Here is a 72,089-nt window from a genome sequence, read left to right on the forward strand (position 1 = left end):
TAAACCCATCCTTGCTCAAATTTTTAAAAATTAAAGTATATCAAGTAGAAGAGAAAATATTTTGAGGAGGAGCCATATTGCCTATAGCCCCCTCCTTTGTTTTTAAATCACATTTAAGTTGTCCAATAGATCTTTCCACTAAAAATCAACTCTGAGTCTTAAATGGAATGTCTGTAATGTTGGCTACAGCTTACTGTTGGCAAAATCTCTGAAAAGGCTTGTCAAGTGTATGCAGGAGCATTGTTAGTTTTAAATATTTTGAAAAGGCCTGAAACAAAAAAGCTCTGTGTAAAAGGGGATGACATCATTAATTGATTCTCATGATAAGGGAACAGCTAAAATAAGCAATGTACAGGTGTATATAATGGCATGCACATATTCTACCTTTGCAAAACTGGAGACATAAGCAACTCCATGTACCAAATGCAATTTGGCAATAATTCCCTGGAAGCTATAACATAAGAGAGAAGAAGTGTGATACTAACTTTTATGTTTGAAGGGCATTCCATAACTATTATGCAAGCCTGTTCTTTAGTTAGTGAAAACCATTATTTTGTTTTTATGACGGTTTTGGTTTTGTTTTTATTTTTTATACTGAAGAGCTTTGGTGAAAGTGTATGTGAGATTTTAGCATTTTTTCTTTAGATTGTTAGTTCCTACTTAATCCTTAAGTAGATAAAGGACCAATATCAGCACAGAAGCAGATGCAATCATTAATATCTCCTTTCTTTCTAAAGGGATGGATGGCAGTCTGACATGCTGTAATAATATTTTATGCCAGTTGCTTGGCAATAATCATTTTTGTGTCTCCATCAACCCTTGTGGTGACTAACCACATGTGAAAGATGAGAAACAGAAGTTTGATATGGTTCATCAGGCCCCTGGCCAATTTTATAAAATTCCTCTGTCGTTTATCCAGAATCTGATAACAGACCATGTTTGCAGTGCCAAAATGTTTATTTGCCTATGAGCCTTGGGGGATATATAATTTGTCATTGAACATCACTACATATGTTTTCAAAGTCATTAGTCAGATTATTTTGTGGGTTTCTTTTTTTAATTAATTAATTTTTAAAAATGATCTTTTTCTCATTTTATATACCTATCCCAGTTCCCACTCCCTCCCCTATTTCAGCTCCTCTCACCTTCCCCCTACTCCACCACCCCACCTTCTCCCTGCTCCACCACCCATCCACTCCTCAGAGGGTAAGGCTTCCATGGGGACTCAACAAAGTCTGACACATCACTTTGAGGCAATACCAATGAATGCGCTCCCCACCCTATATTTAGGCTGAGCAAGGCATCCCTCCAGAAAGAATGGGCTCAAAAAAGCCAGTTAAATCATTAGAGATAAAACCTTCTCTCAATACCAGTGACCCCACAGACTGCCCAAGTCACACAACTGTCAGCCACATTCAGTGGGCCTAGTTTGGTCCTATGCAGGTTCTCCCACTATCAGTCCAGAGTCAGTGAGATCCCACTAGCTCCCACTAGTTTCTGAGGGTGTCCCCTTTGCTCATATTACTGCTCCTCCTTCTCTTTGACTGGTCTCCAAAAGCTCAGCCCAATGCTTAGCTGTGGATCTCTGCATCTGCTCCCATCAGTTGCTGGATAAAGGTTCTATGATGACAATTAAGGTAGTCATCAATCTGATTACAAGGGAAGGCCAGTTGAGGCACCCTCTCCACTATTGCTTAGGCTCTTAGCTGGGGTCATCCTTGTGGATTCCTGGGAATTTCCATAGTGCAAAAGGTTTCACTCTAGCCCCATAATGGCTCCCAAAATCAAGATATCTCTTTCCTTGCTCTCCCTTTCTGTCCTTCCCCATCTCGACCATCCTGTTTCCTCACATTATCCTCCCCCTCCCCTTCTCTCCTCCCTTTCCTCTTCCTCCCTCCCTTCTTCCCATCCCACATTGCAAATTTTCTCAGGAGATCTTTTCGATTTCCCCTTCCCAAGGGATCCATGTATGTCGCTCTTAGGGTTCTCCTTGTTACCTAGCTTCTCTGGGGTCATGAACTACAGGCTGCCTATCCTTTGCTTCAAGTATAATGTCCACTTTTGAGTGAGTGCATATTATGGTTGTCTTTCAGGGTCTGGGTTACTGGTGTAGGAGGTTCTTCTGTTTATGTGTTTCTTTCATTGGTTAATAAATATAGAAAACTGCCTTGGCCTTTTGATAGGGCAGTACCTGGGTAGGCAGAAAAAACAGAACTGAATTTTGGGAGGAAGAAAGCAGAGTCAGGGAGAAGCCATGGATCTTCCTTCTGAGACAGACGCCGGTTAGAATCTCTGGTAAGCTGCTGCCACATGGTGATACTCAGATTAATGGAGATGGATTAAACTAATATGTAAGAGTTAGCCAATAAGAAGCTAGAGCTAATGGGCTAATTAGTGATTTAAATAATGTGGTTTCTGTGTGATTATTTTGGTTCAGGACAGTGGGAACCAAGAAGTGGCTCTCTTCTACTACAAATTCATGAACCAACGTGGTGGACTAAACCCATGTAAAACCTGAAAGAGCTTAAAAACTATGCTCATACTCGTAGATATTGTTTACAAGTGTTTGCTTACATTTAAAGGGATATATGCTATAGAGCTTTGCATTGGTATGGATCTTGGTTTATTGATAAAAATTTAAGGCCAATCTTGTTATATATATATGTGTGTGTGTGTGTGTGTGTGTGTGTGTGTGTGTGTGTGTGTGTGTATGTATATATATATCTGCTCTTGATTAAGGTATTGTGTTTGTGCAGTTCATTTAAAAATGTGATGAACAATTAAGAAATATAGCTTAATAGAGAGTCATCTATAATAATCAAGCTTGTAGCCATGTTAGTTAGATTTTCTAGATGTACAGAAATATATTTCAGATAGATAGATATTTTTCAAACCTTTCAAAGACTACAGAATATGACATTTAAAATGTTTAAAAATTTAGGACTTTTCATGACAATGAGACACATTGAGCTCCTGGCAACACCAATCTACTTCAAGAGGAAGATGGTCATCAAAGAGACTCCTTATGAAGTTTGTTAGCCATTTGGGCAAGAAACTGCTCTTGCCTGGACTGCTTAACTGAGCATGCAGGACCCACATAGAAATGACTGCTGAACTTGCCTAAAGGTAAGACAATCCTTTGGGGTTCCTGATTCATGAAAGTCTGTGAAACATTCTGCAGGACACAGAAGAAAGTGACTGAAATTTCCTTCTTCATTAAAAAGTATGCAGATACTGTGGGCCAGTAGGCTGAAGATGAATGCCCCAACGGTACAGAAGAACTTTGGGTGAGTGTCCAGGCGGTAAGATGTCTCTGTCAATTGTAAAGTTTGGAAGTTGCTTACAATGCATTTCCTGCTTACTTAGGTAATAATATATCCTTCTGGAGTCTTTGATGGAGTTGAAGAGTAGATAATAATAATTATAGTTTTCCTTAGTTATATTAGATGATAAAGTATAGATGTTATGGTTGTAATTCTTGCTCGATACTTGTTTGTTATATGTAATTTTACTATGTTAAAGTTAAAACCTTTCCTTTTATATAAACAGAAAAGGGGATGTGATATGGGATTTCCCTCTGTATGTTGTGATTACCATTAATGAATAAAGAAACTGCTTTGGACCTATAGCAAGGCAAAACTTAGTTAGGCAGGGAAAACTAAAGTAAATGCTGAGAGAAAGAAGGGTAGAGTCAGCCCCTCTGGAGACAATGCCAGGACTTTAGCTGGTAAGCCACAGTCACGTGGTGAAACACAAATTAATAGAAATGGATTATTTTAATACATAAGAGTTAGCCAATAAGAAACTAGAGCTCCATCTTTTTATTGGATTATGTGTTCTTTTGGTGACCAATTTTTTGAGTTCTTTGTATATTTTGGAGATCTGAACTCTATCTGATGTGGAGTTAGTAAAGATCTTTTCCCATTCTGTAGGCTGTCATTTTGTCTTGTTGATCATGTCCTTTGCTTTACAGAAGCTTCTCAGTTTCAGGAAGTCCCATTTATTAATTGTTTCTCTCAGTGTCTGTGCTGCTGGGGTTATATTTAGGAAATAGTCTCCTGTGCCAATTGCATTCAAGTGTACCTTCCACTTTCTCTTCTATGAGGTTCAGTGTGGCTGGCTTTATGTTGAGGTCTTTGACGCATTTGGACTTGAGTTTTGTGCATTGTGATAGATACGGGTCTATTTTTATTCTTCTATATGTTGATATCCAGTTATGCCAGCTCCATTTTTTAAATACACTTCTTTTTTCATTTGATATTTTTTGATTCTTTGTCAAAAATCAGGTGTCTGAAAGTGTGTGGATTAATATCCGGGTCTTCTACCCAGTTCTATTGGTCCTCCTGTCTGTCCTTATGCCAATACCAGACTGTTTTCTGTACTGTAGCTCTGTAGTAGAGTTTGAAGTCAGGGATTGTGGTGCCTCCAGAAGTTCTTTTATTGTACTGGTTTTGGCTATCCTGGATTTTTTTCCTTTTCCATATGAAGTTGAGTCCCATTTTTTTCTAGGTCTGTGAAGTATTTTGCTGGGATTTTGATGGGCATTGCATTGAATCTGTAGATTGCTTTTGGTAAGATTGCCATTTTTACTATGTTAATTCTGCCTACCCAAGGGCATTGGAGATCTTTCTACTTTCTGATGTCTTCTTCAATTTCTTTCTTCAAAAATTTAATGTTCTTGTCATACATGTCTTCCACTTGTTATTTGGTTAGAGTTACTCCAAGATATTTTATGCTATTTGTAGCTACTGTGAAGGGTGATGTTTTTCTGATTTCTTTCCCAGCTCTTTTATCATCTGTGTACAGGAGGGATATTGTTTTTGTTTTTTTGTTTGTTTGTTTGTTTTTTAAGTTAATCTTTTACATTACTGAAAGTGTCTATGAGTTATAGAAGTTCCTTGGGAGAATTTTTGGAATCACTTATGTAAACTGTCATATCATCAGCAAACTGAGAGTTTTACTTCTTTTCTGATTTTCACCCCTTGATTTCCTTTTGGTGTCTTATTTCTATAGCTAGAACCTCAAGAACTATATTGAATAGATATGGAGAGAGTGGTCAACCTTGTCTTGTTCCTGATTTCAGTGGAATCATTGGGAGTTCCTCTCCATTTAGTTTGATGTCGGCTGTATATTGCCTTTATTATGTTTAGGTATGTTTCTTGTATTTCTGTTCTCTCCAAGACCTTTATCATGAAGGGATATTGTATTTTGTCGAAGGCTTTTTTGGCATCTAATGAGATGATCAAGTGGTTTTTATTTTTTAGTTTGTTTATATGGTGGATTATGTTGACAGATTTTCACATGTTGAACCATCCCTGCATCTCTGGGGTGAAGCCAACCTGATCATTGTGGATAATGGTTCTGATGTGTTCTTGGATTCGATTTGCCAGTATTTTATTTAGTATTTTTGCATCAATGTTCATGAGTAAAATTGGTCTGGAATTCTCTTTTTTAGATGAGTCTGTGTGATTTTGTTATTAGGATGACTGTATCCTCTTAAAAAAGAGTTTGGCAATGTTTCTTCTGCTTCTATTGTATGGAACAATTTGAGGAGTATAAATATTAGCTCTTCTTTGAAGTTCTGGTAGAATTCTACACTGAAACCATCTGGCCTTGATCAGTTTTGGTTGGGAGACTTTTGATGACTTCTTCTATTTTCCTAGTGGCTATAGGTCTGTTTAAAAATTTCATCTGGTCTTGATTTAATTTTGGTATGTTGTACCTATCCAGAAAATTATACATTTCTTTTATATTTCCTATTTTTGTGGAGTACAGGTTTTCAAAGTATGACCTACTGAGTCTTTGGATTTCCTCAGTGTCTATTGTTTTGTCCCCCTTTTCATTTTTGATTTTGTTAACTTGGATATTCTCTCTCTGCCTTTGGTTATTTTGGATAAGAGATTGTCTATTTTACTGATTTTCTCAGTGAACCAGCTGTTTGATTGATTATTTGTATTGTTTTCATTGTTTCTATTTTATTGATTTCAGCTCTCAATTTGATAATTTCCTGTCATCTACTCCTCCTGGATGAGTCTGTTTCTTTTTGTTCTAGCGTTTTCAGATGTGCTGTTAAATTACTAGTGTGAGATTTCTCCATTTTCATTATGTAGCCATTTAGTGCTATGAATTTTCCTCTTAGGACTGCTTTTGTAGTGTCCCATAGGTTTGAGTATGGTGTGCAGTTATTTTTTTTTTAATTCTAGGAAGTCTTTAATTTCTTTATTTCTTCCTTGATTCATTGGTGACTCAGATGTGAATTATCAATTTCCATGAGTTTGTAGGCAATTAGTGTTTTTGTTGAAGTCTAACTTTAAACCATAGTGATCTGATAAGATACAGGGGGTTACTCCAATTTTTTTTTTGTATTTGTTGAGGTTAGCTTTGTTTCCGAGTATGTGGTCAATTTCAGAGAAGGTTCATTGAGGCTCTGAGAAGAAAATATATTCCTTTGTGTTAAGATTAAATGTTCTATAGATGTCTGTTAAGTCCATTTGAATCATGACATCTGTTAGCTCTCTTATTTCTCTGTTAAGTTTCTGTGTAGCAGACCTGTCCATTGGTGAGAGTGGGGTATTGAATTCTTCTACTATTAATGAGTGGGTTTGGTGTAAGATTTAAGCTTTAGTAATATTTATTTTATATATGTAGGTGCTCTTGTATTTGGGGCATATATGTTCAGGACTGAGACTTCATCTTGATGGATTTTTCCTATGATGAGTATGAAGTGTCCTTCTCCATCTCTTCTGATTGATTTTAGTTTGAGGTCTACTTTGTTAAATATTAGTATAGCTACTCCCGCTATTTCTAAGGTCCATTTGGTTGAAAAATCTTTTCCCAACTCTTTACTCTGGGGTGATGTCTATCTTTGAGGTTGAGGTGTGTTTCTTGTATGCAGCAGAAGGATGGATCCTGTTTTAGTGGCCATTCTGTTAACCTGTGTCTTTTTATTGGGGAATTGAGTCCATTAATATTGAGAGATATCAATGACCAAGATTGTTAATTCCTGTTATTTTTCGGTGGTAGTGTTTATGTGTTTCCTTTCTCTGGGGTTTGCTGGTGTGAGATGTGAGGTTATCTGTTGCCTGTGTTTTTGTGGGTACAGTCCTGTTGCATCTGAAGCTGCTCCTCTGAGCCCTCTGCTTCCTCATGCAGTTCATAGCTCACTGCATGCGCCGCTCCACTCACTGTGCCCCTGGCCACATCCTGAAAGGATTCTGGTTAGCAGCTATGGGAGGAGGCTCTCTCTCTCTCTCTCTCTCTCTCTCTCTCTCTCTCTCTCTCTCTCCCCCCCCCCCATCTTGCGCCTCTCTTCCTGGATCCCTGCCCTGCTCAGCATGAGTTTTGCAGGTTTACAGCACTGTTGGCAATGGTTGGGAGGATTAATGAATCACAATATAGGAGAGGGGAAATAAACTAGTTACTACACATGGGATCATTTGAATCCCTCCCACAGAAGACTTCCAGCTCATACCCACATGCTCAGCTGTCAGCTCTTCTAAACACTCCCCTTCTTGGAAGCTCCTCTAGCTGTTTCCATGCAAACAGTACATGCATAAACACAAACACACACACACACGCACACACACACACACACACACACACACACACACACACACACACTTTACCCTAGTCTGGTCTACACTATCCAAGGAAACTCCTTTCAACCTCTGTGTCTCTGAATCCCAACCCATGATGGAGCCAACATCAGGCATGGGTGCCCTCCTCACCATGCACAGGTGCCCACCTCACCATGCAAGATGCCCTTCTTCATTCTAGACAGGTGCCATCCTAGCTATGTATGGGTGACTTCCCCACTCTGCACAGTTGACCTCCTTATCCTGCACATGTGACCTCTCTCAAAATGCATGGGTGCCCTCCTCATCTTGCATGGGTGCTCTAATCACTCTGCATGGGTGCCCTCCTCACCTCTCAGGCTCTGACGTCTCACACCAGGCTGCTGCTTATAGACTCACTCCTGAATCCAGACACATTCTCACCAGCATGCTGACACTCCCATCTTGACTTGGGCTCTACTTCTACTGTCAAACCAGCCTTCTGCACGGTCACCCAGCTTAGATTTTCACATTCTCGGCCACACCATTGCTGCTCCACACCTGATCCTTCCACAGACACCTGCCTTGCCCTTCCCACATCATTCTTTATTCAGTAACTTCCTAAGCAACTGAGGTACAGCAAGAAAGGATGTACCTTTCTTGATAGGACAGAGTATATGCAGATAGGACAGAGTATATGCAGTCCTGTGTAATTATTAAACCTCTGGAGTATTTCCATGGTGACAAATATTCCTACACAACACTTCACTCCAGTCACAGGTGCACAGGGGTTTTACCCTCTTGGAAAAAAATATATTTCCATAATTATCATATCTGACATCCCTGAGAATAAGTCATGGACAATTCCAAATTCGGGTTGTGTATTTGAATTTTTCTCATTTGTATATATCCTAAGGGTCTGGCCATGGTCACTGTAATTCTGTTCGACTTCTTTCCACATTTATCATTTTTGAGCTAGATCATAGAGGATCATACCTTGTTGTGAGTTGAATATGTGGTTGCCTCCTGTATTTAGAGAATCAGGTTCATTCTCATCCTATGGGCCAGTGAAAGTCACCTGGACAAACCAGCCACTTGGGGTTGAAAGCATACTGTATATAGAGGGAGGTGGGTCAAAGGCATTGAATGAGCCCATTGTCAGAGGAGTACGTAAGCCCTTGGAGACTGGTATAGCATCCGCACCTAATTTCTTTACTCTTTACTCAGATGTCTTCTTACTGCAAGAAGAGGTATCATTGCAACTCAAGTATAAAATACTAGAACTTGCTGGAGAGATGGCTCAGTGATCCATGGACAGCTCTTCCAAAGGTCCTGAGTTCAATTCATGGCTCACAGTCATCTATAGTGGGATCCGATGCCCAATTCTGGCATAAAGATGTGCATGCAGATACAGCACTCATACACATAATATATTCAAACTTCTGCTTCACTGATCTCTGATATTGAAGTGAACTAGTGTCATGCGGGTTTAGTGTTGGGTGTGTGTCATGCACACCATGGCGTCTGTCGTGAAGCAGTGTGGGGGAGCCTGGGAAGCTGATGGGGCACATTCTCCTGTTCATTTTCATCTGCATTCATATCATTTACACCTGGCGGTAGAAGAAGGACTTTCTCTGGATTTTACCCAGGTCGTGGGAGGTTACTGCTCTAATTCTCGGGAATTTCTGGAGATATTGGGAAGTCTGTTTAATCACGGTAGGCCACAAAGCCCTATGCTGTTCAGTTCTCTCACAGTTCATGGTAACAAGACGATTCATGTTGGGAGCTCACCATTTCAGAAACCCTGATCATGTGATTAAAATGTTGAGCCTTTGAGCCATGAGATGCTCACCCTGGCAGCAAAGTGGTGCTGAAAGCTGAGTTCATTTATTTATCAACCAAACACTCACACCTTATATAAAGAACCCTGATAAATCCCTGAACATCAGAGCTCAGATGAGTGTCCTCTGGTTGACCTGTTCTGTATATTGTCACTAACATTCTGGGAAGGAGATGCACACACAGGGTCAATGGAAGGTCCCTATTTGGGACCCTCCCTGATCTTGCCTTACATGTCCCTCCCATTAGTTCTCCCTCTATCTTTTTATATTAAAAAAACATAATCTTAATAGAGCAGAATCATTAGCTCAGTGAATCATTCTAGCAACTTATAAATCTGCAGGAGTGGCAGGACCCTGGGAGTCTACAGACAGTTGATTATAAGTAATGGCATCCTTGGGAACTCCTGAACCTGAAGCTTGAGTCTGAAATGAGGACAGTCTTGTGGAGGCATTGCCTGAACTTGTAGAATAATTTTTTTAGCAAATGAAATGATTTTGGCTATGGCTTACTAGAACAGCCATAAGAAACATTTTGGGGATGGCTGAGGAAACACAGGAAAGACCACACATCATATGAGAAAAGAGTTGTTAAATTTTCCAAGAGTGATAATGGTATTGTTTTGTTGTACAATGAGAATTTCAAATGATATATACTGAAATATTTTCTAGAGTGTATATATCAAATTAACCCTCAAATATCCTATCAAATAACATGTGCATATATATGCATATATACACACATATATATCAAATTATCCAATGCCAACAACCATTAATATAGATGGTAGTCTGAGACAGTGTGCCTGATCTAATGGGAGCTCCCCAAAGTCAGCTGGACTGGGACTGAACGAGCATGTGATCAAACTGGACTCACTGAATGTGGCTGAAAATGGGTGACTGAGAAGCCAATGATAATGGCACTGGAATTTGTCTCTACTGCATGTACTGGCTTTTTGGGATCCTAGTCTGTTTGGATGCACACCTTCCTAGGCTTGGATGGAGGGGGGAGGGCCTTGGACTTCCCACAGGGCAGGGTACCCTGCCCTCTCTTACAACTGGAGGGGGAGGAAGGAGGGTGAGTGGGGGAGCAAGAGGGAAATGGGAGGAGGGGAGGAAGTGGAAATTTTGACTGGTATTATTTATAAAGCAACAAAAATTTAAAAAATAGATGGTAGTTATATGAGTATTGATGATATCATCCAGACAAATTCTGTTTCAAAATATTCATGATAAGAAGTTGAAAGGGCTTCTAAAGTATTAATCAACATACAGGCTTCCGTGAGACATGAGGGTCTCCCCAGTGTGAATCCACAGGGCAGTGGCTGTCCCTAATATGGCAGGCACCAAGGGGAAACACCAAGAATCACTGAGGGTACCAGTAGAAGGTTGGCTATCATCTCCTTAAACTTAATGTTAATGTATCTTACCCAATCCAGGATCAACCATCCATTAGAGATCCTCATCAGACTCACAGTGCCCATAGTATCCCACATACTAGACATTGGGTCTAAGGTCCTAGTACTGGGAGATGTGAAAATGCTGTTGAAGGGCACAAACTGCCAGAGAAAATATGAGTAAGCACTGGGGATCAACGTGACAATAGGTAACAATCACCCTGTTTGTCTGAACTTGCTTAAGAAGTTCTTAAATGTTCTAACACCACACATACACACACAAAAAAAAAAAACAGGCAACTGTGTTAGGTAATAGATGGTGCTGTTAACCTGATTGTGGTAGTCATTACCCAACACATTTCCATATCAACTCAAGACAGTGTAATGCAAATATACATGATGTATTTGTCAATTATACATCAATAAATCCAAAGGCAGGTGAAAAGAGAGAGAGAGAGGGAGAAGGACCACTCCATACAATTCTATCATCAAATAAGACTTTAGGAATCTAAAAATAGACAGAGAAGGTGATGCGATACCTAAAATTCTATGAATATACATTCCACAAGATCTTTCCAGGTGTCTATGTCATGGTGGATAAAAATGCAGGCCCGTGTCCATGGAGACTGCTTTTTCACAAGTATATTTTCTTCATCTGACAAATTGACTTCTGTTTATTACTGCAAACGATGTCATTCCAGCCCCACACAGAAAGTGAATGATTTATTATAACACATTGTTCACGGTCGCTGCTGGGCTCACCTTTGCGCCAGAACCTGCAAGGGAGGAAAGAGCATCAGGTGTTTCCACAGTAATGCTGGGAAAGAGAAAGCAAGGGTAAGCAAGCCTGGGGATGAGGTTGGAGTCTGTGGAAATCAGATTCTAGTGTGTACAAACTAACCATTCCCCACCACCCGTATCTGACCTTTTCCTGGAAAACAGGGTCCACCACATTCAATATTCTCTCAGCTTGGTACTTAACTGTTCTCCCAGCACACATCCCAGAGTCTGCTTCATCACTAGGTCTTGGTACCCAGGGACTGTCAATCCATGTGCTTGTTTATATATTGAGAAGGTCTCTTCTTTTTCTCATATTTTAATAAAGCTTTCTTTCATTTTTTTTCAAAGTTTATTAAATTATGAAAGTTTCCATTTCCGCCCCTCCTCCCAACCTCCTCCCACTCCTCCCATCCCCCTCCTCCTCCCTCTCCATCCCTAAGAGGAGTCAGGGCTTCCAGCCCTGTGGGTAGTTCAAGTTCCTCCCCCCTCCCTCCAGGTCCAGGAAGGTGAGTATCCAAACAGACTGGATCCCAAAAATCCAGGATATGCAGAGGAAACAAGTCCCAGTTATTTTAGAGACTGGAGAGCTAATTAAAATATCTAGATAATCTACTTATTTCTGTCATCTAGGGCAAGTAACTTAATATCCTGGATTCCTACTTTTCTTCTCTGAGAACTGAGAATGACAATAACACCGCTACCTAATTCTCACTACAGAAATCTGATAGAATATAGGAACATAGTAAGATATTGGAGTTTTTAAATAATTACATAAATATGAAACACAACAATATGAGATTGGGGGCTTTAGATTTACGAGAAATAATCATTATTGTCTTGACATTAATTTTATTATAGAGATATAAATGAAAGATGGAGAGATGTCTCAGACATTAAGAAGGCTTACTGCTTTTCCAGAAAACAGGAGAGTTATGTTTCCTTAAGCTATATTGGTGTGGTCATCACCTGTGCCTCAACTACAGCGGATCCAACGCCCTCTTATTGGAGGGCTCCATGGGCACTCACAGACACCTGGCACACACTCACAGAGAGACACATATACACACAAATGAAAATAAAAATAGATCCGACTTTTTCAAATATAGATGAGTGACTGAAAGCACAATAAAGCCCCCTATCTGTAAGCACCTGCTTGGGCACCCTGGGTACTTCTCATCCTGCACTCTTCTAACTCAATTCCTTATCTCTCCTGGAGTGTCAGCATCACGGGTCTCACAGGACTCCGGTGATGAGTAAACGGGGATAAAGGTAACTCCATCCTCAGCATCCACACCAGGGCTGAGCTGTTGTAGTTTCATAACCAACAGCTGGAAACCCTAAAGTCTTCTCATGGCACAGGACCCAGGACTCCTCTGGGTAACTCTAGACTCACGTGGCGCTTTCGTTGTACGGCGTCTGATCAACCCATTGCCACTGTCGATGTCCTGGATCTGAAAGCCCAATAAAATAAGCACCATCACGTCTCAGGATCTTAGTGATGAAATCCTAAGAGGAAAGAAAGACATAGCATTCAGCCTGGATTGAGGGCTTTTTCTTTTTCTGTTATAGAATTTTTATAATATCTTTTAAAAGTTATTTTAAATATGCAAAAATATAGGTTCAATATGATGCATATGTGCAAATACATAATAAATAAATCCTAATTCATCTTTCTAGGCCCTTAAGTAGTTTTCAAATTTTAGATTAATACACAAGAATTGTACATTTTGGAAGTACCCTGGTCACACAGAGATGAAAAGACAAAGAGGATCAAGCACTAAAAGAGCCCCCACCTCACCCCCAGGAGTGCCATCTTCCCCAACTGACCAGGATACAAAGTCATTACTCATAGGCCTGATTTTATAGACATTGGAAATAATCCCTCTCCATGATCATGAATCCTCATCTCAGAATCACGCTGCTCTTTTCTTCCCCAACACTGTTCTTGAAAATTGTGCATGAAAGAATTTTACAGATTTAATCATTCTCCATTCATAACTCCAGATATTTCATTTCTGATGGTTTGCTCTGACTCTCCTGATTGGATCCCCTTTCCCTAGTCAGCTCTGCGCCCTCTCCTGTTAGGCAGTTGGTACTACAGGAAGCCTCAGAAACTGGTCTTTCAGATAAAACATTCCATCCTTCCCTCCACCCTCAGGCACTGCATTTCTGTTGCCATGGTTCCTGCGGGTTGTTTAGTTCACTGCAGCGGGAGCTGGGTGTAGATTGCCAAGGCTGAAGCAACTTTTCCGGCTACCTGATGGCAAGCCTTCTGCCACAGCACCAACACCCAAGTCAACAAAACTCCATCTTAGTAAAAAGGGCAGACAACAGACTGGGCCCAGGCCCCACTTGCTCCCAGCATGCACCTGCTCTTCCCGGCTGTGGACCACCATCAGATGAGCACCCATGCTGGAGCACTTCTCCTCACTCTTGCTCCAAGATGCCGAGTCAGTGGGAATGAAGTAGCAGTGGGAACTGAATGGCTTCCAGTCCTTTGGGCAACAGCTCCAGACTCTGTCTATGGGAGGAAGGAGATGTAAGTGTAATGTCATAAAGACATTTAAAATCTGCTGTATGTGGAGACCACATGGAAACTGGGACTTCCCGCATCTCCAGATGCAGCAAGGAGCCCCTCCCTCTCTGGTGCCAAGGAACCCCAGTCTACTCTGACAGTGCCCTTCATAAGTCCACTTTCCAGCTTAGTGTACTAGAAAAACAAATTCTCTATTCAAACCACAGGTAAACAACACTTCAGAGACACTGTAACTGAGATAGCAATAAGATTGTGACAAACACATGCACACACATACACACACACACACACACACACACACACACACACACTTATGAAAACACTTGAGGGACTACAGAAATGACTCAGTAGTTAAGATGGTGTGTTGCTCTTGCAGAGGATTGGAGCTCCCAGCACCCACGACCTGAGGCTCACCATCACATATAACTCCAGCTCCAGGGATCCAACGCCCTCTTCCGCTCTCTGCAGGCACTGCACTCACATACACAAGCCCACACACAGGCACATAAACATATTATAAATTAAAAATAAAATCTTAAACACGCACTGGAGATGACTCCCTGGAGATGCTCACATTCACACCATCAGATCTGCTTCATTCTTTCCGGAGCTCCTTTCTGTGTCTAACGAAATTCAGCTCAGCCTGGCATTGGCTCTCCTGCCCTAAACTCTTCTTCATTGACACCAGGGGTCCACACATTCCGATCCTGCCTGACTGGAGACCTCTATAAAGGACTCCCCAGGCAGCTACTACTGAGCATGTGGTGTGATGTTGTGTCCCCACAGTGCCCATTGCAGACGGATCTTCCCGAGAATCGTGTTGGAAATGCTCATTCTAGGCATGTTAACTTTTACCTTTCAAGAGTGAATGCCGTTTTGTACACTCCAATCTGGTATAATTCAGTTCTTTTATGATTGCTTTCTCTTCAAGAAGCTGAGAATAATTTTTAAACAAAGCTGTAAAACAGAATAAAAACCATCCATTTTTCTGGTAGTAGTACTAAGACTCAACTCTACGCTTTTACCTTAGTACATTCTTTGTAGAAGCGAAACCTATAAATGTCCAATTACCTGAGTAGTTAGAAGCTGCCTGGGAAAGATCCCCCATCACCATAGAATATGGTGGCTGTGGCCCTAGCACTTGGGAATTAGGATGAGGAAGATCAGAAGTTTCAGGTCATCCTTAACTGTACAAGTTGGTATAGTTGAATGGTTAGTTTAGCTAGCTAACTAGCTAGTTAGTTTAGTTAATTGGTTGGGTTAGTTGGTTAGTTAGTTAGTTCATGGCTAGCCTGGGCTACATGAGACCTTACCACAAAAAAGAACAATTTTCCCTGTAACCCTGCTCTTACTGATTTATGACCACAAATATCTCCAGGAAGAGCTGGAAGGGACAGATCCATGACCTGGGGTCTCTCCAACATTTAATGGAGGGCACACTAAAGACTACATCTTAGGTGATAAATTTGATGAAATATGTGCAAAGCCCAGGAAAGAAGAGGGAGAAATGAGCTAATTCAGAGAAGTTTCAGGTTTCCCGAGCATGGAAGTTAGAAAAGAGCCCAACACTGATCAAAAGGACTTTGCTTTGTTCTTTCCTTTCCTTTCCCTCGGCCCCAGTGAGCTCTGATTTCTCAGTGTCCCCACACTTTCATGGTGTCCCTAACTTAAAACTAATTCACCTTTTCTCTACAAGTTGAATTTTCTTTTTTCTCTTCCTTATCTCCCACTTGTTCCTTGAGTCCCTAGATTCTGGCTTTCACTTCTGCCAATTTACCAAACTGTTTTTGAGATAGATATCAACGGCTCCTCGTGTGCACTTATCAGTCATCTTCCCGTGGGACTTCTCACATGACCCTAGCCCGCTTCTCCTCCTCCTTGACAGTTGGGAGATGCTGGCACCCTCCGGTTTGCCTGGCCCTGCTTGCTGCTGTGTCCTGTGCTCTTTCCTACCTGCTCCCTTCTACACTTATCTCTCTCACAATAGAACATTCTCCCAGTTCCATCTGTAATTCTCTTTCTCTTCCTTAGTGATATTGCACTTTCATGGGTTGTTGGAGTGGGTTGGCTGCTGACTTTATGATATCAGAACCCTAGAGTCACACCTCACTCCTCTGTGTCCCCTAAATTCTCAACTATCAATATTGATCAAAACTTCACCTCCTGTGCTCAATGGTATCTCCTCTTCTGTGCATCACCAGCAGGACCCTTGGATCAAGCCCCCAGTGCTGCTTAAATGAATTCTGAATTAGCTTCCTAATTTCTCCTTCCCTTCATTTTCACACCTCGGTTAGAGACGCTTCTCTAAGTGAGTTTTAATTTTATCATGTCCAGCTGCAGATTCCTCAGTGGGTCTCCATGACTGTGGCACATTGCAAATCTGTACACACTTTTCAACCTTCCTGATATGAATATCCACTTGGGCTATGCCTTTCCAGTTCCCTACTCAAGAAACTGGGTCTGGGGCTGGTGAGATGGTTTAGCGGTTAAGAGCATTGACTGCTCTTCTAGAGGACCCGGGTTCAAATCCCAGCACCCACACGGCAGCTCACAGCTGTCTGTAATCCCAGTTCCAGGGGTCTAACAGCCATGGCAAAAACACAAATGCACATAAAATAAAAATAAATTTTTTTAAAAAAAAAGAAACTGGGTCTATTTCTACACCACCTGATATGAGCTGCCTGTAAGACTTTCTTTGTCCACTAAAATACACAAAGTCAAATTGCTGCTCACTCCATGTTGAGCTTGGCATACTGCTGCCATCCATCCTGGAACTCTGAAGTTGCCATGGGAAGCTGGGGTGTCTGTTGCTGATGCGTGACTCCCTGAGGATGAGTCAGTTCACCTAGAGCCATGGGAATCTTCCAAGAGAGACCAGGCTTGGTGACACCACCAAGAAAGAATTAAATAGTTCAATTAATCTACTAATTTTTAAGCTGGCTAAGGGTTCAGCCACAGCCACTAAATTAAATAACATTACAGGAAATACCCGTGTAATATGGCCTGCACTATTTTGTCATCAGAGTCCAGTTTTTTCTGCCCCCTACAGTTACGGGCTCAGTTCTCCATGCAGCACTACATGGTACAGGAATGCACACCTATATTTGCCCGCATTTCCCATGCTCCCCCATGTCTCTGGCATTGCTGGAACACATAGGTCTAGGCATCAGCTGCTCCAAGTTTTCCTTAGCCTCCTGGGCTCACTTCTCACCTGCACAGCATTTCCCATGCGAGCTTTTAAGCGCTGCTTCACTTGACTGTTCTCTACATTTCCTGAGACGGGGGCTGTGGCTCTGTTTGGACTCTGACATGCTGCCCAATATATAGTAAATGGATAGTAGTAATTATTGAGTGGATTAAAATAATACCTACATAAAACGTAGTTTATGCTTTTTATTTGATTAATTTGAAAGTCTATCTATAGGGAAATTCACTGTTTTTCTAAATTAGCTTTCAGGTCTCACACAGTTTGGGACAAAAAACAAATGATTAGAAGGAAATTCCCTAGGGCTCTGACCCTGGAGTAGCTCTGTCATCTCTTCTCATCACCCTGATCTATCCACAATGTAAGCATCTATGCATCTGATGGGGCTGGTTTCTCAATGCTGCTGAGGAAATACAGATTTAGCCTCAGAATAGGAATATACCACAGATACCCCAGGATTTCACTCTGTGACACCAGCTAACACACACTGGCTTCTCTAGTGAGAACAAATGAATTTTTCAGAAGAGTCATTATGAAACAAAGAAAAATTTTCATGTTATCCATCTCCCCAGAGAGTTCCTGTCTCAGGTTTCTACATAGCCTTCTGTCTAATGGGTCCCCTTCCTTGTCATTGCTACTTGTCCCATGGTCGTACTTACTGATCAGAGCAATGGAGAATAAGATTGTCACTAGCAAAAAATATATTGTTAATGAGGTGAGGAGCACCCTGGAGAATCTATGACAGCTTTCATGAGTCATGATCTTCTTTGGAGGAGCTGAAAGACAAACAAAATCCATGTCATGAGTTCTGTTCCCATTTCCTCTTCATTCTTCTTTTCTTCTCTTTTTTGTCCATGATAAATACTAATAACATGATGTTTAAAATAATCAGAAAATGCAAATAGGAAAAAATCATGTTAAACATAGAAACATTACTATACATGTTGTGTGTGTGTGTGTGTGTGTGTGTGTGTGTGTGTGTGTGTGTATACTAATTCCTGACATTGAAAATGATTGTTGTCACTATTTTGGTATGTTTCTTTCTAAGAAGTTAAACACTTTTACTTATAATAAATGTGTTTTCCACAATTGAAAATCTGATTTGTGACTATATTTTCTTTGACATTATGACATTATTTCCCCTGTATTTTGCTTTATTTTTGAAACAGGGAGTCAGTATGTACCCCCAGGTAGATCTTGAACTCATTATGTAGTCCAAGGTGATCTCAATTTCACAGAAACCCCCGTCTCATGCTCCTGAGTTTGAGATTACAGGCTTCAGCAGCACATCTGAATAAACATTTTTAATATAATCATGTCGTGTCTTCTTTATAAGTTTTATACTGATTGCATAGTATTTCATCATATAGTTTGGGGGGTGAGTAAAAGAAGCTGTTCAACACTTAGATGTCAACAGACCGTGATATGTTACCAAATAGAGAGAGAAAATCAGAAGACCATGGTTTAACTGTTGAAACAAAATGTTACACACATTTAAGTGTATTTATGTGTAGAAAAGATACAATAGCATGGGTGATGTGGTTTTCTCTAGATGATAAAAGGCAACACCTTCTCTTTTCCATTGTACAATCCCACAACCTTTCACATCTGTCTACAGTCAGCACACTTGGTTGAGACTCCAATGACCCAGATGCATGGCCAGAAACTAAGATCATCCGTCTTTCTCCTTGACTTCATCACTCACTAGGAGGAGCAGAAAAGGACTTCTTACCTGGAGGAGAGCCTGGATTGATGTCTGAGGAATCAATTTTATTTTTGAAGTTCGAGTTAATATAAATGTTTTCTGAAAACATGTTGAGAAGAAATCTTCCCTTGTCCTCAGAAGATGAGTGTCATCCCTTCTGTAAAATAGGCCTTGAACAAGAAACAAATGTGGCAACAAATTATCCTGATTCCAGCTAGGAATGAGAGGCAGTAACAGAAGCTGCCCTGCAGAATGAGGTCCAGTCCCCTGACTGGCAAAGGGAGAATCACGGGCGGGGAATGCACCCAGGACCATTGTACAAACGTCTCGATACCAAGAACTCAAAGCTGGGCAGGGAGGGGAGAGAAAACAGGAAGGAACGAAAAAGAGGAATCAAGCCATTGGAGAAGTCAAATTTGCCACAGAGCTGACGTTCTGACACTCAGTCTGAGCTAACCTCCACAATAAAGCATCCGTTTCCCATCTTGTGCTGAGATTCCTACTCCTGATTCCTGTAGAGCTGCCACTTGGTATCCCTGAGGCTTTAATACCACGCTTAAGTCGTGGTTGAACAGAAACATTGTTCAACCCAAAGGCACCAGTATGCACCCAGACTGTCCCACCACATGGGGACAGTGTCTTCACCCTGATCGGTCTCTGGAACCCTGGCCTCCTCTATCTTATGCATGGATACTCCCTTGAACCTGCTGGGGCTCTGACATCCAGTTTTCCCATACCCAGAAAAGATTTCCTCTTTTTCTTGAAAGTCACTGAGTTCCCATCTTGTGTTTTCCACTCCCACCCTCTGTACCTTGCCTGGTTCCTGGTTCCTCAGAGAGGAAGGTCCCCTCGGCCTGCAGAGTACCCAGATCCCAACCTGACGTGGAACTAACAGCGCACTGGGTCCACTCTGGCCTCTTCCAAGTGCTGAGGTGTCACACTAGGCTGTCCTGGAGGACCCTCTGCCCACTCATTTAGGGTTCTGACTTCCTGCAAGAAGTGACCTCAAGCACGAACGACTTCTCACTCTGCTTGAGCTCAGACTCGCTGAACCTGCCCACTCTCAGACATGGCTGCCCTCGTTACCTCTCAGACTCTGAGGTCTCACATCAGGCTGTTGCTTCCCAGTCAAGACACGGTTCCTCCCACTGCTCAGATTCCATTTCTGCTCAAGACAGCCCTCTGCACAAACAGGTCATTGCTTCCCCACACCCCACCCTACTATAGACACCTACATTGCCTTGTCCTGCATAATACTTTACTCAAAATTGAATTATTTATTAAGAGACAATAGTATTTTAAAATACTATTTTTAAGAGATAAAATACTCTATCATTCATTAAAATCCTTATACAAAATTGAGTTCTGAAGTGACCTCTATTTCTCTAGGGGAAAAAAATCACATTGTGCATGAACTATACTGTGTCATAAACAATCCCAGTACCTAACTGACTTACAATATCAAACACTTATTTCTCAATCACATTTTATTTGGGCTTAGGGTCTGCCTAATGCTGACTAATTCTCCTTAGATCCAGCCATACATTTCTTTATTCTGGCACTAAGACCACAGAGTAGGTGAGCCTGCAATATACTCCTCTATTTAATTTGGAGGTCAGGGCTAGTGATATGCCTAGGCAGGTATAGGTGTTTGCTATGAAACCTGACCACCCGAGTTGAATCCCTGGATCTCACATGGTAAGAGAGATCCACATCCTGCATGCTGTCCTCACTTTCTTGTCCATCTGCAAAACATGTGCACACATACACACACACACACACACACACACACACACACACACACTAAATAAATGAATAAATAAATTAAGTAAGTAGTGGTCATTAAAAAGTCACTATTATAATATCGGTCAAGGCAGGCACTTGTACAAAACTATAAATTAGGGAGAAAGACAGACTATGCACACTGTAGATCCCACAGGAAAATGTGTCAAGAGCACCAAAGTTTAATACTTCCACACAGAATTATGCAAACACTTTTGACCAATTGCGTGAACCAGTTCCAACTACTTTTCATTATCCTGCTAAAGGATCGCTAACAACCCTTTAAAATGTGGCATAAATAGCAAAAGAAACAATTAGCAGGGTAAAGAGAAGGCTCTCCGGATGGGGGAGGGGAATTTTTCCCAACAGGATTCATGAACTGAATGGAGAGTTCTCAAAAGAAAGAATACAGATGGTCAATAGATGCCTAAACGTGTGCTAAAAATACTAGTTATAAGGGAAATAAATAGATAAACATTTTTGAGATTCCAACTTACACCAATCAAAATAAAGTAAGCATAACAATTCCTGGAAGAATCTTGGACATATACCCAAAGGATGCTCAATCATACTACAAGGACACTTGTTCAACTATGTTTATAGCAGCATTATTTGTAATAACCAGAACCTGGAAACAATCTACAAACAGGGATTTTCCCATGATAGAATTTTGTGTGACTTGGGCTTGTGCATTCTGTAACAACCACTGTGAGTCCATATATTCTGATGCCCTGCTGTATACAAAAGACACAGTTCCCGTGTAATCAGTCACCACATTTGGCTTTTAAACTTTCTACTCCCTCTTCCATAATGTTCCGTGAGCTTTATGGGAAATGAAGTTATGGTACAAATGTCCCTTTTAGGGGTGAGCATTCTGCTTATTCTCTACACCTTGTCCAGTTGGGGGTTTTATGTTAGTTATCATCTACAGCCAGTTGAAGCTTCTCAGAGGAGGGTTGCGAGACACACTGATCTATGGATTCAACAATAGGTCTTTAAGACACAGTAAACAATGTCCATTTAGCTAAGCAATAGTAATAGATTCTCCCCTTGGCCTATGATCTGTCTAACCATAGGTTCTTAGCCCAGTAATGGTGGAAGGTATGTGTTTCATCTTAGGAACAAAACTTAAATCTAATCAGAAAGTTATTGGTTGCTGCCATGATGCTGCAGTCACTATTGCATCAGTGGGCGTGTCTGGTGAGGTCAGTCACAATTGCAGCTCCCAGGGGTCACAGCGGGATAAGATTGATGATGACTTTCCTTGTCCAGTAGCGTGCACAGCACCTTCCAGTACTATGAAAGCTAAACAGTAGGGACGAAGCTTCTAGGTCAATACCAACTTGTTTTTTTCATGTCTTATGACTCAAATGTGTGGTCTGCAGCAAGAGGGTCTTACCATAAAATTCTGGAGCATTGTCCACAATAGCTAAGCTATAGAACCAACCTAGTTTTCCAACAACAGAGGAATGGATAAAGAAAATGTGCATCTGTGTACAATGGATTTTTTAGCCATGAAAAATACAAAGTTATGGCATTTGCAGGAAAATGTATACTAGTGGATATAATTGTATTAAGTGGATTAAACCAATCTCACCATGAAATATAGCACAGGTTTCTCATTTGTGATGCTTAGATTTTAGACAGATGCATAAACTCAGGTTGCATACATGGCATGAAAATAGAAGTAAAATCTTGTAGAGGAAAGAGGGATGGATGGGAGGCCTTGGTGAGAGAAACGGCAAGTTCAGGGAGTATGTGGGAAATGGGCTCAGCATGGATTATTTAGGATATGAAAATACCCTGTGTAATTGTACCATGAGCAATGAATAACACAATGAGAGTTTTGAAAAATAATAAAGTAAAATAAAACTTCAAAAAGCGTTCTGAAGAGTAACCAAGAATGGTGACAATAGCCTATAATGTTTGAGAGTCTACAGGACCTACAACTCCAAAAAATGGTATTCTGCATTCCTGGCACTGGGCTTTTATTTGTTGGACTCTGCATAGTAGGGACACTGTTGCCCTGTTGTAGGGTATCTCCCTTTTATCTCTTTTGTGTGTATGTATAGATACATTTTAGAAACCCTATATCATAATATGTTTCTATGATTTTTTTCAAAACACCTTTAGTAATATTTATCCATCCTATAATACTTCTCTTACCCTATCCTCCTCTCCCTGACCCCTCTATAACACTTTCTGTATAGTTATTCCCATTTAATCCTTTATACCACTGCATTGTATTGCTCCTCCTTTGAAAGCCCCTTCTCCTGGCCCCTTAGAAATTCCTGACCTCTAATAGTTGTTACAAATAAAATACAAATCTGAAGATTAAATGCTAACATTCACAACTGAGAAAAATGTGCAACCTTTGTCTTCCTGGGTCTGGATTACCTCATTCAGAATGACTGTTTCCAGCTCCATTCATCACCTGAAAACTTCATAATTTCATCTTTCTTACCAATATAATAACCATCTATTGTGTAGTTATGCATTTTTATCAGCTGATGGACATCTGGACTTCTTACCTCTCCTGGCGACTGTGAGCAGAGCAGCAATGAGCATGGAGGAGCAGTGTCTCTCGATTAGGGTGTGGAGTCCTTTGGGGAAATGCCAGGAGTGGTGCAGCCTGATCACGAGGTAGACATTATTTTAGCTTTCTGGGAACCCCACACTGATGTTTTCAGTCACTGCTCCAGTTTGCACTCCTCCTGGCACTGAATAAGTGCTTCCCTTTCCCACATCCAGTCCAGCATTTGTTGCTGCTTGGTTTCACTGTTGCTTCTGCTTCCTTCTGCATTAGTCATTCTGACTTGAGTGAGAGAAAAATCTCAAAGAATTTTAATTTGCATGGCTAAGGATCTTTTAAAAGATTTTCTCTTTCTTTTTTGTTCAGTTGTCCATTTCCTTTCCTTTTCGGGGAGGTATTTTCTTTTTGTAAAGCTTTCTCTGAACCTTCATCAGGCGATGGATGGAGATAGAGACAGAGACCCACATTGGAGCACTGGACTTAGCTCCCAAGGCCCAAATGAGGAGCAGAAGGAGGGAGAACATGAACAAGGAAGTCAGGACCGCGAGGGGTGCGCCCACCCACTGAGACGGTGGGACTGATCTAATGGGAGCTCACCAAGGCCAGCTGGACTGGGACTGATGGAGCATGTGATCAAACTGGACTCTGAATGTGGCTGTCAATGAGGGCTGACTGAGAAGCCAAGGACAATTGGCACTGGGTTTTGATTCTACTGCATGGACTGGCTTTGTGGGAGCCTGGTTTGTTCGGACACTGACCTACCTAGACCTGGATGGAGGGGGGAGGACCTTAGACTTCCCACAGGGCAGGGAACCCTAAATGCTCTTAGGACTGGGGAGGGAGGGGGAGGAGAAGTTGGGGAGTGAGAGGGGAATGGGGGGTGGGAAAGAGGTGGAAATTTTTAATAAATAAATTTTAAAAAAGAAAAAAAGCTTTCTCTGTATTCTAGATGTATAGTTGGTAGAGAATTTTTTTCTCATTCCGTGGGCCGCCTTTGCTGTGCAGAGGCCTTAGCTTCATGAGGTCCCATTTACTAATTGTTGTTCTTAATGCCTGTACATTGCAGTTCTGTTCTGAAAGTCTTTTCCTTTTAAAAGTCTTGGCCATTGAAGTCAAGCATGATCCATCCTTTCTGCCCTATCAGATTCAGGGCATGAAGTCTTAGGTTAAGGTCCTTGATTCATGTGGATTTGAGTTTTGTGCAGAATCAGCAGTCAGGACCTAGCTTTTTTCTTCTGCATGTACCTATCCGGTTTGATCATAATCATGTGTTAAAGGTGCTGTCTTTTCTCCAAACTGTATTGTTGGCCTCTTTGTCAAAACCAAGGTAGCTTTTTTTTTTAGTTTGTTTTTTATGCCAGTATTATATTGCCTTTATTATTATTGCTCCGTGGTATAACTTGAAATCTTGGGTGATGATGTTCCCTGCAGGTTTCTTTGTTCTGTTTTTGTCATTGTTGTTGAAGATTGTTTAGGCTGTCCTAGGATTTTGTGTTTCTAGATGAATGTTAAGATTATTTATTAAATTCCTGTGAAAACTCTGTTAAAATTTTAAAGGTTACCCTCGACTCAGCAGATTGCTCTTGGTAGGCTGGCCATTTGTACAACATTAACCCTGCTAATCCACAAGCAGGGGAGATCTTTCTACCTTCTGGTATCATCTTCAAGTTCTCTCTTCGGTGTCGTAAACTTTTGAAATAGACTTTAAGTAGCAGGGTTTCAAAGATCAGAAGATTTCGGCCATGGCTGGCTTGAGTACATGAGCGATTTAGTCATCGAGCGGAAAAGAGGAAGTGGTTATATCATGTTACTGTGTGTTTCCCGTTCCTTCCTCGGGGAGGAAGAGATGGGCGCTGAAGGGCTGAACATCTGATCCTGCAGAGAGAGAAAACATTCCCTCAGCTGCACCAGTGAAGCAGCTTAAGATTCCTTTGCTTTTCCTCATCTGCCTGAGCTCTGCCTGTGCTGGCTGCTCTGCCCACTGGCAACGCTGTACCCCTCTGTCCGCTTCCGCTGTGCCCACTGGCAACGCTGTACCCCTCTGTCTGCTTCCGCTCTGACCACTGGCAACGCTGTACCCCTCTGTCTGCTTCCGCTCTGCCCACTGGCAACGCTGTACCCCTCTGTCCGCTTCCTTCCATCCTTTTGTCCTGTGTCTCTATATTTATGCTGACACATCTGGATAAAGAATGATGGGGTGGTAGAACAAAGTCCAACAGAAGAACGGCCCTGGATAACATATAGTATCAAACAGAACAAAGTGCTAAGGAGAAATGGAATGCTTGAAAAATGGGTGGAACTAAAGGTAAGTCCACGTCAGGTGTGTGGGTGAACGGAAAACCTTTTAGCCTTTCCAGGGAGCTAGATATAAAACCAAGTTCTCGATGAATGATCCTTCTTTTTTTATTTTTTATTTTTGCTTTTTTTAATATTTATTTATTTATTATGTACACAACATTCTGTCTGCATGTATGCCTGCAGGCCAGAAGAGGGCACCAGACCTCATTACAGATTGTTGTGAACCACCATGTGGTTGCTGGGAATTGAACTCAGGACCTTTGGAAGAGCAGGCAATGTTCTTAACCACTGAACCATCTCTCCAGCCCTGAATGATCCTTCTGCAGGACTTTGCAGCCAGATTTGTCCTGCTGGTTCATATGAAGATTGGTATAGAATACACCAACATGACATTACAGGAGGAAGAACAGTTTGGTGTGCCTTAGATTGTCCTTCTTTGACCTCATTAAAGGGCTGGAAAACCATAGCTATGGTGTGGGAGGCTGGAACCTATCAAGATGATATGTCTAAGCTCACAGGGCACAGGACCATTTCAGGTTCTGATGTCAGCTCTGAGCTCTCTGACGGAAGTTCTTTCATAAATGTTTTAAAACAAACATTACAAATAGTACTTTTAAAATTTTAGTTTCTTAATATAAACAGTATGAGCTAGTTTTGACACCCTTCAAAATAATCTCATTTCTAATTTTTCTGTAAATTTTAAACCCCTTTGTTAAAAATTAAACTATCATTTATATCTCAAATAACATCATTAATTGATATTAATTGCCCCAAGGTTAAAATGGATCCTTAGAGGTTAGACATAAAGGCCAAGCAGGAGCAGATGGGTAGTCCCAGATCCAGCAGCTCAACTTGAATCATCTAAGCTTGTGAAATGGATTTAGGTGACTGAAGGATACTGGAGCCCTCTGCTGCCTTGGGGAATAGAAGTAACTGGGCTCTGATGAAAGATTAACAGGCCATCAAACCCTTCATGCAATAGTTCACAGTTAACAGACTACAACCACAAAGCAAAGAGATTGAATATATTTTTCCAAAGAAATAGTAAGTGTATAGAGCTCAAAGCACATGAAGTTGATTTTTTCAGATTTGCAATTTGAAATAAGGTATGTTTAATTGCCATAAGACAAAATTAATATTGAGATTTTTTTTTAAAGCAAACCGTGACAGTTAAGGGTTAGAGAAAGCAGCGTCTTTTAATTAAGTATTCAGTGGTTGGGTAATGCAACCTGTAGTCTTTATGAGATCCTTTGGACCCATCTGCTAAGTGTGGAGAGGCCAGAGCCTCAGGCTTTGCATACTCCGGCATCTGAGTGGTGTTTTCCTGAGAGCACAGCAGCAGCAGTTGAAAGACACTAGATCCCGACTTCATGCCTAGATCCAGCCAGTCAGAAGTCCTTGGAGGAAGAGGCTGTGCCTTCCTGCACAGGAAAACTATTGGGATGCCTGATCAGAGCACTCATCCTGCAGAGGCCACAGAGGGACAGCAGGGTGAGGGGCAGTGTGCACAGTTCCTGAGGCTGCAACAGATGCAAGTGAGAGCGGGTGCGCCCTGGCCACAGGAGCCAGGCCTCTGCACAATATCTGGAGGGCGCTACACTAGCAGTTCCCAACCTTACTAATGCTGTGACCCTTTAATACAACGCTTCATGCTGTGGTAACCCCCAATCATAAAGTTATTTTTGTTGCTACTTCATAATTGTAATTTTACTACTGTTATGAATCGTAATGTAAATATCTGTGTTTTTCAATGGTCTTAGGCGGCCCCTGTAAGTCATTTGATCCTCCCAGGGAATGCGAACCACAGGTTGAGAAATCATGAGCTACATAGACCAGAAGATCGGAGTTCTGCTGGGGAGGGTCGGGGAATGGAGAGTGGGGAGGTGGAAATGACCACGCCCTTCTTCACCTGGCTCACCACTCTCCCAGTTTCCACTCATCTTTGCTCGGTGTCATTCAGGACAGAGGCTCCAACGTGGTAGCAACCTCACATTTCATCTTCACAAAGTGACCCTCCCAAGGTGCTTGGGGTTCTGGAAATGGAGCCCCAGTAGCTGGTGGAGCTATTGGGCTCTCCCCACGACCCCACTGTGAAGAACTTAGATACAAAGAAGCCAGTGCGGTGCCCAGTATTTTCCCATCTCATTGTGCATAGTGCCCATCTGGTCTCTAGGCTAAGCAGCTTTTGCTTGTGGGATGCCTTTTCAGGCAGCAACTGAAGCTGAGGCCACAGAAGAGACAGAAAGCCAAGTTTCACTATCTGACCCCCACCTATCAGGGATGCTTGGAAATCCTGGCTCTTCTGCAAAACGTGCAAATTAGCTACCGAGGAAAGTCGCTAGACTGCAGAGACCTCCCCAAAGCACAGCAGCTCAACTACTCAGACACCAGTGCACAAGTAATGACAGTAAGTCTGGAACTTAGAACTCGGGTAACAGAAAAGGAAAGCCTGACCCAGCCCCTCCCACTAATTTTCCCAGAGAAGTCGGTTTAGGGGCTAAGACACCCACTAGCGCCACTGTCCTAGCCTCCCTTGGAGGCTTTGTCCTTTCCCCTGCGTTTGTTCTAGCAAATGCCAGGAATAAACAGGACATCATCTGCAATTAAACACAAGCTCTGAATATTTCAGCAAGATGTAACAGTTGCTTCCCCCCCCCCATTGGACACAGCTACTGCCCTGAGGCATGAGCTCCATGTGACAGGAGACCTGGCTACTAGGATGGACTCAGGTGATCAGAATCCTCCTGCCTCCTGGGTCTTTGCCTCTGAGAACACAAACAGTTCCTCTCTGGTCCATGCCCTGGCATTGTGAGAATTGTCTGGGGAAGGGTGAATTAAAACAGTTCATTGTAGCTCCAGGGTGCCTTAAATTATAAACCATAGATCACTTTACTTCTGCCACCTCTGCTCCCCTTCCTGAAACAAAAATGTCATTTGTTTCCAAGTACTTAGGTAGCACCTGTCCCAGCACTCAAGACCCAGAACAGGAAGATCATGGAATTAAGGGGTGTTTAACACGTTAGAAATTGTTCAAATTTGTAGAAATAGAAAGTGGTTGAATGTGGTTTTCAGAATCTTAGTTCAAAACATGTAATACAACTAAAAACTTGCTTCAGTTGCAGGCAGATAATGAATTACCCAAACCCTTTAGGCTTAAAGAGCTGATTCAGTGTTTATTACATGTCTGTTCGTTGATCTGGGCTCACCTGGGTAGATTTCAGGTTAGTATCACTCTGTAAACACAGACCTTATTCAATTTGTGACTTATCTGCTTATCTAAAGGTGCTCTGAGGAAAATTAAAGAGGCACATAAAATACAAGGTAGCGGGAAGCCGTCCAGCACTGAGTCCTAGGGTGATGCTGTAGTTCAAGTCTGCTCTACTGTGCCGTCAGATGTGCTCAGTAAGGGGAATTCTCTACTCCCACTGCTATAAAAACAGTAATGGGAAAAGTTCACTTTAAATAAAGGAAAAGCCCCCCAGATGTCATGCAGTGGTGCCACATGTCTTTATCCCAGTACTTGGGAGAGAGATATGTGAGTTCAAGGTCATCCTGTTCTACAGAGCAAGTTCCAGAACAGCCAGAACTACACAGAGAAACCCTGTCTATGGAAGAAAAAAAAGCCCCCCTGGAATTACTGTATAAATTCTTCTCTGGGCAGTGAACTTGTAAATCTGACAACACATTAAACTGAAGCCTGCATAAAAATAACTTGAGTTTGGATATGGTCAGGAAATAAGCATCTGGTGGAGGAGGGTTAACTGTCTATGTGTTACTTTCATTGGTTAATAAAGAAACTGCCCTTGACCTTTTTGATAGGCCAGCCCTTAGGTGGGTGGAGTAGACAGAACAGAATGCTGGGAGAAAGAAAGCAGAGGCAGGCAGACGCCATAGCTCTGCTCTCTGAGATGGATGCAGGTTAGTATCTTCCCGGTAAGCCACCACCTTGTGGTGTTACACAGATTATTAGAAATGGGTTAGATCAATATGTAAGAGTTAGCCAATAAGAGGCTACAGATAATGGGTCAGGCAGTGTTTAAATGAATACAGTTTCTGTGTAATTATTTCTGGTAAAGCCAGCCGGTGGCGGGCAGGAATGCGGCCCGCCACTCCTTCTACAAGCATCTAATGAAAACTTCAGTTGCAGGATTGTAACATGAAGGCCAGCTTGTTGGGGTATCTGTTCCCGCCCGGTACCCCACAACCAGCAAGTCCCAAAGAAAATTACACACAGGACTCCATTAGGTTATAAACTGATTGGCCCATTAGGTCAGGCTTCTTATTAGTCCTTGTAACTCATATTACCCCATTATCGTTATCTACGTTAGCCACAGGGTTCAGTACCTTTCTCAGTGTGGCAGCTCACATGTTGCCTCTTCAGTAGTCTGGGCAGGAATGGCGGAGAGAGCTTCCTCCTCCCTAGCCTTCTCCTATTCTCATTGTCCCGCCTCTACTTCCTGTCTGGTTGACCTGCCTATACTTCCTACCTGACCAATCAGCATTTTATTAAAATACATGATTGACAGAATACAGACAATTCTCCCGCACCACAGGATCTCTGGAGGTCACATTGTAATGGCCATGTGTAGGTAAGATCCCACTTACGTGTGAAATCTTTGCAAGTAAATCTCATAGGAAGAAAATACAGTAGCAATTTCAAGAAGATGGTGTTGGGAGAAATAGGTGATGATGGAGATCCATTGAGCATCATGGTGATGACAACCAATAGTATTATAGTGTGATGTGAATTTGTTCAGGAAGACCTTAGGTGTTCTTACTACACAGACCCAAATAAATGCCACTGTCTTTAGCAATGGATGTGCTAACTAACCTGTGATCATTTCCTAGTATATACGTACATCAGATCACCGCATCTGGTATCTTAAGTCTACAAAAGTGTATTTGTCAATTATACATCAATGAAGCCAAAGAGGAAAGACAAACAGCAGATGTGGGGCAAAACCACATCTTCTAATCAATGAGTAAAGCCTGATAGATCTCCGAACATCAGAGCTAAGCCCAGTGCCCCTGATTGGGCTCTTCTGTATAATGCCACTCATAAAAATTGTGGGAAGGAGACGCATATGTGGGCTCAATGAAAGTTCCCTATATGGGGCCCTCCCTGCTCTCACCTGATATGTCCCTTTAGTTCTGCTTTCTATCATTTTACATAGCAAAACTATAATTCTAAAAGAGCAGAATCATTAGTTCAGTGGGTCATCCTAGCAACTTATAACTCCTCAGGAGTGATGGGATCCTGGGAGTCTGCAGACAGATGACAATAAATAATGGCATCCTTGGGAACTCCTGACCCTGAAGCTTGAGTCTGAAATGAGGACAGCATTTTAGAGGCATGGACAGAACTTGCAGAACAATTTTAATTAGTAAATGAAATGTTTTTGGCTATGGCTTTCTAGAGCACCAATAAGACACATTTTGGGGATGATTGAGAAAACACGGGTCTTTCGGTAGCTGCCTCCTTGATGGTGAGACTGAAAACCACCAGCTAGTTCCTCTGGAAACCTGGGAAAATTGGTACATGGGTGTGGAAAGAGGTCCAACTGGTTGATTAAAGTTACCACATGAAGAAGAAGAGAACTGGTCAGTTGTCCTCATCAACTCTGATCAGGAAACCCAAAATGGACAAGTTCAATAGAAATGCCTGGGTTAAAGTTCCAGAATCTAATAGCACCCCAATAACTATGTCCTAAAGCAGGACTAATGATGTTTCTCTCTTAAAGCCGAAAGGGGAAGGGGAGCCGATAGAAATGGGCAGGAAAGGCACTTCATGCCAAAAGATTCACCAATAGGGACCTGGAATGTGAGAACATAGTTGGGGGAAGAGGCTTGCTCATGCATGAGCTCAGTCACTTCAGGTGGGATGTCATTGGATTGGTAGAAACTCATTGAAAGGAAACAAAAGAACTTATGGCAAATGGATGCAAGGTTATAACTCAGGTGGAAGGTGAACCCAAAGAAAAACATATAGTTATCCTCCTGGATATTGGAAGTAGACAAGATTGCCAGGCAAAAATTGGGAGCTTGGAGGTGGGGTGGGGGTAAGGGGAGATGGGGAGAGAAAAGGGAGAAGGGGAAGATAGGGGAGAGCTTGGGGGAGAGGGATGGTTGAGATGGAGGAGGGGTGGATATGGGAGCAAGGGAGTAAATATCTTAATTAAGGGAGCCATTTTAGGGTTGGCAAGAGACTTGGCTCTAGAGGGGTTCCCAGGTGTCCAAGGAGAGGTCCCCAGCTTGTTCCTTGGGCAGCAGAGGGGGGGGGGTGCCTGAACTGGCCTTGTCCCATAGCCACACTGATGAATATCTTGCATATCGCCATAGAACCTTCATCTGGCGATGGATGGAGATAGAGACAGAGAACCACATTGAAACACTGGACTGAGTTTCCAAGGTCCAAATGAGGAGCAGAAGGAGAGAGAACATGAGCAAGGAAGTCAGGATCACGAGGGGTGTGTCCACCCACTGGGATGGTGGGACTGATCTAATGGGAGCTTACCAAGGCCAGCTGGACTGGGACTGAAGGAGCACGTAATCAAACTGGACTCTCTGAATGTGGCTGACATTGAGGGCTGACTGAGAAATCAAGGACAATGGCACTGGGTTCTGATTCTACTGCATGGACTGGCTTTGTGGGAGCCTAGTCTGTTTGAATGCTCACCTTCCTAGACCTGGATGGACGGGGGAGGACCTTGGACTTTGCGCAGGGCAGGGAACCTTGACTGCTCTTAGGACTGGAGGGGGGGTGGGGGAAGGGGAAAGAAGTGGGAGGAGGGGAGGAGGTGGAAATTTTTAATTAAAAAAATTGTAATGACCCCAGGTATCTTATCAGATAACCATGACTTAAAATTAGAATTCAATAGCAACACTAATACCAGAAAACCCACAAACACATGGAAATTAAATAATGCCCCCCCAAATCATCATTGGGTCAAGGAAGAAATAAAGACAGAAATTAAAGACTTCCTCAAATTCAATAAAAATGACCACACAATATATGTAAATTTATGGGACACAATGAAAGAAGTGTTAAGAGGAAAATTCATAACACTAAATGCCTACATAAAGAAGCTGGAAAAATCCTACACTAGTGAATTAACAGAACATTTGAAAGCTCTAAAAGAAAAAGAAGCAAACTCACCCAGGAGAACTAGACCACAGAAAATAATCAAACTGAGAGCTGAAATCAACAAAATAGAAACAAAGAAAACAATACAAAGAATCAATGAGACAAAGTGTTGGTTCTTCGAGAAAATAAACAAAATAGATAAACCTTTAACAAACTAACCAAAAGGCAGGCAGAGCATATCCAAATTAATAAAATCAGGTTCTGGATATGACAAACAATGCTGCTATGAACATAGTTGAGCACATGTCCTTGTGGCACAATTGAACATCTTTTGGATATATACCCAAAATGGTATTACTGAGTATTGAGAAAGGTTGCTTCCTAATTTTTTGCTTCTTTGTCAAAAATCAGGTGTTCGAAGATGTGTGGATTAATATCCAGGTCTTCTATTTGGTTCCATTGGTCCTCCTGTCTGTTCTTATGCCAATACCAGGCTGTTTTCAGTACTGTAGCTCTTTAGTAGAGTTTGAAGTCAGGGATTATGATGCTTGTAGAAGTTCTTTTATTGTACAGGATTGTTTTGGCTATCCTGGATTTTTTGCTTTTCCATATAAAGTTGAGTACCATTCTTTTGAGGTCTGTGAAGTATTTTGCTGGGATTTTGACGGGCATTGCATTGAATCTGTAGATTGCTTTTGGTAAGATTGCCGTTTTTACTATGTTAATTCTGCCTACCCATGAGCATGGGAGAGCTTTCCACTTTCTGGTGTCTTCTTCAACTTTTTCCTTCAAAGATCAACAAAATCAGGAATGAAAGGAGGGACATAACAACAGACTCAGAGGAAATCTAGAGAATAATCAAGTCATATTTTGAAAACCTGTACTCTACAAAATTGGAAAACTTAAAGGAAATGGACAACTTTCTGGATAAATATCACTTATCAAAATTAAATCAATACCAGATAAGAAATTTAAATAGACAAATATCTGCTAAAGAAATGGAAACAGTCAGCAAAAGTCTCCCCCCCTCAAAAAAAAAAAAAGGTGGGACCAGATGGTTTCAGCTCAGAATTCCACAAGACTTTCAAAGAAGAACTAATACCAACTCCTCAATTATTCCACACAATAGCAACAGAAGGAATATTGCCAAACTCTTTTTATGAGGCTACAATTACCCTCATACCAAAACCACATAAAAAAGAAACCACTAAGAAAGATAATTGCAGACCAATCTCACTTATAAACATTAATGCAAAAATACTCAAAAAATACTTGCAAACAGAATCCAAGAACACATCAGAAAAATCATCCACTATGATCAAGTCAGATTCATCCCACAGATGCAGGGATGATTCAACATATGAAAATCTGTCAATGTCATTCACCATATAAACAAACTGAAAAATAAAAACCACATGATCATCTAATTAGGTGCTGAAAAAGCCTTTGACAGAATTCAAAACTGCTTCATGATAGAGGTCCTGGAGAGAGCAGAGATACAAGGAATACACCTAACTTTAAAAAAGGCAATATTCAACAAGACAACAGCCAACATAAAATTAAATGGGCAGGAACCTCACAGCAATCCCACTAAAATCAGAAACATGACAAGGTTGTGCACTCTCTGTATATCTATTCAATATAGCTCTTGAAGTTCTAGCTAAAGCAATACGACAACAAAAGGAGATCAAAGAAATACAAATTGGAAAAAAAGATATCAAACTCTATTTGCTGATGATATGATAGTTTTCATAAGCGACCCCAAAAATTCTACCAAGGAACTTCAGCAACTCTTAAACACTTTCAGTAATGTAGCAGGATACAAAATTAACTCAAAAAAATTAGTAGCCCACCTTTACAGAGATGATCAATGGGCTGAGAAAGAAATCAGAGACACATTACCCTTCACAATAGCTACAAATAGCTTAAAATATCTCAGAGTAACTCTAAACAAACAAGTGGAAGACCTGTATGACAAGAACTTTAAATCTTTAAAGAAAGAAATTAGAGAGGACATCAGAAAATTAAAGAGCTCCCATGTTCTGTGGTGGGTAGAATTAACATAGTAAAAATGGCAATCTTACCAAAAAAAAAAAAAAAACTCTACAGATTCAAAGCAATGTCCAGTAAAATTCTTCAAAGACCTCAAAAGAACAGTATTCAACTTCATATGGAAGGGTAAAAAACTCAAGATTGCCAAAACAATCCTGTACAACATGGAACTTCAGGAAGCATCACAATCCCTGACTTCAAACTCTACTACAGAGCTACAGTACTGAAAACAGCCTGGTATTGGCATAAAAACAGACAGGAGGACCAATGGAACCAAACTGAAGACCAAGATATTAATCCACATACCTATGAACACCTGATTTTTGACAAAGAAGCAAAAAATATAAAATAGGAAAAATAAAGCATATTTAACAAATGGTGCTGGCATAACTGGGTATCAACAAACATGTAGAAGAATAAAAATAGACCCAAATCTATCACCATGCACAAAACTCAAGTCCAAATGCATCAAAGACTTCAACATAAAGCCAACCACATTGAACCTCATAGAAGAGAAAGTGGGACGTACACTTGAACGCACTGGCACAGGAGACCACTTCCTAAATATAACCCCAGCAGCACAGACACTGAGAAAAACAATTAATAAATGGGATCTTCTGAAACTGAGAAGCTTCTGTAAAGCAAAGGACATGGTCAACAAGACAAAATGACAGCCTAAAGAATGGGAAAAGTTCTTCACTAATCCCATATCAGACAGAGGTCTGACCTCCAAAATATACAAAGAACTCAAGAAATTGTTCATCAAAAGAACAAATAATCCAATAAAAAAATGGGGTACAGACCTAAACAGGGAACTCTCAACAGAAGAATCTAAAATGGCCAAAAGATACTTAAGGAAATGCTCAACACACTAGCCATCAGAAAAATGCAAATCCAAACAACTCTGAGATTCCGTCTTACACCTGTAAGAATGGCCAAGATCAAAAGCACTGATGACAACTTATGCTGGAGAAGATGTGAGGTAAAGGATCACTTCTGTATTGCTGGTGGGAATGCAAGCTGGTACAACCCTTTTGGATGTCAGTGTGGCAATTTCTCAGAAAATTAAGAAACAACCTTTCTCAAGAACTAGCAATACCACTTTTGGGTATATACCCAAAGGATGCTCAATCATATCTCAAGGACATGTTCTCAACTATGTTCATAGCAGCATTGTTTGCCTTAGCCAGAATCTAGCAACAACCTAAATGCCCCTCGACTGAAGAATAGATAAGGAAAACACAGTATGTTTGCAGAATGGAGTACTACACAGCAGAAAAAAATAATGACATCTTGAGATTTTCAGGCAAATGAATGGATGTAGAAAACATCATATTGAGTAGAGGTAACCCAGACCAAGAAAACAAATATTATATGTACTTACTCATAAATGGCTTTTAGACATAAAGCAAAGAAAATCAGCCTACAAATCATAATCCCAGAGAACCTAGATAATAATGAGGACCCTAAGAGAGATACACATGGCTCTAATAAACATGAGAAGTAGAAAAAGACAAGATCTCCTGAGTAAATTGGGAGCATGGGAATCATAGAAGAGGGTAGAAGGACAGGGAAGAGGAAGGGATGGGAGCTCGATAAAATCAATAAAAAAAGAGGAAAAAATAGTGGATGCTTTAAAGGAACTTGTTATGTGAATAACAGCAAAGAACTCTATATATTAAACGTATTTAATAAAATTTGCATTTTGTCCAGTCAAAAAAAAAAGAATTATGGGTTAACTTAAGTTGTAAGAACTAGCTAATAATAAGCCTCAACTAATAGGCCAAAGTTTATAATTAATATAGGCCTCTGTGTGTTTCTGTGGTTCTGAACGGCTGTGGAACCAGTCAGGACAGCAATTTCCATCTATAATACTAAAATATTACCTGAAGTGTTACATATTAAGATAACTTTCAGATGTTCTATCAAGTAACATGTGCATATATGTGTATATATATACACATATACATACACATATATCAAATTGTCAACAACCATTAATATCAATGGTAGTTATATGAGTATTGATGATACCGTCAAGTTAACTTCTCTTTCAAAATATTCATGATAAGAAGTTGAAGGGGCTTCCAAAGAGGTAAGCAGCATACATGCTTCCATGGGACATGTGGGTCTCCTCAGTGTCCATCCACAGGGTAGAAGTTGTCCCTATGCAGCAGGCACCAACATGAGACACCAAGAATCATCAGTAGAAGATTGGCTGTCACCTTCTTAAACTTGCTGTTGATTCATGTCACACAGTTCAGGATCAGCAATGGAGGTGTATGTGGGGTGCTAGCCCCCTAAACCTCTCAGGATCCAGAAGGAACACTATAGCAAATGAAAACTGACTAAAGGGATCCGAGGGTAAAAGGAATACATCGGCTCACATAAGTGCTTCCGTCATATCCCATTTATTCTTCCAAAGTTCTCACTACATTTCCTCGATGCCGTTCAATGTCCAATCGGTCCCACAAGGTTTCCAGTTCATATACCCACACAAACACAATTAACCATTTTTTAGGCAGTAACAAGGATGCAGACATGCATTTCACAGGGCCAAAAATCAGAATCTGGTGACAAAGCAGGTGCCCCTTAGCTTGTTTATGTCTCAGATGAGGCAAGTCTGTGAAGTGCCTGGACTTATCCGAAGGGGGTAGAGAAAGGTAAGGGCTATGATTTCTTTCTTTTTTAAAATAGTTTAAATAATTTTAATGATTTATTTAACTTTTATTTTATATGCATTGGTGTGAGATTGTCTGATCCCCTGGAACAGGAGTTACAGACAGTTGTGAGCTGCCATGTGTGTGTTGGAAATTGAACCTGGGTCCTCTGGAAAAGCAGTCAGTGCTCTTAACTAAGAGGGGAAAATGGAGTTTGCATGTTAACTACATTTGTGTGGTAAATTAAGCAAGACGTTTGTAATTGGTAACTGCAGAAAAAGAGGGAAGGAAAAACAGCAGTGCTGTTATTCACCCTGCATGATTTCCCTTGGTTCCCTGGGAACTTGAGGCTGTGGTAACCATGACAACCAACAGGAGCCACTAAGTAAACGTCTGGTGCTTGATTTGCATGGAAATTTTTGCTAGCTGAATGGAAGGGAAGCACTTTGCACTAGGTCAAAGTGAAAAGCTACTTCTGTGTAAATATCAGAGACTGCCACTTCCAGCCCCAGGCTAAGTGGTGCACTCACAGCCCCTGATGCCCTGGTGTGAAAAAATTCCTTTCTCTGGGGCTGGCTTAATGGTTCAAGCTTTTTTCCTGTATCTCTCGGGGCAAAGGCACAAACAGTTGATTTTCTAGACTAAAATTTTGTGTTAAATGAAACCTAGGTGAAGATAAGTACAAAATATTAATAGCTTGTTAGGGTAGAGTAAAGGCCAGTAGGCTGTGCTCTCCTGAGAATTCAGGGCCACCTGGTCCTGCTTATCAGTAAGGGAGACATGCTGTCTCTCCTACTAACTGCCTATCTTTTGAGGTTCTTCTGTGGTCTATTTGCAAGGCTCCTCTCCCTGCTGGACATCCTGCCATAAAGGTTAACTGTGGGGAGGCTTGCTTTTTGTAGATTTGAATATGAGAACAAAGGTTTCTTTGACTGAGTGAATACTTTCACACCGGGGTCCCACAGTGTGGGGGAAAAGTCATCCAGTTAGCAGGGCAGAAAACAATTATGCTCAATAACTGATTAATACACTGCCGAGTCTTTCAGAATGAAGGGGGAAATGCGATGGTTTCACAGGGGTTTTACAGAAATGACAGCGACTATTGAAAAGACAAGTATCCCGGAATACGCAAATCGGCATTTCTCACTGGAATACTCCCATGGTTAGCCTAGAGACCTGTGGACTGTACTTTTCACTGTACGGTCCTATGGACAACAGCAATCAGCTACCCATTAGAGGCCCTCATCAGCCTCACACCACCCATACCATCCCACACACTAGCCATTGGGTCCAAGGTCTTGGTAGTGCAGGTATTGAGAGACGTAAAAATGCTGTTAGAAGGGCACAAACTGCCAGAGGAAATATGAATAAGCACTGGAGGTCAAAGTGACAATAGGTAACAATGTCACCCTGTCTGTCTCAATTTGCTTAAGAAGATCTTAAATGTTCTAACACCATATGCATACACAAAACAGGCAACTGTGTTAGGTAACAGAGGGTGTTGTTAACCTGATGGTGGTAGTCATTGCCCAATGCATTTCCATGTAAACTCAAGATAGTGTAATGTAAGTATGCATGATTTATTTGTCAATTATATATCAGTAAATCCAAAGACAGAGGAGTCAATAGAGAGAGAGATGGGTAGAGGGACCACATCATGCAATTCTGTTATCAAATAAGACTCTAGGAATCTAAGAATGGACAGAGAAGCTGAAGTGATTTCACATATGCACCCAGGGGATCCTGTATAGTCTCTGGCATGTAGGATATTCTCATTATATAAGAGTAATGAATGAATAAATGAATAAACAAGTATATTTGTGGATCAGTATTATCACATGTATTACTGTTGGCTGCCTACATAAAATTATGTGGACATCTCTTCCACAGAAGAACTTTCCAAATGTCTTTGTAATAGTAGATAAAATGCAGCACCTCGTCCATGGAGAATTCTTGACTTATAAGTATATTTTCTTCATCTGACAAATTGATTTCTGTTCATGACTGCAAGGGATGTCATACCAGCCCCACCTAGAACGTGGATGAATTAATATAACACATTGTTCGTGGTCATTGTTGGGCTCTCCTGGGTGCCAGAACCTGCAAGGGAGGAAAGAACATCAGGTGTTTCCACAGTAATGCTGGGAAAGAGAAAGCAAGGGTAAGCAAGCCTGAGGATGAGGTTGGAATCTGTGGAAATCAGATTCTAGTGTGTACAAACTAACCGTTCCCCACCACCCGTATCTAAACTTTCTCTGGAAAACAGGGTCCGCTGCACTCAATATTCTCTCAGCTTGTGACTTAACTGTTCTCCCAGCACACATCCTAGAGGCTACTTCATCCCTAGGTCTTGGTACCCAGAGACTATCATTCCATGTGCCTATTTATGTCCTGAAAGGGTCTCACCTTATTCTCGTGTTTTAATAAAATTATTTTGTCATTTTACATCAGTCTTAATAAGAAACTGAAGAGTTAATTAAGATATCTAGATAATCTATTTATTTCTGTCAACTTAAAGAAATAATTTAAAATCCTGGATTCCTATTTTTCTTCTCTGAAATCTGACAATGACAATAACATCACTACCTATATCTCACAGAGAAATCTGATAGAATATGAGAATATACTAATACATTAGAGTTTTACATAAATATGTAAATATGACACAACAATATCAAATTGAGGGTTTTTGATACATGAGGAATAATCAGTTATGATATTAACATTAATTTTTATTATAAAGATAAAAATGTGATGTGGGATTCTTGTCTGTGTGCTATGATTACCATTAATGAATAAAGAAAACTGCCTTGGCCTGTTGATAGGGCAGAACTTAGGTAGGTGAGGAAAACTAAAATGAATGTTGGGAGAAAGGAGGCAGAGTCAGAGATAAGCCATGTAGCCCCGCTGGGGAAAGATACTGGAAACTTTACCCAGTAAGCCACAGCCATGTGGTGATACACAGATTACTAGAAATGGGTTAAGTTGGCTAACACTTATATTAGCCAATAAGAAGGTAGAGCTAATGGGCCAAGCAGTGTTTTAATTAATACAATTTCTGTGTGATTATTTCAGGGTTGAGCAGCCAGGAACCAACAAACAGTCTCCTCCTATATTAATGAAAACTGGGAAGGTGGCTCAGACATTAAGAATGCTTGCTGTTTTCCCAGAACACATGAGAGTTCTGTTCCCAACATTCATATTGGCATGGTAATACCTCCTGTGACCCCAGCTGCAGGAGATTCAATGTCCTCTTATGAGCTCCATAGATACCCACATATACATGGTACATATTCACAGAGAGACACATTTATATACACAAATAAAAATAAAAACAAAACCCATTTTTAAGAAAATAGATGAGTGACTGAAAGGACAATAAACCCCCTATCTGTGAGCACCTGGTTGGGCACCCTGGGTACTTATCATCCTGCACTCTTCTAACTTAGTTCCTCATCTCTCCTGGAGTGTCAGCATCACGGGTCTCACAGGACTCCGGCGATGAGTAAACGGGGATAAAGGTAACTCTATCCCCAGCACCCACACCAGGACTGAGCTGTTGTAGTTTCATAACCAACAGCTGGAAACCCTAAAGTCTTCTCATGGCACAGGACCCAGGACTCCTCTGGGTAACTCTAGACTCACGTGGCGCTTTCATTGTATGGCGTCTGATCAACCCATTGCCACTGTCGATGTCCTGGATCTGAAAGCCCAATAAAATAAGCAGCATCACGTCTCAGGATCTTAGTGATGAAATCCTAAGAGGAAAGAAAGATAGAGCATTGAGCCCAAATTGCAGGCTTCTTTTTCTGCTACAGAATTTTTATAAGATCTTTTAAAAATTATTTCAACTATACAAAATTATAGATTCAATATGATATATGTATGCAAACATGCAATCATCAACTCTGAGTTCATCTCTCTAGGCCCTTAAATAGTTTTCAAATTTTAAATTAATACATAATAATTGTATACTTTAGAAGTACACTGTGAACTTTTTCTGGTCACACAGAGATGAGAAGACAAAAAAAGGTTCAAGGACTGGAAGAGCCCCCACCTCCAGGAGTGCTACCTCCCCAGCTGACCAGGACACAAAGGCCTGATTTCCATGACACCAGAAATGATCTCTGTCCATGGTCATAATAAAGTCTCGTCTCAGATTCACTCCCCTCTTTTCTTCCCCAACACTATTCTTGAAGGTTGTGCATGAGAGGATTTTACAGATTTAATCATTCTCCATTCATAACTGCAGATATTTCATTTCTGATGGTTGGCTGTGATTCTCCTGATTGGATCCCCTTTCCCTAGTCAGCTCTGCACCCTCCTCTGTTAGGCGGCTGGTTCTACAGGAGGCCTTAGAGTGCTAAAATCACAAACTGATCTTTCAAACAGAAACATTACATCCTTCCCTCCACCTTCAGGCATGGCATTTCTGTTGCCAATGTTCCAATGTGTGGTGTAGGAGGTTCTTCTGTTTATGTGTTGCTTTCATTGGTTGAATAAAGAACTGCCTTGGCCTTTGATAGGGCAGTTTTCAGGTAAGCAAAGTAGCCAGAACAGAATGCTGGGAAGAAGGGCAGTGTGGGAGATGCCATGAATCTCTGGCCTGAGACGAACATAGGTTAGAATCTTGCCGGTAAGCCACAGTCACATGGTAATACACAGATTATTAGAAATGGGTTAATCAAGATGTGAAAGTTAGCCAATAAGAGGCTAGAGCTAATGGGCCAGGCAGTAATTTAATTAATACAATTTATGTGTGATTATTTCGGGTGTAACCTAGAAGGGCGGCCTGGACCAAAAACAGGCCCTCTCTTCTTACTACACCTTTGGGCTGTATAGTTCATTCAATCAGGAGCAAAGTATAAAATGCTAAGACTGAAGTAACATTTCTGGCTACCTGATGGCAAGCCTTCTGCCACAGCACCAACACCCAAGTCAACAAAACTCCCTCTTAGTAAAAAGGGTAGACAACAGGCTGGGCACAGGCCCCACTAGCTCCCAGCATGCACCTGCTCTTCCCGGCTGTGGACCACCATCAGATGAGCACCCATGCTGGAACACTTCTCCTCACTCTTGCTCCAAGATGCCGAGTCAGTGGAAATGAAGTAGCAGTGGGAACTAAATGGCTTCCAGTCCTTTGGGCAACAGCTCCAGACTTCATCTTTGGGGAAGAGGAAGATGAAAGTGCAATGTCATAAAGTCATTTAAAATCTGCTGTATATGGAGACCACATGGAAACTGGGACTTCCTGCATCTCCAGCTACAACAGGAGCCCCTCCTCTTCAGGTGCCAAGCAACCCCAGTCTCCATCCATAGACACTAAAGTCAGGGCCGCTTTGTCCTACTAAGATGCTGTTAGGATAACAATGTAAAACACACTCCAAACAGTCTGAGTCTCCAAACAATAGAACTCATCATATCAGGAGCCAGAAAGTTCTCATATTACAAAAATATATACATATTTATATAGAAAGACAATAGATGTCATTAATCAAAGCAGAAAAATTTCAGAGTTATCAGACTGCTGAGAGCCTGCAGTATAGACTCAGATCAGCATATAGCTACCTGTCTAATGAGTTTCTGCAGGGCAAGGCACCTGTGGAAATGGATTCTCACTTGGCAAGACTGGTAGTCCTTGGGACAGCATAGGAAGTTGCAAAGTTCATGAAACTTTTGCTGTAGGAATTCCTACAGCTAGTAGCTTTTAAGTTATCCACCCATTTGGACGTGGCCATATATATATATCAATGTAAAGCATGTGGTTGCCCTCTCTTCCAACTGTGGGATTCAGTTGCTGTTCCTCATTCAAGCAGAGGACTGTGATCTGTGAGTCTACCCCTAAATAAATAACCCTCTATTATACTCAATTCTGAGCTAGTGTGGGATTTCTTTTTAGCATCCATCTTCATCTGGCGCCCACATGGGTCTGAACTTCACACCTACTGAGTGCACGGGCTAAAAGGCCTAACAGATCCACAGCCCAGAATGTCTCCCACCCCCACCCACTTGGCTTGCTTTTACCTACTAAGCAGTTTCTGTAAAAGCACCCACCAGAGCAGAGCTACTGCATGCGGTGACTTTGGAAATTTCCCAAGCTCTTGCACCTTCCCCCACCCACTGCTGTGTTCCCTGCTGTGTGATGACTTGCACAGCATCCAGTTTGTGCTCCCTGCATGTGAGTTCTGAGCTTCTTGCTCTCTGTACAGAATTGATTAAATTGCTTTTAATTTGTCAAGCAAAGCATATTTCTCAGTATTTAAGCAGCACCAAGGTGGGAAGCGAAAGCAGTGCTGGACTGCGCCTGGCACCACCGGTTGTGCCACAAGTCACAACTCTGAAACCATGACACCTGCTGGACAACAAAGATTATTACACATAAAACAATTAACTGAACCTCATAACAGGTATTTTATTAATCAATAAATTTGAAAGTTATCTAATTGTAGACAACATTACAAGTGAGAATTTTAATAACTTTTTTGCTAATATTATGGATTATATCCTGCAAGGCTTATATGGTTATTGTGATATATCCATTTATTGGATATTGAGACTCAGCTCTAAGGCCCAGAAAATATATTCAACAAAATTATAGAAGAGAACTTTCCCAACCTAAAGAAGGATATCCCTATGAAGGTACAAGAAGCTTACAGAACACCAAATAGACTGGATCAAAATAAAAAAAAGTCACCTCACCATATAATAATAAAAACACAAAACATACAGAATAAAGAATGAATATGAAGAGCTGCAAAGGAAAAAGGTAAAGTAAAATAAAAGGTAAGCCTATCAGAATTACAGCCCACTTCTCAGTGGAAATCATGAAAGCCAGAAGATCCTGGATAGATGTGATTGCAGACACTAAGAGACCACAATGCAAGCCCAGACTACTGTACCCAGCAAAGCTTTCAATCACCATCAAGGGAGAAAACAAGATATTACATGAAAAAAACAGATTTTAAACAATGCATATTCACAAATCCAGTCTTACAGAAAATACTAGAAGGAAAACTCCAACCCAAGGAAGCTAACTGCACCCACAAAAACACAGGCAACTGATAACCCCCCAACAGCATAACCCAAAGAAGGAAAACACACAAACACTACTACTGAAAAATAACCGGAATTAACAAACACTGGTCATTAATATTGCTTAATATTAATGTACTCAATTCACCTATAAAAAGACACAGGCTAAGAGAATGGATACAAAAACAGGATCCACCCATCTGCTGTATACAAGAAACACCCCTCAACCTCAAAGACAGACACTACCTCAGAGTAAAGGGTCAAAAAAAAAGGTTTTTCAATAAAATGGACCTAAGAAACAAGTGGGTGTATCTATCCTAATACCTAACAAAATAGATTTGAAACTAAAATCAATCAGAAGAGATGAAGAAGGACATTTTATACTTAGAAGAGGAACAATCCATCAAGATGTAGTCTCACTCCTTGAACATCTATGCCCCTAATACAAGAGCATATGTGAAAGAAACATTATTAAAACTTAAATCGCACATCAAACCCCACACACTAAGAGTAGGAGACTTCAACACTCCACTCTCGCCAATGGATAGGTCAACCAGACAGAAATAAGAGAACTACCAGATGTCATGAATTAAATGGACTTAACAGACATCTATAGAACATTCCACCCAAACACAAAAGAATATACCTTCTTCTCAGCACCTCATGGAACCTTCTCTAAAATTGATCACATACTCAGTAACAAAGCAAACCTCCACAGAAACAAAAAAAAATGGATCACCATGTATTAAAGTTAGAATTTAACAATACTACTTTCAGAAAGCCTACAAACTTAAGGAAATTGAACAGTGAACCACTTCTGAGTCAAGGAAGAAATAAAGAAAGAAATCAAAGACTTGCTTGAATTCAACAAAAATGAAGGCACAACATTTCCAAACATATGGGACACTATGAAAGCAGTGCTAAGAGGAAAATTCATAGCACTAAGTGTCCACATAAGGAAAATGGAGAAAGCTCACATCAATGACCTAACGGCACACCTGAAAGCTCTAAAACAAAAAGAAGCAGACTCCCCCAGGAGGAATAGAAGACAGGAAATAATCAAATTGAGGGCTGATATCAATAAAATAGAGACAAAAAACCCAAAGAATTAATAAAACAAAGAGCTGGTTCTTTAAGAAAATCAACAAGATAGACGAACCCTTATCCAAACTAATCAAAAGGCAGAGAGAGAACATCCAAATTAACAAAGTCAAAAGTGAAAAGGGGGACATAACAACATACACTGAGGAAATTCAGAGAATCATTAGGTCATACTACAAAAACCTGTACTCCACAAAATTGGAAAATGTAAAAAAAAATGGGCAATTTTTTAGTTACATACCGTATACCAAAATTAAATCAAGACAGGTGAGCAATTTAAATAGGCCTATAAACTACAAGGAAATAGAATCTGTCATCAAAAACCTCTCAACCAAAAAAAGCTGAGGGCCAGATGGTTTTAATGCAGAATTCTACCATAACTTCCAAGAACAGCTAATACATATATTCCTCAAAGTATTCCACACAATAGAAACAGAAAGGACATTGCCAAACTCTTTTTATGAGGCTACAGTTACCCTGATGCCAAAACCACACAAATATTCAACAAAGAGGGCTGGAGAGATGCCTCAGCCATTAAAGGCTAGGCTCATGGTTTGTTTGGATGCTCACCTTTATAGACCTGGATGGAGTGGGGAGGGCCTTGGACTTCCCAAGGGGCAGGGAACCCTGACTGCTCTTAGGACTAGAGAGGGAGGGGGAGGTGCAGAGGGGTAGGGAAAAGGGAGGATGAGAGGAGGTGGAAATTTTTAATAAATAAATAGATAGATAGATAGATAATTAAATAGAGAAATAAATAAATAAGTAAATAAAGGCTAGGCTCACAACCAAAACTAAAAAAAAAAATATTCAACAAAGAAAGAGAATTACAGATCAATCTCACTCATAAACATGGATGCAAAAATACTAAATAAATACTAAATACTAGCAAACCGAATCCAAAAACACATCAAAAAAAAAATCATACACCATAATCAAGTTGACTTCATCCTAGCCATGCAGGGCTGGTTCAACATATAAAAATCTATCAATATAATCCATCATATAAATAAACTTAAAGAAAAAAACCATATGATCATTTAATTAGATGCTGAAAAAGCATTTGACAAAATCCAACACTCCTTCATGATAAAGGTCCTGGAAAGATCTGGGATACAGGGAACATATCTAAATATAATAAAAGCAATATACATCAAGTCAACAGCCAACATCAGATTAAATAGAGAGAAACTTAAAGTGATTCCACTAAAATCAGGAACAAGACAAGGCTGTCCAATCTCTCCGTATCTTTTCAACATAGTCCTTAAAGTTTTGGCAATAGCAATAACACAACAAAAGAAGATCAAGGGGATTTAAATCGGAAAGGAAGTAGTCAAAATTTTATTATTTGCAGATTATATGATAGTATATATAAGTGACCCCAAAATCTCTATCAGAGAACTCCTACAGCTGATAAATACTTTATGTGATGTGGTAGGGCACAAGACCAATTCAAAAAAATCGGTAGCCCTCCTATACACAAATGATAAAGAAGCTGAAAGGGAAATCAGAGAAGCATCACAATAGCCACAAATAACATAAAATATCTTGGGGAAACATTAACCAAACAAGTGAAAGACCTATTTGATGAGAACTTTAAGTCTTTGAAGAAAGAGATGGAAGAAGATACCAGAAAATGAAAAGATCCCCCATGCTCTTGGATTGGGAGGATCAACATAGCAAAAATGGCAATCCTACCAAAAGCATTCTAGAGAGTCAATGCAATCCCCGTTAAAACCCCAACACAATTCTTCACAGACCTTGAAAGAACAATAATCAACTTCGTATAGTAAAACGAACAAACAAAAAAAAGATAGTCATAACAATCAGGTACAATAAAGGAACTTCCAGAGGCATCATCATCCCTGACATTAAGCTCTATTACAGAGCTACAGTAATAAAAACAGCTTGGTATTGGCATAAAAACAGAGAGGTTGACCAATGGAATCGAATCGAAGACCCAAATATTAATACTCACTAATGAACATCTGATTTTTGACAAAGAAGCTAAAATTATATAATGGAAAAAAGAAAGTATCTTCAACAAATGGTGCTGGTATAACAGGATGTCAAAAGTAGTAATCTATATATTATAATAATCAAGGAAACACAAGTATAGGTTTATCTAAAGACTTTAGCATGCCCATGGTAGATGTTTCAAGAAGAAAAAAAATTATGGAATCAAGTTTTAAAAATATGTAAACCCAGGATAGCCAAAACTATCCTGTACAATAAAAGAACTTCTGGAGGTATCACAATCCCTGACTTCAAACTCTACTACAGAGCTGCAGTACACAGCAGAAAAACATAACAACGTCTTGAATTTTGCAGGAAAATGGATGGAGCTAGAAAACATTGTTTTGAGTAAGGTAACCCAGACACAGAAAGACAATTATCACATGTACTCACTCATAGGTGGTTTTTTAAACATAAAGCAAAGAAAACCAGCCTACAAACCACAATCCCAGAGGACTTAGAAAACAATGCGGACACTAAGAGAGACTTATATTGATCTAACCTACATGTGAAGTAGAAAAAGACAAGATCTCCTGAGTAAATTGGGAGCATGGGGACCTTGGGGGAGGGCTGAAAGGCGGAGGGGAGAGGCAGGGAGGGGAGCAGAGAAAAATGTAGAGCTCAATAAAAATAAAAAAAATGTAAACCATCAACAAAGAAAGATGTAAAGAGCTGGATGGAAATTTTATATCTGAAAGAAACATTTTAAATACTGCATGATGTCATTGCATCCTGAAGGCAGCAGAGATATTAGTGAACACTCAAGAGGGAAAATCTGATATGAAACAGAAAAATTAAGTCTCATATAAAGATTCTAAATGTTGATAGATGAATGCAATGCCCATAAAAATTCCAAGATTCTTTATATAATAGACAAAACAATCTCAAAATTTATAAAGAAGCACAAAACACCCTGGACAGCCAAGCAATCCTGAGGGAAAAAGAATAATGTTGGAGGTGTCACCGTACCTGTCTTCACGCTACACTGTAGCGCATGCTAAAAGCACAAAAGCACATTGGTCAAAGAACACTAAAGAAAATCACAAGTATAAATCCACACAGTGGTCACCTGACTTTCCACCAAAAACACATTGCAGGGAAAGCTGGGCTCTTCAACAAACCGTACTGGGAAAACTAGGCATCAATGTGTAAAGGAATGCAGTTAGATCTATAGCCGTTCTGAATAAAAATGACTCTAAAATAGAGTCTAAATGGACACTACACCTCACTGTGAGGCCTGGAACCCTGCGATGGTCACGGGGAAAAAAAATAATAAGACATTTCAAGATCTAGGCTTAGGCAAAGGCTCCCTGCATAGGACTGCAGTTGTCTTGCTTCTGTACAACAAAGGATACAGCGGGGTGAAGAGACAGATGGAAGGAAAGGCAGGAACCCAGACAAGGTCAAATTGTCTTTTCCAAAACATATATTGTCAAAGACCAAAAAGAAACTGTGTCTACTTAGGTCCAGGTGGTATATTCCAAAGATATCTCAATTACAGATGTCAAAGACAGTAGAGACACTTTGCTTACTCGGAGCCAAAGTGAAGGATAGCTTTAACACTCCCCTCTCTTCCTTAAACCTACGCAATATGCCTTGATGAGTCCGCCTTCCAGCTTAGTTTATGAGAAAACAAAACCTATTAAAATCTTGAATAAATTTCTCTTTGTAAACACTATAACTTAGAAAGCAACAAGATCATCACACAAACACACACACACACACACCACACACATTTACCCACAGGTACACAGGCACACACATGTGCCTGCATACACACACTTAAGAAAACACTTGAGGAACTACAGAAATGACTCGGTGGTTAAAAGTGTACTGCTCTTCCCGAGAACCTAGACAACAATGAGGACCCTAAGAGAGACACACATGGATCTAATCTAAATGGGAAGTAGAAAAAGATATCCTGAGAAACTTGGGAGTAGGGGGAGAGCGAGGGTAGAAGAGGCAGCAGAAGGAAGGGGGTGCAGAGAAAAATATATAGCTCAATAAAATCAATTAAATAAAACATAAAAAGTGTACTACTCTTGCAGAGGACTGGAGTTCAGTTCCCTGCACCCACGACCTGTGGTTTACCATCACATATAACTCCAGCTCCAGGAATCTGACACCATCTTCTGCCCTCTGCAGGCACTGCACTCACATACACAAGCCCACACACAGACACTTGCACATAAACATATTTCAAATTAAAAATAAAATCTTAAACACACACTTGAGATGACTCCCTGGAGATGCTCACATTCACATCATCAGATCTGCTTCATTCTTTCCAGAGCTTCTTTCTGTGCTAATGAAATTCAACTCAGCCTGGCATTGGCTCTCCTGCCCTGAAACTCTTCTTCATTGACACCAGGGGTCCACACAGCCCAATCCTGCCTGACTGGAGACCTCTATAAAGGACTCCCCAGGCAGCTACTACTGAGCATGTTGTGTGATGTTGTGTCCCCACAGTGCCCATTGCAGACGGATCTTCCCGAGAATCGTGTTGGAAATGCTCATTCTAGGCATGTTAACTTTTACCTTTCAAGAGTGAATGCCGTTTTGTACGCTCCAATCCTGTAAAATTCAGTTCTTTTATGATTGCATTATCTTCAAAAAGCTGAGAATATTTTTTAAACAAAGCTGTAAAACAGAATAAAAACCATTCACTTTTCTGGTAGTGCTATGACTCAACTCTACGCTTTTACCTTCTTACCTTCCTTGTAGAAACAAAACCTATAAATGTTCAATTACCTGAGTAGTTAGAGGCTGCCTGGGAAAGATTCCCCATTATCATAGAGTGTGGTGGCTGTGGCCCTAGCACTTGGGAATTAGAATGAGGAAGAGAAGTTTCAGGTCATCCTTAACTATACAAGTTGGTTTAGTTGATTGGTTGGTTTACCTAACTAACTACTTAGTTTAGTTGGTTGGTTGGTTGGTTGGTTTAGTTAGCTCATGGCTATCCTGGGCTATATGAGACCTTACCAAAATAAACGACAATTTTCCCTCACTCCACAGTCAGTGTAACCATGCTCCTAGTGATTTTTGACCACAAATATCGCCAGGAAGAGCTGGAAGAGACAGATCCATGACCCTGGGGTCTCTCCAACATTTAATGGAGGGCACACTAAAGACTACATCTTAGGTGATAAATTTAATGAAATATGTGCATAGCCCAGGAAAGGGGAGGGAGAAATGAGCTAATTCAGAGCAGTTCCAGGTTTTCTGAGCATGGAAGTTAGAAAAGAGCCCAACACTGATCAAAAGGACTTTGTCTTCATCCTCGTCTTTTCTTTATGCTCCCTCGACACGTCTCAGTGTCCCCACACTTCCATGGTGTTCCTAACTTAAAACTAACTCACCTAAGTGATAGAAATTCAATTTTCTTTTTTCCCTTCCTTATCTCCCACTTGTTCCATGAGTCCCTAGATTCTGGCTTTCACTTCTGCCAATTTACCAAACTGTTCTTGAGATAGATATCAACGGCTCCTCGTGTGCACTTATCAGTCATCTTCCCGTGGGACTTCTCACATGACCCTAGCCCGCTTCTCCTCCTCCTTGACAGTTGGGAGATGCTGGCACCCTCCGGTTTGCCTGGCCCTGCTTGCTGCTGTGTCCCGTGCTCTTTCCTACCTGCTTCCTTCTGCACCCACCTCTCTTTCAATGGAACATTCTCCCAGTTCCATCTGTAATTCTCTTTCCCCTCCAAACTCATCTTCCTTAGTGATATTGCAGTTACAGGGTTGTTGGGGAGGGGTGGGAAGTAGGAGTGGTTATTTTTAGTTGTTTTTGCTGTTGTTATTTGCTGATATAAGCAAAGTTATTCTAAAATGTACACCTTTTTCCTAAAACATATTAATATGCACCCAGCTAAATCTTTGCATCTGAGATCAGGGGAACAAAAACAAAACTTAAATCATCATATTCCAACCCATACCTGCTCCTCATCTTTTTCCTCTTCAAATAACTTCATGACTGCTAACTATGAAATCAGAACACTAGAGTCACACCTCACTCCTCTGCGTCCCCTAATTCTCAGCTATCAATATTGACCAAAGCTTCACCTCCTGTGCTCAATGGTATCTCCTCTCCTGTGCATCACCAGCAGAATCCTTGGATCAAGCTCAAATGGATTCTGAATTAGCTTCCTAATTTCTCCTTCCCTTCATTTTCACACCTCAGTAAGAGCACACTTCTCTAAGTCAGTTTTAATTTTATCATGTCCTGCTGCAGATTCTGCAGTGGGTCTCCATGACTGTGGCACACTGCAAATCTGTACACCCTTTTCACCTTCCCGATATGAAAATCCACTTGGGCTACGCCTTCCCAGTTCCATACTCAAGGAATTGGGTATATTTCTACATCACGTTGTCTGAGCTGCCTTTAAGATTTTCTTTGGCCACTAAGATACACAAAAGCAAATGTGTGTTTGCTCCATATTGACCTTGGCTTACTGCCATCATCTGTCCTGCAAGACTGAGGTTGGCATGGGAAGCTGAGTTGAACTGATGCATGACTCCATGAGGATGAGTCAGTTCACCTCGGACCATGGGAATCTCCCAAGAGAGACCAGGCTTGGTGATGCCAAGAAGGTAGAACGAAATAAATAGCTAAACTAACCTAGTAAGTTTTAAGCTGGCAAAGGGTTCATTCACAGCCACTAAATAAAATACCATTTAGAGGGAATATCCGTGAAACATGGTATATACGACTCTATGATCTGAGTCCAGTCTGTCTGTCCCTACAGATTTGTGCTCAGTTCTCCATGCAGCACTGCACGGTACAAGAATGCACACCTATATTTGCCCATATTTCCCATGCTCCCCCATGTCTCTGGCATGACTGGCACACACAGGTCTAGGTGTCATCTGCTCCAAGCTTTCCTTAGCCTCCTGGGCTCACTTCTCACCTGCACAGCATTTCCCATGCGAGCTTTTAGGCGCTGCTTCACTTGACTGTTCTCTACATTTCCTGAGATGGGGGCTGCAGCTCTGTCTGGACTCTGACATGCTGCCCAGTATATAGTAAATGGATAGTACTAATTATTGAATGAATGAATATAACACCTACATAAAATATAGTTTATGATTTTTAATTTTTATGAATTTGAAAGGCAATCTGCTGAGAAATTCACTATTTTTCTAAATTAGCTTTCAGGTCTCACACAGTCTGGAAAAAAAATGAATGATTAGAAGGAAATCCCCTGGAGCTCTGTCCCTGGAGTAGCTCTGTCATCTCTTCTCATCACCCTGATCAATCCACAATGTAAGCATCTATGCATCTGATGGGGCTGGCTTCTCAGTGCTGCTGAAAAAACAGACTTATGCTCAGTACTGGAATCTAACACTGATGCCCTGGGATTTTACTCTATGACACCAAAACACACACTTGCTTTTCTACTAAGAAGGAATGACTTTTGCCAGAAGAATTATTCTGAAACAAAGAAATTCCCAATGTCATCCATCTCCCCAGGGGGTTCCTGTCTCAGGTTTCTGGGTGTCCTTCTGTCTAATGGGTCTCCTTCCTTCTCGTTGCTACTTGTACCACAGGTGTACTTACTGAGCAGAGCAATGGAGAGTATGATTTTCGACAGCAGAAAAAATATTATGAATGCGGTGAGGATGATCTTGGCAAATCTATAGCTACCTTTAAGAGACATGATCTTGTTTTGAGGAGCTGAAATACAAACCAAATTCGTGTCCTGAGTTCTGTATCTATTTCATCTTCTTCTGTTTTTATGCAGGATAAACACAAATACACAGTGTTTGAAATAATAGGAAAATGCAAATAGAAAATAGTCATGATAATTGTAAAAATATTACAATGCTTACAAAGTCATCCATTCCTGACATTAAGAATGATTGTGGTCAGTACTTTGATATGTATCTTTCCAAAAAGTTTAAAGCTTTTATATATAAATCTATGGTCTACACAATTGGAGCATCTTAAATACTGATTTGTGACTATCATTTCCTTTGACATTATATCATCACATTTTTTGTTATGATTTCTTTGTTTTCTTTTAGAGACAGGGTCTTGGTACATACCCCAGGCTGACCTTGAACTCATTATGTAGCCCAAGCTGGTCACAATCTCACGGCAACCCCTGTCTCAGCCTCCTGAGTTTGTGATCACGGACTTGCTATAACACATCTGAATGAACATTTTCAATATCATCATGTCTGCTTCATCACTTTCATAGAGATTGCATGGTTTTGCATTATATACGTTTAAAGTCTTCTAGCTTGCTTCATACTTCAAAGTGTGCGAAAGTCAAAAAGTCTTGGTGTCCCTCACATTTTATGACAAAGTCAGTATCTTTTTGGTCACCACTTCTAAAAGAGCTGCAATACTTTCCAAGCATGTGAGGTCCTGGGCTCTGTCCCCATCACTCGAGGGAGACGAGTGAAAGAAGCTGCCCAGGACTTAGATGCCCACAGACTGACATGCTACCAACAGAGGGAAATCAGTAGACCGTGCATCAACTGTTGAAGCAACTTGTTACACACATTTATGTGTATTTATATGTGGAAAAGATACAGTAACATGGGTGATGTGATTTTCTCTAGATGGTAAAAGGCAACACCTTCTCTTTTCCATTGTACAATCCCACAACCTTTCACATCTGTCTACAGGCAGCACACTTGGTTGAGACTCCAGTGACCCAGAGGCACGGCCAGAAACTAAGATCATCCGTCTTTGTCCTTTACTTCATTACTAACTAGGAATAGCAGAAAATGCCTTCTTACCTGGAGGAGAGTCTGCATTGATATCTGAGGAATCAAACTTATTTTTGAGGTTCATGTTAATATAAATGTTTTCTGAAAATCTTCTCCTGCCCTCAGAAGATGAGTGTCCCCGTTCTGTAAAATAGGTTCTGAACAAGAAACAAAGGCAGCAGCAAATTATTCCGATTCCAGCTAGGGTTGAGGGGCAGTAACAGAAGCTGCCCTGAGTGTGCAGCAAGATGTCCAGCAAGACCTGCAAAGGGAGAATCGCAGGTGCAGAGTGCACCCAGGACCATCGTACAATCATAACGATACCAGCTTGGGGCGGGGGGAACAGGAAGGAATGGGAAAGAGGAACCAGGCCATTGGAGAAGTCAAGCTCCTCATGGAGTTGAGGTTCTGACACTCGGTCTGAGCTAACTTCCACAGTAAAGTCTCCATGTCCCATCTTGTGCTTAGTTTCCTACTCCTGATTCCTGAAGAGCTGCCACTTGGCCTCCACTTGGCTTTAACACCACACTCAAGCCGGCCCCATGGACAGAAACATTCTTTAACCCAAAGGGACCTTGAATGCACCCTAGACTGTCCCACCTCATGGGGACAGTGTCTTCACCCTGCTCAGTCTCTGGAACCCACAACAGCTCTGTATAATGCAGAGCTTCCTTTCCCCTGCCTGGGCTGTGACAGCCCAGTTCCTCCACACCCAACAAGGATTTCCTCTTTCTCCTAAAAGTCACTGAGTTCCACTTTGTGTTTTCCACTCCCACACTCTGTACCTTGCCTGGTTCCTCTATAAGGAAGGTCCCCTCGGCTTGCTGAGTACCCAGATCCAAGCCTGACTTGGAACTAACACAGTGCACGGGGTCCATTCTCACCTATTCCAAGTGCTGATGTATAGTGGTACAGTATTTGTGTTTTAACAAATAACGCTTGCCTGAAGATCAGAGTGCAAAGCAGCCTTACTAGTTAGCCATAGAGGCCAGGCAGTGGTGGTACAAACCTTTAATCCCAGGACTCAAGGCCACCCTGGGCTGCAGGAGGGGGAATCACTCTAAAAGAGAAACAGAGCTCACACCTTTGATCCCAGCATTTGGGAGGACACGCCTTTAATTCCAGCACTAGAGAGAACGATAAGGCAGGAGTTCAGTGCAGGCTCAGGCTCTTCTGAGGATTCCTGGAGGCAGGATCGCCCATTTCGTTCTGGTCACTTTGCTTTTCTGATCTTCAGCTTTAACCCCAGTATCTGTCTCTGAGTTTTTCTTATTTGTGCTATAATGATGAGTCACACCAGGCTGTCCTGGAGGACCCTTTGCTCACTCATTTAGGGTTCTGATTTCTGGTGAGAAGTGACCTCAGGCATGGATGACTTCTCACTCTGCTTGAGCTCAGACTCTCTGAACCTGCCCGCTCTCAGACATGGCTGCCCTCGCCACCTCTCAGACTCTGAGGTCTCACATCAGGCTGCTGCTTGTGGACTCACTCTCTGGTCAAGACACACGCCCCCTCACTGCTCCAATTCTGCCGTCAAGCCAGTCCTCTGCACAAGGGAAATCATTGCTTCCCCACACCTTACCCTACTCTGGACACCTACCCTGTTTTGCCCTGTGTAACACTTTACTCAAAATTGAATTGTTTAGTAAGGAAAGGGAAAATAGTATTTTTTAAATCCTTCTCATTTTAATTGTTTGGATAGAATTGTGGTATACCTTTTCCCCACTCCCTTTCCCTCCTTTTCTCTCCCCTTCCACTTTTCCCCCTGCCTTCCATGCTCCTAATTTACTTAGTAGATCTTGTCTTTTCTCCCCTTTCTAGGCAGATCCTAGTATGTTTCTCTTAAGAGTCCTCTTTGTTACTGAGGTTCTCTGGGGAGGTGGCATGTAGGCGATTTATCTTTTGTTTTGTGTCTAATATCTGCTTATGAGTGAGTGCATATGGTATTTATCTTTCTGGGCCTGGGTTACCTCACTCAGGATGGCTTTTCCTTGTTCTGTCCGTTTGCCTGCAAATTTGAAGATGTCATTGTTTTTCTACCACTGAGTAGTACTCCATTGTGTAAATGTAGCACCTTTTCTTTATCCATTCTTCAGATGAGGGGCATCTAGGGTATTTCCAGGTTCTGGTTATTACGACTAATGCTACTATGAAAATAGTTGAGCAAATGTCCTTGTAGTGTTAGTGTTTTTCCTTAGGGCATATGCCAGAAGTGATATTGCTGGGTCTTGAGGTAGACTGATATCTGACTTTCAGAGAAATCACTTTGCTGATTTTCAAGTGACTGCACAACTCTGCACTCCCATCAGCAATGGAGAAGTGTTCCCTTTACACATAAGTAGTCATCAGCGTTTTTGATCTTGGCCATTCTGTCAGGGGTAAGATAGTATCTCAGACTTGTTTTGATTTCCATTTCTCTGATGGCTTTTCCTTACAAGTCTTTCAGCCTTTTGAGATTCCTCTGTTGAAAGTTCTCTGTTTAGATCTGCACCCAATTTTTTATTGGATAATTTGATCTTTTGAAGTCTAGTTTTATAAGTTCTTTGTATATTTTGGAGATCAGTCGTCTGTCAGATGTGGGGCTGTTAAAGATTTTTTCCCATTCTGTAGGCTGTCGTTTTATCTTGTTGGCTGTGTCCTTTGCTTTACAGAAGCCTCTCAGTTTCAGGAGGTCCCATTTATTAACTGTTGCTCTCAGTGTCTGTGCTACTGGGGTTATATTTAGGAAGTGGTCTCCTGTGACCACGTGTTAAAGGGTACTTCCCACGTTCTCTTCTTTGAGGTTCAGTGTGGTTGGTTTTATGTTGAGGTCTTGGAGCCATTTGGACTTGAATTTTATACATGAGAATAGATACAGACCTGTTTGCATTCTTCTACATGTCAACATCCAGTTATCCCAGCATTGTTTGATGAAGATGCTTTCTTTTTCCCACCGTATATGTTTAGCTTCTTTGTCAAAAATCAGGTGTCCATAAGTGTGTGGATTAACATCCTGATCTTCAATTCTATTCCATTAGTCCACCTGTCTGTTTTATGCCAATACCAAGCTGTTTTAATTACTTTAGCTCTATAGTAGAGTTTGAAGTCAGGCTCCAGAAGTTCCTTTATTATTCAGGGTTATTTTGACTATCCTGGGTTTTTGTATTTCCATATGAAGCTGAGTATTGTTCTTTTTTAAGATCTGTGAAGAATTGTGCTAGGATTTTGATGAGAATTACATTGAATCTTTAGATTGCTTTTGGTAAGATTTCCATTTTTACTATGTTAATTCAACCTACCCAAAAGCATTGGAGATCTTCTCATCTTGTGATGTCTTCTTCAATTTCTTTCTTCAAAGACTTAAATAAAGTTCTTGTCATACATGTTTTTCATTTGTCCAATTAGAGCTATGCCAAGATATTTTATGTTATTTGTGGCTAAAAAAAAAAAATGCCAAGTGGTGGCACACGCCTTTAATCCCAGCATTTGGGAGGCAGAGACAGGCAGATCTTGGTGAGTTCAAGGCCAGCCTGGTCTCCAAAGAGAGTTCCAGGACAGCCAGAATTGTTTCACAGAAAACTCTCTCAAAAAATAAAAAAGAATGCTCTTTAGAGGCTGGAGAAATGTCTCAGTGGTTGAGAGTGCTGTAAATGATGATATTTCTCTGATTTCATTGCAGCCCATTTATCATCTGTATATAGGCAGGCTACTGATTTCTTTAAATTAGTCTTGTATCTAGCTACATTACTGAAGATGTTTATCAACTGTAGGAGTTTCCTGGTATAATTTTGAGGTTATTTATATATAATATCATATAATCAGTAAGTGGCAAAAGTTTGACTTCTTCTTTTCCAATTTTTATCCCCTTCATCTCCTTTTGTTATCTTTTTGCTCTAGAATCTCAAGTACTATATTGAATAGATATGGAGGTAGTGGGCAGCCTTGTCTTGTTGCTGATTTCAGTGGGATCACTGTGAGTTTCCCTCCATTTAGTTTAATGTTGGCTGTTGGCTTGCTGTATGTTGTCTTTATTATGTTTAGATGTATTCCTTGTATCTCCAAGATCTTTATCATGAAGGGGTGTTGAATTTTATCAAAGGCTTTTTCAACATCTAGTGAGATGATCATGTGGTTTTTTTCTTTCAGTTTGTTTATATTATAGATTACATTGATGGAATTTCATACAGTGAACTATCCCTGCATTTCTGGGATGAAGTCTACTAGGTCATGGTGGATGATTTTTCTAATGCATTTTAGGATTTGGTTTGCAATATTTTTTGAGTCTATAATTTATTTCTTTATTTCTTTCTTGACCAAGAAGTGGTTCAGTTGAGCACTGTTCAATTTCAATAAGTTTGTAGGCTTTCTGCAATTAGTGTTACTGCTAAATTCTAATTTTGAACCATGGTGATCCAATAAGATGCAGGGGAGTGTTCCAATTTTTTCAGTATCTGTTGAGGTTTGCTTTGTTACTGAGTATGTGGTTAATTTTTGAGGAGGTTTCATGGGGTGTTGAGAAAGGAATATGACATAGGTGGGCCTTCTGTTATGTGTTATTTTCATTGGTTAATAAAGAGACTGCCTTGGCCCTTTGATAGGACAGAAAATTAGGCAGGTGAGTAAATAGAACAGAATGCTGGGAAGAGGGCAATGAGGCAGACGCCATGGAGCCAGCCACCAGGTCAGACATGCTGAATCTTTCCCGGTAAGCCACTACCTCGTGGTGCTACACAGATTATTAGAAATGGGTTAACCAAGATGTGAGAGTTAGCCAGTAACTAACTCCCTAGAGATAATGGGTCAGGCAGTGTTTAAATGAATACAATTTGTGTGTTGTTATTTCTGGGGCTAAGCTAGCCATGCGGGAGCCGGGCAGGACGAAAAGCAGGCCTGCCCGCAGCTCCTCAGTACAGGAATATTCTTTTGTGTTTAGGTTAAATGTTCCATAGATGTCTGTTAGGCACATTTGAGGCTTAACATCTGTTAGTTTCTTTATTTCTCTATTAAGTTTCTGTCTGTCAGTGGTAAGAGTGAGGTATTGAAGTCTACGACTATTAGTGTGTTGGGTGTGGTGTGTGATTTAAGCTTTAGCAAGATTTCTTTTACAATTGGGGAATCCCTTGTTTTGGGAAAGCCCTTGTATTGGGGGCATAAATGTTCAGAATTGAGACTTCATCTTGATGAACTTTTCCTATGACAAATATGAAATGATCTTCTTCATCTCTTTTGACTAATTTTAGTTTGAAGTCTACTTTGTTACATATTAGGATAGCTACACCAGCTTGTTTCTTGGGTTCGTCTGATTGGAAAATCTTTTCCCAACCCTATACGCTGAGGTAAGGTCTTTGTAGTTGAGGTATGTTTCTTGTATCCAGCAGAAGGATGGATTCTGTTTTTGCATCCAATCTGTTAGCCTGTGTCTTTTTATAGGCGAATTAGTCCACTGATATAAAAGGATATTAATGACCAGTGAGTACTAGTTCCTGTTTGTTTGATTTTTGTTGTTGGTAGTGGTATTGTGTGTGTTTCTCTTTTTAGGGTTTTGCTGGTGCAGGATTATCTATTCCCTATGTTTTTCATGGATGTAGCTAACTTCCTTGAGATGGAGTTTTCCTTCTAGTACTTTCTGTAGAACTGGATTTGTGGATAGATGTTGACTAAATCTGGTTTTGTCATGGAATATCTTGCTTTCTCTGTCTATGGTGATTGAAAGCTTTGCTGAATATGGTAGTCCTGGCTGGCATCCATGGTCTCTTAGTTTCTGTATAAGGCCTGACCAAGAATTTCTGGCTTTCATTGCTTCCACTGAGAAGTCGGCTGTAATTCTGACAGATCTGTCTTTATATGTGATTTGGCCTTTTTCCTTTACAGCTCTTAATATTCTTTCTTTATTTTGTATGTTTAATATTTTGATTATTATGTGGCAAGTGAACTTTTGGGGTCCAGTCTATTTGGTGTTCTGAAAACTTCTTGTACTTTTATAGGTATGTCCTTCTTTAGGTTGGGAAATTTTTCTTCTATGTTTTGTTGAATATATTTTCTGTGCCTTTAAACTGGACTTCTTCTATCCCTATTATTCTTAAGTTTTGTCTTTTCATGGTGTCCCAGATTTCCTGGATATTTTGTATTAAGAATTTGTTGGATTTAGCATTTTCTTTGACAGATAAATCTATTTCCTCTATCGTATCTTCAATGCCTCAGATTCTCTCTTCCATCTCCTACATTCTGTTGTATATGTTTGTATCTGCAGTTCGTGATCTTTACCCAGATTTTCCATTTTCCTCAGTTTGTGTTTTCTTTGCATTCTCTATTTCATTTTTTAAGTCTTTAACCATCTTCTTCACCTGTTTAATTGCTTTTTCTTGGTTTTATTAAAAGGATTTGCTGATTTTTTTCCAATTTTTTGATGGCTTTTCTTCCATTTCTTTAAGAAAATTTTTCATTTCCTCTTTAAGGGACCTCAATCATCTTTACAAAGTTCTTTTTAATGACATTTTCTTCTGCTTCATCTGTGTTGGGATGTTCGGGTCTTGTTGCTGTAGATCCACTAGTTTCTGGGGGTGCTGCGTTGCTCTTTGTGTTTTTGAGTGTTTTCTTACCCTGATGTCTACCAATCTCTTGTCCAATCAGTATAAGTGGAGCCTGTGCATCAGGGGTCCCTCTTTCTCCAGTTGGTTTAGTTGAGGGCAGTGGCTCCCTTGAAAGTTCCTTTGGGTACTGGCAGGGTTGAGCCTCTGGTTATTATTCCTCCAGGTGTATATGGGCCCAAGACTCAGATGATCACTCACTCATTGCGGCTCCAATAGTTGCTCCTCTAGGTTCCTGCCAAGCTGAGGCTGAGGCTCTGGTGGTAGGATAGTTTCTGGAGGCCACTGCTGTCACTGTGACCTGCTGTGATGCTGACTCTGTCTCCCAGTGCAGTCTGGGCCCTCCTTGGTGCTGATGCTATCTGCCGGCATGGCCAGGTCCCACCAAGGGACTGACACTGTCACCCAGCACATCCTGGGCTTGCTGAGGCAATTTGCACCAGTCAAAATGAAATGGATGCTGTCTCTGGGCTGGAAGATAGCATTTTTAAAGGACCCAAGAAGAATAATAAAATTAGTAGTTCTCCATCTGTGGTTCAGGGACCCAGTAAGTCATGCACACAGTTCCTCTCAACTGTAATCACTTACCGCAGAGTCTCTATCATTCAAACTCCTTATACAAAAATTGAATTCTAAAGTTACCTCTATCTCTCTAGGGGAAAAAAATCACATTGTACATGAACTATACCATGTCATCAACAATCCCAATACCTAACTGACTTATAATATCAAACACTTATTTCTCAATCACATTTTATTTGTTCTTGGGGTTGGCATAAGGCTGATTAATTCTGCTTGGATCCTTCCAAGGGTAGACATCTCCTCACTCTGGAGCCAAGACCACAGAGTAGTTGAGCATGTAATACACTCCTCATTTAATTTGGAGGTCAGAGTTAGAGATATGGCTAGGCAGGTATAGGTGTTTGCTATCGAGCCTGATCACTTGAATTCAATCCCTAGATCTCACAAGGTAAGAGAGAACCACCTCCTGCATGCTGTTCTGCTGTTCTCACTTCCTTATCCATCACACGCACACACACACACACACACACACACACACACACACACACACAAGCATACACACAAGTGAATAAATAATAGTCAATAGTGGTCATTAAAAAGTCATTCATATAATAATGGTCAGTGACAATCACTTGCACAACCTATAAATTAGGTAGAAAGACTACTTATACTATAGATCCTACAGGAAAATATGTCAAGAACATCAAAGTTCAATCCTTCCACAGAGAATTATGCAAACACTTTGACCAATTGCATGAACCACTTCCCATCACTTAACATTATCCTGCTAAAGGATCACTAACAACATCCTCAAAAATGTGACATAAACAGCAAAAGAAACAATTATCAGGTGAAGAGAAGGCTCTCGGGATGGGGGAGGGGAATCTTTTCCAACAGGATTCATGAACTGAACAGAGAGTTCTCAAAGGAAGAAATACAGATGGACAATAGATACCTAAAAGTGTGCTCAAAATACTTAATCATATGGGAAATAAAGTTTAAACATTTTTTAGATTCCAACTCACACCAGTCAAAATGAAATGGAGACATAAGAATCCCTGGAAAAATCTTGGGAATATACCCAATGGATGCGCAATCATACCACAAGGACATTTGCTCGACTGTGTTCATAGTTATTTGTAATAGCCAGAACCTGGAAAGTTTCTCCCTTAATAGGTTTTGGTATGAATTGGGTTGGTTCATTCTGGAACAATATATTCAAGTGTCCTATTGATTCCTTATATTCAGGTGCGGTATCCAAAAGACACATTTCCCTTTCAGTCATCCATAACATCTGGCTTTTAAACTTTCTACTCCCTCTTCCATAATGTTCCATGAGCTTTATGGGAAATGAAGTTGTGGTACAAATGTCCCATTTAGGGGTGAGCATTCTGCTTATGCTCTGCACCTTGACCAATTGGGGGTCCTATGTTACTCATCATCTACAGCAAGTTGAAGCTTCTCAGAGGAGGGTTGCGAGACACACTGATCTATGGATTCAACAATAGGTCTTTAAGACACAGTAAACAATGTCCATTTAGCTAAGCAATAGTAATAGATTCTCCCCTTGGCCTATGAGCTGTCTAACCATAGGTTCTTAGCCCAATAATGGTGGAAGGTATGTGTTTCATCTTAGGAACAAAACTTAAATCTAATCAGAAAGTTATTGGTCGCTGCCATGATGCTGCAGTCACTATTGCACCAGTGGGCGTGTCTGGTGAGGTCAGTCACAATTGCAACTCCCAGGGTCACAGCGGGATAAGACTGATGATGACTTTCCTTGTCCAGTTGTGCACAGCACCTTCCAGTACTATGAAAGCTAAACAGTAGGGACGAAGCTTCTAGGTCAATACCAACTTGTTTTTTTCATGTCCTATGACTCAAATGTGTGGTCTGCAGCAATTTTTTACCATAAAATTCTGGAGCATTGTCCACAATAGCTAAGCTATAGAACCAACCTAGTTTTCCAACAACAGAGGAATGGATAAAGAAAATGTGCATCTGTGTACTATGGAATTTTTCAGCCATAAAGAAGACAAAGTTATGGCATTTGCAGGAAAATTTATGTTAGTGGATATAATTATATTAAGTGGATTAAACCAATCTCACCATGAAATATAGCATAGGTTTCTCATTTGTGATCCTTAGATTTTAGACAGATGTATAAACTCAGGTTGCATACATGACATGAAAGGGCTAAAGATTTATTTATCATGTATACAGTGTTCTGCCTGCATGTATGCTTGCAGGCCAGAAGAGGGAACCATTTCCCATTATAGATGGTTGTGAACCACCATTTGGTTGCTGGGAATTGAACTTAGGACCTCTGGAAGACCAGCCAGTACTCTTAACCTCTGAGCCACCTCTCCAGCCCTTTAAAGTTTTGAAATAGACTTTAAGTGACAATTTTTATAAAGACCAGATTTCAGCCATGGCTGGCTTGAGTACATGGGCGATTTAGTCATCAAGCAGAAAACGGGAAGTGGTTATATCACGTTACTGTGTGTTCCCCATTCCTTCTTCAGGGAGGAAGAAATGGACGCTGAAGGGCTGAACCATATGAGGGAATGAAAACATTCCCTCAGCTGCACCCAGTGAAACAACTTAAGCTTCCTTTGCTTTTCCTCATCTGCCTGAGCTCTGCCTGTGCTTCCGCTCTGCCCACTGGCAACGCTGTACCCCTCTGTCTGCTTCCGCTCTGCCCACTGGCAACGCTGTACCCCTCTGTCTGCTTCCACTCTGCCCACTGGCAACGCTGTACCCCTCTGTCTGCTTCCGCTCTGCCCACTGGCAACGCTGTACCCCTCTGTCTGCTTCCGCTCTGCCCACTGGCAACGCTGTACCCCTCTCCACTTCCTTCCATCCTTCTGTCCTGTGTCTCTATATTTATGCTGACACATCTGGATAAAGAGTAATAGGGTGATAGAACAAAGTCCAACAGAAGAACGGCCCTGGATAAAATATAGTATCAACCAGAACAAAGTGCTAAGGAGAAATGGAAAGCTCGGAAAATGGGAGGAACCGTGGGTAAATCCACGTCAGGTGTGCGGGTGAACGGGAAACCTTTTAGCTTTCCAGGGAGCTAGACGTAAAACCAAGTTCTCAACGCATGATCCCTCTGCAGGACTTTGCAACCAGATTTGTCCTGCTGCTTCATATGAGGATTGGTGTCCAACACACAGACATGACATTACAGGAGGAAGAACAGTTTTTCTGTGTGACTTTCTTTGTCCTTCTTTGACCTCATCAGAGGGCTAGAAACCTGTAGCTATGGTGTGGGAGGCTGGAACCTATCAAAATGACATGCCTAAGCTCACAGGGCACAGGACCATTTCAGGTTCTAATGTAAGCCCTGAGCTCTCTGACGGATGGTCTTTCATAAATGTTTTAAAACAAACATTACAAATAGTCTTTTAAATTTTTAGTTTAATATAAACAGTATGAGCTAGTTTTGACACCCCCCCAAAAGAATCTCATTTCCAATTTTTCTTTAAATATTTGAACCATTTGTTAAAGAAAAGAGCAATCGTTTTGATCTTGAGTAACCGCAATGCCTGCTGTCATTTGCCCTAAGGTTGACATAAAGACCAAGCAGGAGCAGATGGGCAGTCCCAGATCCAGCAGCTCAACTTGAATCATCTAAGCTTGTGAAATGGATTTAGGTGGCTGAAGGATACTGGAATCCTCTGCTGGGGAGCAGAAGTAACTGGGCTCTGATAAAAGATTAACAGACCACCAAACTCTTTGTGCAATAGTTTATAGTTAACACAACATGAAGAGATATTATGTAAATATATATACTTATATATTTTACATATGTATACACACACACACACACACACACACACATATATATATCCAAAGAAATAGAAATTGCTTGGAGCTCAAAATATGTGGAGTTTTCTTTTCAGATTTACAATTTGAAATCAGCATGTTTAATTTGCCGTAAGATAAAATCAATAATGAGAAATTTTTTAAAGCAAATCATGAAAGTTAAGGGTTAAAGAATGCAGTGTCTGTTAATTAAGTACACAGTGACTGGGTAATGCAACCTGCAGTCATTGTGAGATCCCTAGGACCCATCTTGCTAAGTGTGGAGAGGCCAGAGCCGCGGGCTTTGCAGACACCGGGTCCTGAGCTATGCTTTCCTGTGAGCACGGCAGCAGCAGGTAGAAGTCACTGGATCCTGACTTGATGCTCAGACCGAAGCATCCGTCCATGGTCCTTGGAGGAAGAGGCTGTGCCTTCCTGCACCGGACAACTATTGGGATGCCTGTTCAGAGCACTCATCCTTCTGCGGCCACCTGATCCAGCAAGCCCTGAGCTGGGGGCAGAGGGCCATTAGGGTGAGAGGCAGTGTGCACAGTCCCTGAGGCTGCAACAGATGCAAGTGAGAGCGGGTGCACCCTGGCCACAGGACCAAGCCTGTACTGATGGAAGTGCTTCAGCCATGCAGACGCACTGCCCTCCTTAGCTCAGCATCTGGAAGGCGCTACACCAGCACTTCTCAACCTTCCTAATGCTGCAACCCTTTAATACAACTCTTCATGCTGTGGTGACCCCAAACCATAAAAATATTTTCGTTACTAATCCATACCTATAATTTTGCTACTGTTATTAATCATAATATAAATATCAGCATTTTCCAATGAGCTTAGGCATCCCCTGTGAAGAGTCATGACCCGCCTTGGGAATGCGACCCACAGGTCAAGAAACCATGTGCCATACACCCAGAAAAATCTGAGTTTTGCTGTTTTTTTTAATTTATAAAGTTTTATTTTTGTATATGTGCTAGATCTTATGAACTGTGGACAATTTTATGTCAGTCTGTTGGTTTACAAAAGGCTAAGAAGCATGTGAGATTTGGGTGGTGAAATTTCCTTTTGGGAACCCCAATTCCAAAATTTTTTTAAAAATGCACTCATTAGTGACTTTAAAATGTGGTTCACCTTTCCCCACTTACACCTGTAAGTTTGGAGGACAAGTGCTCCATACTTCTGCAAACACAAAATAATAGTTAGAGATACAATCGGCAACAGGTCCTTAATACATCCAGCACTTCTGCAGTGATTTATCATACCAAAACCTTATTTTCAACATGCAAAAGTCATGTAGGTGCAGGACCTATGATGAAACCAGTACCACAAATGGTTTTGTTGGTAACACAAAAGCTGGGGCAAAGCGGTGTGTGTGACCACGCCCTTCTCCACCTGGATCATGGCTCTCTCAGCTCCCACACAGCATTGCTCAGTGTCATCCAGGACAGAGGGGCTGACCTGGTAATAGCCTCATACTACTTCAGACACCTTAGGCCTGGGGAGTTGGAAATGGAGTCCCAGTTGCTGGCAGAGCTACTGGGGTTTCCCCTCCTTCCCACAGTAGGGACCTTAGATACAAAGGAGCCCAATGCCCAGTATTTTCCCATCTCACTGTGCATAGTGCCCATCTGGTCTCTGGTCTGAGTAGCTTTTGCTTGCGGGATGCCTTTTCAGGCAGCAACTGAAGCTGAGGCCACGGAAGAGAGAGAAAGCCAAGTTTCACTATCTGACCCCCACCTATCAGGGATGCTTGGAAATCCTGGCTTTTCTGCAAAATGTGCAAATTAGCTGCCGAGGAAAGTCGCTAGACTGCAGAGGCCTCCCCAAAGCACAGCAGCTCAACTACTCAGACACCAGTGCACAAGTAATGACAGTAAGTCTGAACAAACGTTTCTGAGAACTCGGGTAACTGAAAAGGAAAGCCTGACCCAGCCCCTCCCACAGATTTTCCCAGAGAAGTTGGTTTAGGGGCTAAGACACCCACTAGCACCACTGTCCTAACCTCCCTTGGAGGCTTTGTCCTTTCCCCTGGGTTTGTTCTAGCAAGTGTCAGGGATAAACAGGACATCATCTGCAATTAAATACAAGCTCTGAATATTTCAGCAAGACGTAACAGTTGCCCCCCCCCACTGGACACAGCTACTGCCCTGAGGCATGAGCTCCATGTGACAGGAGACCTGGCTACTAGGATGGGCTCAGGTGATCAGAATCCTCCTGCCTCCTGGGTCTTTGCCTCTGAGAACACAAACAGCTCCTCTCTGGTCCATAGGGAAACTGCCCTGCCCTGGCATTGTGGGAATTGTCTGGGAAAGGCTGGATTAAAACAGTTCATTGTTGCTCCAGGGTGGCTTAAATTACAAACCATAGATTGTTTTTTTCCTGCCACCTCTGATCCACTTCTGAAACAAGAGCGACGCTTGTTTCCAATTACTTGGGCAACACCTAATCCCAACACTCAAGACCCAGAGCTGGCTGATCATGATATTAAGGGGTTTTTAATACATTAGAAATTGTTCAAATTTGTAGAAACAAAAGATGATTGAATGTGTTTTGCATAATTTTAGTTTGAAACGTGTGAATGGAGACTGCTTGTTAATTTCCTGGCTGCACAGATCTGAATAATCGCACAGAAACCACATGAATTACAAAACTGTGTGGCTAATGGCTTAAGCGTATTTCAAGCTAACTCTTTTATCTTAAATTAACCCATTCCTATTAATCTGTGTATAGCCACAAGACTGTGGTTTATTAAGTAAAGTTCTGTGCATCTTTCTCCTTAGGCAGCTACATGGCGTCTACTTGACTCCACCTTCTCTCTCTCTCTCTCTCTCTCTCTCTCTCTCTCTCTCTCTCTCTCTCTCTCTCTCTCTGTATTTGTATATATGTACAGATTTCTTGCTTGGCTGTACTCTGCTAAGCCATTTACCAAAACAGGTCTATTCATCAACCAGTAAAAGCAACACATATACAGAAGGACATACCACATCAGAAATATGCAATACAATGAAAAACTTGTTTCAGCTGTAGGCAGATGATGAATTACCCAAACCCTTAGTCTTAAAGAGCTGATTCGGTGTTTATTACATGTCTATTCATTGATCTGGGCTCACCTGGCTAGATTTTACTTTAATATCACCCTGTAAACACAGACTTTATTTAATTTTGTGTCTTACCTGTTTACCTAAAGTTGTTCTGAGGAAAATTAAAGAGGCACATAAAATATAAAGTAGTGGGAAGCCGTTCAGCACTGAGTCCTAGAACAAAGCTATAGCTGAAAGTACGCTCTACTGTGCCATCAGATGTGTTCAGTAAACAAACTTTCTAACTTCCTTGACCAAAATCCATTGTAAAAACAATGAGGAAATTCACTTGAAATAGAGTAAAAGCCCCCCCCCCAAGCTGTCAGGCAGTAATGGCCCTCGCCTTTAATCCCAGCACTCAGGAGCAAGATGTCTGAGTTTGAGGCCAACCTGTTCTACAGAGCGAGTTCTCGGACAGCCAGAACTATACAAAGAAACTCTGTCTGGGAAGAAAAAAAAAAAGTCCGCCTGAAATTACTGTGTAAATTTATCTCTGAGAAGTGAACTTGTAAATCTGGCAACACATGAAACTGGAAACTGTATAAAAATAACTTGAGTTTAGATATGGTCAGGAAATGATAGGCTCAGTTGGGGGAACTCTGGAGGTCACATTGTGATGGCGTCTGTAGATAAGAGCCCACTGATGTGTGGAATCTTCGCAAGGAAATCTCACAGGAAGAAAATACAGTAGCAATTTCAAGGAGATGGTGTTGGGAGAAATAGGTGATGATGGTAACCTGACATTTCAGATCAAAGAGAAGTTCTGGTGATCCAATGAGCATTGTGATGACAGTCAATAATATTATAGTGTGGTTTAAAATTGTTTAAGAAGACCTTAGGTATTCTTACTACACAAACACAAATAAATGCCACTGTTTTCAGTAATGGATATGCTAACTAACCTGAAATCAGTTCTTAGTGTATACATACATTAGATCACCACATCTGGTATCTTCAGAATACAGAAGTTTATTTGTTAACTGTACATCAAAGAGGAAAGACAAACAGCAGATGTGGGGCAGAACCACATCATCCAACCAATGAGTAAAACCTTAGCAGTCAGACAGACCTTAGCAGGGAGACACATTGGCCCTCTGTGTGTGCACAAAAGGGTCTCTAGCATAGAGGCTGGTGTGGAGAAAATGTTTGATTTATGAGCAAATGAATGAATAAGTACAAATGTGAGCCAATGTTCTCATAACTGGAAGAAATTAAAATTCTAAAATTTTGCAGACTCAACAGTTTACTACGAGTCTGGGAGCAGTGCCAAATGCCTTTAATCCTTGCACTCGGAAAGGAAAGGCAGTAGAATCTTGGTGAGTATACGACCAGTCTCGTCTACATAGTGAGTTCTAGTACAGCCAGAGCTACATAGTGAGACCCTGACTCCAGGGAGAGAGAGAGAGAGAGAGAGAGAGAGAGAGAGAGAGAGAGAGAGAGAACTAACACTAACACCCTGGCTTACTGTCACAGTTTCAAGCACCTATGTTTGGTCCCTAAGAAGACCAAATGAGGATCTCTACCCATCTCCATAATTACAGATCCCACTCAAACCACATCATGTGTCCATAGAGAATGTCTGAGTCATAAGTCCAGTCGCATCATCTCATAATCTGACCTATGATAACCATCCCAAGGGACGTCACTGCTGCCCCATCCTTTAACGTTTGGGTGATAATTTATCACAATACAAAATCCCTGGTTGCCACTGAGCTCATCTGAGTGCCAGAGTCTGAAAGAGAAAAGGATGAGGGTAAATTCTCACAACCATACTTGGAAAGGGGCAGCAGCAACCAGGGACTGAAAGCTAGGAGTGAACTTTGTGGAAATCAAGGTCACATGTGCCTAAATTACCCCTCCCCCACTATGCCTGCATCTTCTCCTCTTCTTGAATCTCTGGCATTTCCCCTGAAAAGAGCCCACAGGACCTAACAAGTATTACATAGAGTGCAGGCAAGTATCCCAAAGGATCACCTCAATTCCTATAACCTTTCAAAGGCTTTCTTATCTGATGAAAATATCTTACATCAGTACTATGGGATGATAGCTTTATCCTTTTTTAAAATAACATTTTTATTTATCCTTGAAGACCTTAATACAACATATTTTTGATCATATTATTTCCCATCCCAAATTTCTTCAGGTTCTTCCCCAAACTCCCTACCTACCTACCCAACTTCATGTTTCTTTTTGCCACTGTAAAAAAACAAAAATCATGGAGTCCACTTGTGTTTGACATCTGAGCATGGGGCCTTACTGGAGTGTGGTTGATATACCTAGTGACACTCCACTAGAGAAAGTTGACTTTCCCTCTTCCAGCAGCTATCTTATTGGGAAGACCGTCTCAGTTCGGGCTGGGACTTTGTACCCACGTCGGCTCCTCTGTGCTAGGGCTTTGTCTAGCTTGAGCTTGTACAGGTCTTGTGCATCTGCCCTTTTTTAATGGAGAGATTTAGGACCTGAGGAACTAATAACAATATACACATCTTCTGCAGCCTCTGCTCTATCAGAGGAGGGCAACATTTTATCTTACCTTTGCTTGACAGGGGCCATGAGAGTTACAGCAGGTGACAACGAGTGTTCAGAGGTGTGGCTATCTGATGGAGGTTAATCCTGTTCAGACAAGGTCTGGACCATTGACTCTGAAAACTGTTGTTCATATTTGCTAAGGCATCTTGGTGCCTACCCAATACCTATATTGTAGTGTATAATCTCATGTGATTTGTATATGTCACCTCATGATTACATCTTAATCTTAATGAGCACATATATCTGTGGATGGTCAGGAAGATGACTTTTCATTTGGCTATATAATTTTGATATATAGGATATTTATTAGGACATGCTTCATAAGTAAATCTGTTTGTCCCATGAGGACTACAGATAATTCAAAGCCTGTTTTGTTCCTTTTGGCTCAGACTAACTGCACACAATTAACTCATTTTCAACTTAAAGCAAGTTCAAACTAGACTAAAGACTTTTTGTAAATAGATCATAAATTTGGAACTTTGCAGATATGTTCAAGGTCAGAATCACAGAAGTCCGACCAAGGTTACTAAGAAAAGCAGACCAATTCTTTACTTGCTAGTCTGTTAACAAAAGACCTATGTCTCAAAGGTTAACTCACTGTACCCCCTGCTGTCTGGTCACAGTATCATTCCTGGAACCTTGGACCCTTGTGTTGCAATGGCAATGACTTAGCTCCAACCTCTTTCCCTAGGAATGTAAATAAAGAAACTGGCTCAAAGAAGCAAGGAGTGAGAGAGTTTGTTAATTCGCCCTCATATAGCCAGAGAGAAAAATCCTTTTTCTTGCTGTAGTGTTCACCTCTAAACCCTGAATGGGCATTGAGGCTTGCCCTAAAATAACCCTTGTAATTTACCTGTGCTTTTCCCCACTAGACTAACCTTTATCATAATTCCTTAGTATATTTATTAAAAACCTTCAATCATCAAAATCCTACTTAAACCAACACTATTAATGTATAAAATCATTGTTTGATTATCTATAATACTCAAGCTTGTAGCCATATTAGTTAGGTTTTTCTAAACATATAAAGATTCATTTTAGTTAGATAAATAATTTTCAAACCTTTCAAAGACCTATGGAATACGGCATTTTAAATGTCTTAAGAACTTAGGACTTTTCATGACAATGAGACATATTTGCTCCTGGCAGCACCAATAAGTTCAAGAGGAAGACAGGCAATAAAGAGGCTCCTTTGTTAGCTATTTGGGCATAAAACTGCACTTGCTTGGATTGCTTGATGTTCTGCTATATGAACTGGACATGGAGGACCCATAGAAAAATGACTGCTG

The 72,089-nt window shown here is 41.0% G+C and overlaps 2 protein-coding genes across 5 annotated transcripts; both read right to left on the minus strand.

Annotated features, from left to right (window-relative positions):
* Positions 1 to 11,170: 11,170 nt before the first annotated feature.
* Positions 11,171 to 23,515, minus strand: LOC148122622 (C-type lectin domain family 4 member A-like). 3 transcript variants are annotated; one of them, XM_087904266.1, is made up of 7 exons: positions 23,328 to 23,515; positions 19,042 to 19,184; positions 17,969 to 18,085; positions 14,960 to 15,061; positions 13,938 to 14,089; positions 12,962 to 13,074; positions 11,171 to 11,564 (listed from the first exon to the last, which is right to left on the minus strand). In XM_087904266.1, the coding sequence occupies exons 2-7, from the start codon at positions 19,121 to 19,123 to the stop codon at positions 11,423 to 11,425; spliced, it is 708 nt and encodes a 235-aa protein (XP_087760392.1). In that variant the 5' UTR covers positions 19,124 to 19,184; positions 23,328 to 23,515; the 3' UTR covers positions 11,171 to 11,422. The 3 variants fall into 3 exon arrangements, with proteins under 3 accessions (XP_087760392.1, XP_087760393.1, XP_087760391.1); XM_087904267.1 differs by lacking the exon at positions 23,328 to 23,515 and adding an exon at positions 19,472 to 19,561; XM_087904265.1 differs by lacking the exon at positions 23,328 to 23,515 and having other exon boundaries at positions 19,042 to 19,364.
* A 13,605-nt stretch (positions 23,516 to 37,120) lies between these two features.
* LOC125407012 (C-type lectin domain family 4 member A-like) lies at positions 37,121 to 54,649 on the minus strand. Of its 2 annotated transcripts, XM_087904268.1 has the most exons (6): positions 54,316 to 54,649; positions 53,126 to 53,242; positions 50,108 to 50,209; positions 42,436 to 42,587; positions 41,069 to 41,181; positions 37,121 to 39,523 (listed from the first exon to the last, which is right to left on the minus strand). In XM_087904268.1, the coding sequence occupies exons 1-6, from the start codon at positions 54,599 to 54,601 to the stop codon at positions 39,382 to 39,384; spliced, it is 912 nt and encodes a 303-aa protein (XP_087760394.1). In that variant the 5' UTR covers positions 54,602 to 54,649; the 3' UTR covers positions 37,121 to 39,381. The 2 variants fall into 2 exon arrangements, with proteins under 2 accessions (XP_087760394.1, XP_087760395.1); XM_087904269.1 differs by lacking the exon at positions 53,126 to 53,242 and having other exon boundaries at positions 54,316 to 54,623.
* Between the last annotated feature and the right edge of the window lie 17,440 nt (positions 54,650 to 72,089).

This window comes from Myodes glareolus, chromosome 3, assembly GCF_982192425.1.
Source record: "Myodes glareolus chromosome 3, mMyoGla1.1, whole genome shotgun sequence".
NCBI lineage: Eukaryota > Metazoa > Chordata > Mammalia > Rodentia > Cricetidae > Myodes > Myodes glareolus.

Bases quoted from the DNA above. Each gene is read 5' to 3' on its own strand.
- LOC148122622 (XM_087904266.1), bottom strand. From the start codon at position 19,123: ATGTTTTCAGAAAACATTTATATTAACTCGAACTTCAAAAATAAAATT. The intron at 13,075-13,937 runs GTGCATGCTGGG...CTTTCCTCTTAG, and splicing joins TCCACAGCCGGGAAGAGCAG to GATTTCATCACTAAGATCCT. The intron at 11,565-12,961 runs GTGAGTCTAGAG...CCTCCCTTGCAG, and splicing joins CCGTACAACGAAAGCGCCAC to GTTCTGGCGCAAAGGTGAGC.
- LOC125407012 (XM_087904268.1), bottom strand. From the start codon at position 54,601: ATGATTGTACGATGGTCCTGGGTGCACTCTGCACCTGCGATTCTCCCT. The intron at 50,210-53,125 runs GTAAGTACACCT...TCTGTTTTACAG, and splicing joins ACTCTCCATTGCTCTGCTCA to CTTTGTTTAAAAAATATTCT. The intron at 41,182-42,435 runs GTGCATGCTGGG...CTTTCCTCTTAG, and splicing joins TCCACAGCCGGGAAGAGCAG to GATTTCATCACTAAGATCCT.